Source organism: Protopterus annectens, chromosome 4.part0 (assembly GCF_019279795.1).
Source record: "Protopterus annectens isolate FY-2018-M chromosome 4.part0, PAN1.0, whole genome shotgun sequence".
NCBI lineage: Eukaryota > Metazoa > Chordata > Ceratodontiformes > Protopteridae > Protopterus > Protopterus annectens.
Window position 1 is genome coordinate 1,626,396,643 of NC_056733.1, and position 72,089 is coordinate 1,626,468,731.

Genomic DNA, 72,089 nt, shown 5'->3' on the forward strand with positions numbered 1-72,089 from the left:
GTTGGATTGGAAGGTGAGTGCCTCTAGTAGGTTTAGGAAAGAGTCTTGAGACTCAAGGGGCATAGATGGTGACCTGTAGCTAGCTATGATATGGTGAGAGATCATATCTGTGGTTATTTGCACATGGATGAACTCCATGGTATACATGCTGTTTAACCAATGTGGAGGTATGTATGTTGCTAATGTGGATCAAAACACCTTCGCCTTTGGCTCCAGTCTGTGCTGTTATTGGTCTCAATGTGTGGAAGGCACTATAGCCTTGGACTGATGGAGTATGTTATATGGGTTTTACCCATGTCTCAATCACTGCAAAGATGTCTATATTCTCCAGAGTGAGAGGGGCTTGAAGGGTGTGAAGATTTTTGTTTAGGCTCCTAGCATTGAGCAGTAACACCTTAAGATAGCTTGTAGACTTTTTCACTGTGTTGGCAGCTTAGTTTTTTTGGCATTGCCTAAAAAGTCTCTAAGGGGATATAAAATGTTAGCTAATATCAGAAAGCCTAGGGGGAGGAACAAGTGCAGTCTATCCTTGGCAAAGCAATGTGGTCTGTTGGCCATGTCCTCCCATGCTGACAGATATTGATCCCCCTGGAGTGACACCAGAAACTAAGCCAATTATTAAAACCAGTCATGTTATGTTCATTCTGTGGCATCATCCTAGGTGAATGTAGAATGCAGCTTAATGCAAGGCTTATTCCTGTCTGTGACACATATTCTGAGAGATACATTATGTCTATTTTCGATAGTCCAGTGAGGTATGTCTCAGGTCATGTACACCCAAGTGTGCATGATTTTGTCATTTCTGGCTCCAGATAGGCAGCTAACCATTATGTTCTCCTTGTCCAACCTGGCGAGTGGGGCATCTGTGTGTCACATAATGGAGTCCCTAGTGACAAGAGTATTATGTAAAATGCATACTTGCCTTATATGCTTTGCTCTTGGGGGATCATTGGGTGTAAGCTTACATGATGAGATGTTTGGTGTTGCTTTTGTTGCCATTAGGCAGCTTTGGATGTATTTGAGATTTAAGAAGGTTTCTTTAAAGCACCTCAGCATAAGACAATTTGTGTATGTGTGTGTGGTGAACAGTATGTGAGTATGTGAAAGCAAAGTAGCTCTCAAGTGCAGATTAAACAATAAACAACTTAAGTCCTGGCCAATATGCCCTTCTGCAAGGTATTTTGGAAGCAACAGAATTAGAAAAGCCAACAAAAGGAGAAATGACTATTTGTGCCACAAAATTAAACAAATTGTTTATAAAATGCTCAGAAACAGTAGCAATTACTTTAAAGCAAGCAGAAGTGCAGTAAATCAAGAAAATAATCTTATCTTAGCCTGGATGATGCTGGATGCAGTTAAAATACTGAAAAGCATTGCTGAGCTCTGTGTTAATTCACAAGCCTTTGTATTTGGAGGAACCTGCATTTTCACCATGTTTTATGGAATGAAGTGTTTAGTTTACACAAATTGTTTTATTCATAAAGTTTAAGTTCTCAGCTGCATTCCTTTCTACATCAGTGGATTTCACTGGGCATTTTGGACACAGCATTCAAGAGCAGGTCAAAGGAGACAAGATGTTGGGGAGGCAATTTGGCACTAATGCAGTACTGGCATTCAGAAATTCTTTTTTTATTTTATTTTTATTTTTGTTTTGAAATTGTTAACCGAGGTACAGCACTGATCCCACTAGACCAATTTCAGTCTCAGCCCTGGAAAAACAAAATAGTTACATGACATTTCATAAAGACTGAATGACAAAATTCAAAATGTACATATATTATATATAAAGTGAATGTCATAACTGGCATGAGGGTATAAAGGAAATAGATAAATGAGATTATATATAGTTGTAGCTGAAAAAAAACAATATGCACATGCATTATATGTAGAGTAGAAACTAGTTGTCATGCTGAAAGAATCACAATCAAATACAGAGTCAGAGCAAGGTATGTAGGAAGAAGAAAGAAATAAACATGTTAAGTTGTATGACCACTGCCATAGCAGTTGCATTTTCCTAGAGTTTTGAAATGTGCTTCTATTTGGGAATGGAAAATGAATGGTGATACTGCATGTGTGCTCTGGGAGGAAATGTTTCAGCACGTCAGGTGTGGTACTTACCAGGCGCAACAAGTAGCTGTGTCAATCTTGCTGCAAAAACTAATTATAAAAACAATGTGACAATGTTGAGCAGAATGACATCTAATACACTAAATTGTGTCCACCTTAATAACAGTGAATGTTGTGCCATAATGTGGGCCACATGTATATCTTACAATTGTGTTCATTATACGAAATGATAATAAGAAAACTTCTACCTATACTGCGCTACATTGGGCCGTCATGTCAACCTGCAGATACAGTAGTTAACAGCAATACAGCCTCCTCCCTCACCCTTAAACCCTGCCCACCACACATGTTGTTGGTGTCTGTCACAGGGAAACCGCTGTCAGTACAGTTTATCACCATGTATCAATTTGCATATCTGTAACCCCAACTCCCTCCTGCCTGTAATGCCCCCAGTTACCTGCACACACCTTTGCGCCTCTGTATGCCACCGCAGTCCAGCGACAGACTTGTGAGGCCTACCCTTAAACTTGCTCATCTTGCTCACTGTAAAATAAAATCAAGTACCATGTATACAAAAACAAATCATTTTTAATTATATGAGTTACTAAAAAGAGTAACTGGGAGGTCAGAACAGAAGGAAGAGTGTTGGTGAATATTACCAACCTTCCTTGGAAAGTAATGTGTGTGTGTGTGTGTGTGTGTGTGTGTGTGTGTGTGTGTGTGTGTGTGTGTGTGTGTGTGTGTGTGTGTGTGTGTGTGTGTGTGTGTGTGTGTGTGTGTGTGTGTGTGTGTGTGTAAGAGTTTATTCAAAGCACAGTTAAGATGGCCAAATGACCAATAAAAGGTACTGAAACCCAAAAAGACTGCTGAGAAATTGACACAGGGAAATAAGCCAAGACTGCTTGTTGTGGAGTGTGACGCCATTTCTTGAGTGTGGATGGTATACTCCCATACCCAAAGCAGCCATGCATATTTTTGCTCTTATAGATAGGCTGCTCTTAGTGAATTTCTTAATAACTCCTACTTGACTTGAGCAACCATACCCCTGGGGCCATCCAATTAAAATGGAAGGTGTTTAGATTAAACAATTAGATTAAGTGGTTGCCAGTCAAGCAGATCCAGGGTAGTTTACCTTTTATTTAAAGGTCATTTTCCCCAAAGTTGTTTACCTTTTTTTTGGCTTCTACTTTCATCCTTTAGATAAGTAGCTGTAGCAATGAAATGTTTTTATATTTGCTAATGAATTTTTCAGGTAAATTTTATTTATTTATTATTTGCTTTTGCTGACTGGGAAAGTCCAAATGGGCAGTGCCAATTTTCAGCAGTGGCCCAGAAAACCTCTACAACATTGCACAAATGCATAAATAGTTACATTTTACAACAATAGAGTTTAAAAATAGGTTCAAAGATAACACTTTATGCAAGCATATTCAGCGACAACAATTATTTTTGTTTTATTTATGGATGGCACAGTGGTGCAGCGCTAGCATTGTTGCCTCACAACAAGAGGTTCTCTAGTTTAATTCTCAGCTGGGGTGCCTTCTGTGCAGAGTCTGCATGCCCTCCCTGCGTTTGTGTGGGGTTCTTGCGGGTACTCCTGTTTCCTCCCATGTTACAAAGACATGTGTCTGGAGTGTTTCTCCCTGGGACTCTGCTGAAAATTGGCTTTGTTCCAAGTTGGACATTCCCAGTTAACAAATGTTAAATAAAAAAAAATGTTGCTGATATTTATGGTAGAGATATATATGTAAAATGTCCTTCACTGAAGAAGAAACATTAACTGAGCTGCTCCACCTTGAATATTTTTGTGATTTTTTTATATATTTTTTTTCTTATTTTCATAATATTAAAAATGCTTGGAACCCTCATTTTTAGAGACAGCAAATGATTTTAGGTTTGATTTTATAGCAACACAATATATTTATGGTTTGACTGCCTTTATATTTTTTCCCCTGAACAAAAGTGACAGGTACTTGTTTTTTGCAAACAATGAATATTTTGGAGCTTTTACCAGTTGCTAATATGTCCTCATTTTAAATTTTCACTATACATATATATATATATATATAGTTCCCCTTTATAATCTCAAAATACTGAAATCTCGAATTTCAGTATCTCCAAACCATAAAGGCGAACGTTCAAAATCCCGAACCCCCAAAACAGCGAAATACAAAATTGCGAACATAAACACACCATGCACCACACAACACATACACTATTCTACCCACACTACAACAAATCAAACAACAAAACATTCACAAACACAACAACACAAACCAACACACCTACACTACATATAAGCAAGGGGGCCAAGCCCCCCTGCACCCCCATGTGAGATTTCAGTATTTCGAGATTATAAATGGGAACTATATATATATATATATATATATATATATATATATATATATATATATATATATATATATATATATACATACACACACACACACACACACACACACATACATCTGAAACTGCAGTGCTTTCTAGTGAGATTTTCAAGGAAAATATTTGACAGAAGCAACAAATATAATATGCATGCTATGTTTCTATATTTGAGAATAACAGAAAAACCTACATCATGAGTCATTTGTACATTTTTACCATTACTTTGTTAGCATATATAGAATGTTAAGCATTTGCTAGTCTAAATTTCAACATAAAACTTCCTTTTTTGGCATTTTTGGAAGAAGGTTCTAGGCTATGATTTGAGAAGGAAGACAAACAAGTTGACATTAGTGTCTTTCCTTGATGAATATGGCTCCTGGTAGTGGACTCTATTAATTCTGAAGGTCCTACACCACTGTATTTTCATCTCCTTCCAAAAGAAATTTTCCAGCATATTTTCCAGCTTCCTACTAGTATCAAAATGATACAGTAAGCAGCTCAAATATTTTTTAGTCATTTTGAGCAATAAAAGCTTTCAAAAGGAGACTGAAGTATCATGCAACTGATTTGAGATGCAGCATTGAAGTTAAACAGTGATGTGTTTTTTTTTTTTTTTTTTTTTGCAGCAAATAGTTCCCTGGTGATCTACCTCAAACAGAACATAAAATGCTAAGATTTTTAATCACTGTCAAAATGTATAATATGCACCTAGAAGTCCACTACATTATAGTGGGTAGAAAGAATGCAAAATAGAGCTTCAAGCAAGGCTAAAATTGGACTTGGTTCTGGTTAGATAAGGAGATATGAGAGAAGATCACCTTTTTGTCTGAAATATCATATAGTTTTGTAAGAAGATCTTTAACAACTCTCCTCTTTGGACATCATACAAAGTAGAGGAAAATAAATGTTTTGTGGATAAACTTGGCTGGACATGGGTGGGAAGTGTATATTTCTAAGCTTACCCTGTTGTTAAAACAGAGATATAGCTAGGGTGGGGTGAAGGGGGCAGTCAACATGGGCACAAGGTGTTAGGGGTCGTGACTGATTGATGCAGATCGGTCAGCCATGCAGTACTGGCATTCATTTCTGTACAGGCATTTCTGAATAACAGTATGGAAATGAAAGTTGATATTGCTTTTGCATGCAGGACTGAAGCACTACAGAAATTAGCATGCTGTCTAAGTTATAGCAAGCCACTTGCTACAAATGCAGCAAGTGATTTGGTACAGAGTTAAAAGCAGAAAGAGCTCATTTTTAGTGGAGGTATTATTGTTTTTGCTCCGCAACCTAAAGTTGAGGGAGGTCCCAGATCAAGACATGGCACTGGACAATGGTGTAGCTAGCAACACTTCTGGGTTAAGATGGATTCTGACAATTTACTGGGGGCTTTGTTGGACATCTGTATTCTTGGATTTTAGATGTAGCACTTAGGCCAGACTTCTGGCTATGTATATAGTAACTACAGTTTGCTGTCTGCTGTATTCAGTTGGTTCACTTGTTTAGGTTGTCTGAATAACTCGGCATGATTATAAAACCTTTCACTCAAGTAACAGCTTATATATTTTAAGTTCAGCTTCATACAGACTATAGAAAATATCACTGAATTTTTCCTCAGGTAGATTGTAAATGTTGGAGGACTCATGAAGAAGAAATAGATAATTGGGAATATATATTTCAGGAGTGTAATGAGTTGGCCGACTTTAAAAATTCACTGCAAACTATTCTGTCAGAAATACTGTGTGAGCAAATTGGTGTAACTAAAGAAATTATTACTATATTTTTGAGCTGTGATACAGAATCAGAATTACATAAACATAGTAAGGTCTTACTGAGTTTAATTCTGGTGGATGGCCAAAAAGCAATTACTAAAAAATGGAAATCAAACTCTAAACCAACTGAGTTAGAAGTGGTGAATATAGTAACAGAGATAAAACAACTGTAAGTGTGATCTTTAGAAAAGGATATGAGCAAACTACATAGAAATAAATGGGAATTGTGAGAACTATACATGCAATCAAAGACAAAAACAGTGTCCAGTGGAGGCAGTAATACCCTTCCATGGGGAAATGGAATAACTAAACTAAACTAAACTAAACGAAGTTGTTGACTCGAGCTTTCTCCTGAAAACGAGGAATGTACACAAACCTTAATCTGTTGCTCTGTGTAACTTTTAAATCAATTTTTATTGACATTTACCGTATTTATTAAAGAAATGGTTTCAATATGTAAAGAACAAAGAAACGATCCACTGATGGTACAATTAAGCTAAAAAAAACAAGAATCCAAAATCCAGAAATACCCAGCCAGGCAGCAACGGAACCAATAAAGGAAAACTCCCCACAGTATTAGTCAGTGAATAAAAACCAAATGGATTAATCAAGTATCAAACAGACTAATAAAAATACCAAAATTTAATAAAATTGATTGAACGCTTTTGTTCTCCCACTGGGAAATTCATCAAAATAACGGACATATTAACACATATCATTTAAAAACACACCGAAAAAATTCCATTGATCGTACAATAAATACAATAAATCAAAAACAATCATTTATTGCACGACCAATGGATTTTTTTCTGTGTGTTTTTAAATGATATTTGTTAATATGTCTATTATTCTGATGAAGTTCCCAGTGGGGGAACGAAAGCGCTCAATCGATTTTATTAAATTTTGGTATTTTTATTAGTCCATTTGATACTTGATTGATCACTTTAGTTTTTATTCACTGACTAATACTGCGGGGTGTTGTTCATTCTTGGTTCCATTGCTGCCTGGCTGGGTATTTCTGGATTTCGGATTCTTGTTTTTTAGCTCAGCTATACCATCAGTGGATTGGTTCTTTGTTCTTTACATATTGAAAATGTTTCTTTAATAAATACCTTAAGTCTCAATAAAAATTGTTTTAAAAGTTACACAGAACAACAGCTTAAAGTTCAGGTACATTCTCCATTTTCAGGAAAAAGCTGAGTGAATTAACAACTTAATTTAGTTTAGAACTATACATGTAGTATAATGTTTTGAGGGAGGAATAAGGTTTAAAGGAAGGCAGGAATTGAATGAGCTTTGTAATGTTTGATAATGACTGGATAGATTATAAGTAATGTATGATGTTTGCAACTGAAAATATGTCAATATGGCTTGTTTTCATTTATATAAATATATGACTGCCTCTTTCATAACTGATAATTTAATAAAGATGTTAAAGGAAAGAAAGCAAATATTATATGGAGTGTCAATGTCCATCAATCATAAACCAAACAGGTATGAGCCAAGGATCAGAAATACTGATTTTCAATTTTTAAAAAATACAAATGTTAATTTTATGAGATGAAATGTGAGAATTATACCTATGATTATTAAATCAATTTCCATTCATTACAGTGATTTCACCATAATGTTCTTATGCACCAATATATGTTGAAAATGAAAAGAGATTCTATGCACAGAATACTCAATAATATAAATAATAAATATGAGCAAAAGTACATATTGAGTTGAATTAGTTCTCTGGTATAAAATAGCAAATTCAGTGAAAATCCTATGTTTTTTCAATCACGGACAGTGAAAATTTGAGATCTACTAGTAATTTTCCCATAAAAATGAGAAGTTGGTGTCCTTACCAAGGATTGATTTCTGTGGAGCAGAACAGACAATGGGTTTTTAGGTTATCCCTAGAGCAATCAGTTTCAACCTACCAGGTCCTGTTAACCATTCAGCAACAACTTACACCAGTTGATAAGATAGACCTTTATTTATTTAATGCTTCTTAAGCAGGTAAGTGAACTGGTCCATGGACCCACTTCAACCATGATGCAGGTCAAAATAGCAAACAAACAGTACAAAAAAACTGTAGCAGTACAGTCAGTAATGTCATCTGAACATTTAGAGTAGTAAAATAACATTTCAAACTATCCGAGTAAAGATGCTGCACTATAATCGATGAGACATTCCATTCAGTAGTTAACAAAACATTCAGAGAAATAACAGTTTATTCAGCTGTGATAACAGCAGTTACAAAGTGCAGCAATATTCAGAACAGTACAAGTACAAATGTTGCAGTATCAATGAAACAGGACATTTAGTAGTTATCAGAACATTGATAGAAACAGTACTTCTCAGACAGGATAACAACAACCAATTAGCCAGAGTGTATGTGAATGTAAAAGACATATCATACATACTATGTTTAACTATATATTAAGATATATACTTATCATCACAACAAAAAGGACAGGTTAAAAAACAAATGGTTTGTCAATTAGTAGTCAGATGAACTACACAGTTAAAGCTACTGTGTGTGTGTGTGTGTGTGTGTGTGTGTGTGTGTGTGTGTGTGTGTGTGTGTGTGTGTGTGTGTGTGTGTGTGTGTGTGTGTGTGATATATAGGGTCTATATTATAAGAATGAACATTTAAACTGTCAAGTATGTCGTTATCGACACATTTTAAGTGAATGTTCTTTTAGGCCAACACTTATAAGGTTGAAACTCAAATTATAGAAAAAATTAGTTTGGCCAACACCGTTCCCCTAGTGCCGTAGTGAATATGTATGTGCAACACACGTAACACATAAGTTAACCCACATGACCTACATTCATTCTAAATTTTAAAGTAAATAAATTAAGCTTATTCATGAATAAGTGAGTGTATTTTTAAATTATATAAATCCACCCCAGTGAACCCCATTTGTTAAATTTCATTGTTTCATTGACTTTATTATGTTCCTTAACCAAAACAGACAGCACAGAAAGAATATCACAGATACGTCTTCCTAAAAGACAACAAATCCTTCTGTGCCATCCTTCCACATGATTCTGAGTATGTGGTAACAGTACCTCATTCAAGTCAAACGCATTCCAAAAGTTGACAGGAAACATAGCAGGAAATCATGAACAAGATGACAACCATGTCTGTTGTTTACGTGTACGCCCTAAAACGTAAACATCTGAGGAATAAGCTAGTAAGTCTTTACCTGCAGTTGGAAACACTTTCGATAACTCCATAAATGTCCGTACAACCTCATCTTCATTCAGAAAGGATAAACCAATTAGTTTCTTTACAGAAAGTTGAAAAGAAACTGATTTTCTACACAGACTTGCTAACCCTAATGATTGCAATTTCCTCCAAATAGCTTGCGCAAAGTGAAATAAACATCCTTTACATAGTACATCAGGAAAATTGCTTTTAACACTTCTTATTGCTGCCATTTCAAAGTCAGAGAGAATAAACTTTACTGATACATGTACATTAGCTTCAAACAAAAGGTCAAACAGACATTCCCACATAAAGTTATAACATTTATAAGACTTTTTAGTCATAAGACAGAAAACTAGAGGAAGGCACTTTGTATTTCCAAATTCCAGCTACTGACAATAATCCATATATGCTATAGAGCTGTCTGCAAAGATGTCCCTTTTGTAAGAAATACACCATCCGTAAACCATATTTGTGACTCACTCAAGACATGCAAGTTTTCTATGGTAGAGAATACAAGCACATGTATGTTATTGTGTATATCAACCATCCATTTTGGACAAAACTTCCCTCTTTTAAGGTACAACTACTTGGATTAACAGTCTCTAAACTTGTTGACGTAGGGCTGTAATTTAGGGTATTTCTCCATCTTACTCTATTTACTTGTTGTAGCATGGATCTCCTAGGCAAACAGAGTGTTGTTTCTGCAGATGTACTGGCAATAATATCATCAACCCCTAATGTAGGTGTATCCCTACAGATACGAGCAGTCTCCTTTAAATTATGAGATGCAACATACTTTTCTACTTCTGTTGCATCTGATGCATGATGATGCAGTGCACATTTAAATAATACCATATTTCTCCATAAATAAGACCTAACCAGAGAATAAGGCCTAGCATGGTTTTCCAGGGTGGTCATGATATAAGCCCTACCCCAAAAATAAACCCCAGTTAAGATCGTCAACAACACACGATGGACGTGTTGAATTATAAAAGAATAATGTTATTGACACCTGTTGACTGAGGTTATCGTACTCTGCTCACCATTTTCGGACCATTCAGACACCCAACTTCTTCTCTTTGCACAAAGTTATAAGATTCTTTCCCCGGGAGTCCTCCATGATTCTTACTGTAACCCTAATCCTCACTCACACTTGATGGTTTTGATCCTTGGCCCATAAACATTGGCAAGTGTACTTTGACTGGTCAAAGTACAGACAATGCACGTAAAACGTGTGTACTTGATAACGAACGGGTGTGGTTGTGTCTTCTTATACGTCACCATTTTGTGTTGCCATTCCTGTCTTGTAAGTCTTCAATTAACACCCCCCCCCAGACAAGATGAGTGCAAAAAGGAGGAGCTATTCCGTCGTACAAGAAAGGAATTGTGGAGGACTCCTGGGGAAAGAATCTGATGGCTTTCTGCAAGGAGTAGAAGTTGGATCTCAGAATGGTCCGAAAATGGTGAGCAGTGTACGATAACCTCAGTGAACAGGCCAACGAGGGAAACGCTAAGAAGTGCAAGTGTGGATCAGGTCAGCAACCATTATTTCCTGAGCTGGAAGCATCATCTGTGAATGGATTGCTAACAGGAGAGCAAAGGCTTTGGTTGTGCGCAGGGCTGATATTCAAGCATTTGCCCTTGCAATGGCACCACAGTTAGAAATATCCCCAGAAGAATTCAAAGCATCACAACATTGGCTGGATGGCTTCCTTCAGCGATATGAACTGTCACTAAGAAGAGTGACAACACTGTTCAAGCTGGAAGATACTGAAGTTATTACACTTGCACTTGAATTCAAGTCCTTTGTTGATGGCATCGACTTTTCTAAATACCAACTCTCCAACATGATTGCTATGGATGAAACTGCAGTGTTTATGGGCCAAGGATCTCAAACAACAATTTATCAGAGGGGTGTCTCGTCAATCTACATTCCCTCCACTGGTTACGAAAGTGCACGTGTTACCTGTATTTTGGCAATTCATCTAGATGGAAAGAAAACCCCACCTCTAATCATTAGTAAAGGCAAGAAAGATAAGATTGAACGTGTTTCAGGCATTTACATTCTTGAAACCGAAAAAGCCTGGTGCACACAAGCAGTTATAAGGAAGTGGGTCGATGTAATGCTGCCACTTATTTTGTGAGGTGGCAAAAGAGGTCTGCTAGTCTGGGATTCGGCCAGCACTCACCACGCTAAAGACATAGGTTCATAGGTAGGTACTAGGCTATCTGCCCTAGGGCATTTATAAGCCTAGCCAGAATGTGTTGGCTTTCACCAGCATTTTAGACTAGATTCCTGAGCCTCTGTCCAGCAGGGCCATAGAAGTGATCCCAGGAGTAAATTTACGATTTCCCATTCACTCATCAAGATTTCTCTTGAAGAGGGTCGGCGAGGGGCTCTGCCTAACATGAACCGGGATTCTATTCCAGAGCGAGGGAAACCTCTGGGATATGAATCTATCCCTCCAGCATGTCCTATTTATTGTTGTGCTGAGATTTAAATCCATTGAGCATGTAGCTCTAATGGATTTGGCTTTCTTGAGGTGGAGCATGTCCATCAATTCCGGGTTAGACATGGCCTTGTACGTCAGGCAGAGATCGCCTCTGAGTAGGCGGTAAGCAACTGAGTAGAGCTGGAGTTTCTTTAGTTGAGCAGCATAGGGCATCTGTTTGAGGCCCACGATCCTCTTGGTGAGGTACTTTTGAGGTCTCTCCAGCTGTTGCAGGTGTCGGGTAAGATACATCCCAAATGGGGCGTTGTACTCAATTAAGGGCCTGATGAGCGATGAGTAGATGGGCACAATGACCTCTCTTGATCTAGATGTGAACCCTTTTGTGATTAGGTGAGCTATATAGAAGGTTTTTTTAACCACTTTGGCAATGTGATTGTCAAAGGAGAGGTTACTATCTACTTGGGTCCCCAGATCCCTAATTACTTTTTCCATACTTAGTGGATTACCTCCTATGTGGTAGTTTGTGGGCACTTTGTTTTTCCCAAAAGGGATGACTATGCACTTTTTGGCATTTAGCTTGAGGCCATGGTTTTGACACTAGGTATCCATCTCTGTAAGACCCTTCTGGAGGATGCTTGTGTCGGCCGGAGAGTCAATTATGGCTCCCAGCTTGCAATCATCTATGAACTTGGTCAGTCGCAGTCCTCCCGTACCTGCCTATACCTCAGAGAAGTATATACCAAACAAGAGGGGTCCCAGGACTGAGCCCTGTGGGACGCCACTTGTAACCGGTTTAGAGTTGGACATGGCACCCGCAACTCTGACCATTTGAGTTCTATCCCTGAGCCAGTTTGCAACCCATCTTGTGACAAATGGATTGATATTTAAGCTGGTAAGCTTATTTATGATGCCAGAGTGGGGTATTTTGTCAAAGGCCTTTGCGAGGTCCAGGTAGGCTGTGTGGACTACCTGTCCCTCATCTATGGCTTTGGTAGCTATTTCAAAAAAGTCAACTAGGTTTAGGAGGTAAGATCTGCCTTTAACAAAGCCGAATTGGGTAGGGTCCAGTGTCTGGAGGTTCCCAATGTCTTTGTTTATGAGATCCATGATGATGTGCTCCATAGCCTTGCAGACCAGGCTAGTCAGGCTTATGGGGCAATAGTTCCCGGGATCCATTGTGGCGCCACCTTTGTGGAGTGGGATTACTGTTGCTGTACGCCATTTTTGGGTACATAACCTGTGGTAAGGCTGAGTTGGAACAGTGCATTTATGTGAGGGTTTAGTTCTTTTTGGAGCTCGTGTAAGACTCAGCCCAGGATACCATCCTGTCCCATTGATGCTGTGTTTTGTATTTTGGAAAGGGCTGCTTTCACCTGTGTGTCTGTGATGTCTGGGGGACTGCATTCTTCTGGGATAGACACAGGCCCTTTTGGGGGGGAAGGGGGGGTAAAGTTTGCATTGAACCTGTCCGCCAGGATATTGGCAATGTCAGTGGGTTCAGTGTATTTTGTGCCATTTTGCAACAGCTCAGAGCAGATCTGAGAGTTGCCACCCAGATTCTTGACATAGCTAAAGAATGCCTTGTGATCATCTTTAGAGTCTTTGGCGATTTTTCTTTCGAAGTTAGCCTTTGATGATTTTATGATGGAGCAAAGTTTCTTGCTAATACTGATCAGGGATGCCTTCCCTTTTTGGGATTTTTCCCTATCATGTAATAGTTTCCTCCTTCTGTTGTACAGCTTATTTATGGCCAGGGTCCACCAGACTTGTGTCCTGTTTTTGGAGAAGTGAGTCTTGGTTTTACTTGGGATGGCACGATCCATGCATTCCTGTAGGTGCTTATAGAGTGCATTTGTAAAGGATTCTGCGGTTTGGATAGCATTTTCCATTTGCCCGGGGCCTTTGAAACTTTCCACCTCAGTCTTGAGAAGTGTGAAGTTTGCTTTTGAGAAATTTTTCACAGTGGTTTCCTTGGCTGGGGGTGGGGTCGGGATGTGGATGTCCATTGTGATTAGTTTGTGGTCTGATCTTACCAATGAAGGGTTTACCTCTGGTGTGGAGCAATGATCCCCCATGTTGGTGATGACTAGGTCCAATATGTTGTCCCCTCTTGTGGGAGTGGTGACCAGTTGTTCCATGGCCTTTGAGTTTATAAACTCCAGGAACCATTGGGCAAAAGAGTTGGGACTTGAGTAGTTTTCCCAGTCAATGTTTGGGTAGTTGAAATCCCCCAATATCATGGTGTTTGGTGAGACCTTCATATTCTCCAATGTTCTCAGAAATGCCGAGTGGGGGTCCTGAGTCAGGGTGGGTGATCTGTAGCAGGCTACAAACTGAAAAGCAGTTTTACCTACTATTAGTTGCACATGGATGGTCTCCACTGCCTCATGCAGTGCCACTAACCTGGAGGTGTGGTTATCCTTGATGAAGATGGATACTCCCCCGCCTTTAGTATTTCGGTCTGAGTTCTGGGGCCGAAAAGACTGGTATGAGTTGAATCCTGGTAGCGTTGGGCTGCTCTCTGGAGCCTTGAACCAGGTTTCTGTTACTGCACAGATATCGATTTTCTCCATACTGAGGAGTGCCTCGAGTGCGTGCATCTTGAGGTTTAGACTTCTGCCATTGAGTAACATTACCCTTAGTTTTTTTTACATAGCAGGAAATCATGAACAAGATGACAACCATGTCTGTTGTTTACGTGTACGCCCTAAAACGTAAACATCTGAGGAATAAGCTAGTAAGTCTTTACCTGCAGTTGGAAACACTTTCGATAACTCCATAAATGTCCGTACAACCTCATCTTCATTCAGAAAGGATAAACCAATTAGTTTCTTTACAGAAAGTTGAAAAGAAACTGATTTTCTACACAGACTTGCTAACCCTAATGATTGCAATTTCCTCCAAATAGCTTGCGCAAAGTGAAATAAACATCCTTTACATAGTACATCAGGAAAATTGCTTTTAACACTTCTTATTGCTGCCATTTCAAAGTCAGAGAGAATAAACTTTACTGATACATGTACATTAGCTTCAAACAAAAGGTCAAACAGACATTCCCACATAAAGTTATAACATTTATAAGACTTTTTAGTCATAAGACAGAAAACTAGAGGAAGGCACTTTGTATTTCCAAATTCCAGCTACTGACAATAATCCATATATGCTATAGAGCTGTCTGCAAAGATGTCCCTTTTGTAAGAAATACACCATCCGTAAACCATATTTGTGACTCACTCAAGACATGCAAGTTTTCTATGGTAGAGAATACAAGCACATGTATGTTATTGTGTATATCAACCATCCATTTTGGACAAAACTTCCCTCTTTTAAGGTACAACTACTTGGATTAACAGTCTCTAAACTTGTTGACGTAGGGCTGTAATTTAGGGTATTTCTCCATCTTACTCTATTTACTTGTTGTAGCATGGATCTCCTAGGCAAACAGAGTGTTGTTTCTGCAGATGTACTGGCAATAATATCATCAACCCCTAATGTAGGTGTATCCCTACAGATACGAGCAGTCTCCTTTAAATTATGAGATGCAACATACTTTTCTACTTCTGTTGCATCTGATGCATGATGATGCAGTGCACATTTAAATAATACCATATTTCTCCATAAATAAGACCTAACCAGAGAATAAGGCCTAGCATGGTTTTCCAGGGTGGTCATGATATAAGCCCTACCCCAAAAATAAACCCCAGTTAAGATCGTCAACAACACACGATGGACGTGTTGAATTATAAAAGAATAATGTTATTGACACCTGTTGACTGAGGTTATCGTACTCTGCTCACCATTTTCGGACCATTCAGACACCCAACTTCTTCTCGTTGCACAAAGTTATAAGATTCTTTCCCCGGGAGTCCTCCACGATTCTTACTGTAACCCTAATCCTCACTCACACTTGATGGTTTTGATCCTTGGCCCATAAACATTGGCAAGTGTACTTTGACTGGTCAAAGTACAGACAATGCACGTAAAACGTGTGTACTTGATAACGAACGGGTGTGGTTGTGTCTTCTTATACGTCGCCATTTTGTGTTGCCATTCCTGTCTTGTAAGTCTTCAATTAACACCCCCCCCCAGACAAGATGAGTGCAAAAAGGAGGAGCTATTCCGTCGTACAAGAAAGGAATTGTGGAGGACTCCTGGGGAAAGAATCTGATGGCTTTCTGCAAGGAGTAGAAGTTGGATCTCAGAATGGTCTGAAAATGGTGAGCAGTGTACGATAACCTTAGTGAACAGGCCAACGAGGGAAACGCTAAGAAGTGCAAGTGTGGATCAGGTCAGCAACCATTATTTCCTGAGCTGGAAGCATCATCTGTGAATGGATTGCTAACAGGAGAGCAAAGGCTTTGGTTGTGCGCAGGGCTGATATTCAAGCATTTGCCCTTGCAATGGCACCACAGTTAGAAATATCCCCAGAAGAATTCAAAGCATCACAACATTGGCTGGATGGCTTCCTTCAGCGATATGAACTGTCACTAAGAAGAGTGACAACACTGTTCAAGCTGGAAGATACTGAAGTTATTACACTTGCACTTGAATTCAAGTCCTTTGTTGATGGCATCGACTTTTCTAAATACCAACTCTCCAACATGATTGCTATGGATGAAACTGCAGTGTTTATGGGCCAAGGATCTCAAACAACAATTTATCAGAGGGGTGTCTCGTCAATCTACATTCCCTCCACTGGTTATGAAAGTGCACGTGTTACCTGTATTTTGGCAATTCATCTAGATGGAAAGAAAACCCCACCTCTAATCATTAGTAAAGGCAAGAAAGATAAGATTGAACGTGTTTCAGGCATTTACATTCTTGAAACCGAAAAAGCCTGGTGCACACAAGCAGTTATAAGGAAGTGGGTCGATGTAATGCTGCCACTTATTTTGTGAGGTGGCAAAAGAGGTCTGCTAGTCTGGGATTCGGCCAGCACTCACCACGCTAAAGACATAGGTTCATAGGTAGGTACTAGGCTATCTGCCCTAGGGCATTTATAAGCCTAGCCAGAATGTGTTGGCTTTCACCAGCATTTTAGACTAGATTCCTGAGCCTCTGTCCAGCAGGGCCATAGAAGTGATCCCAGGAGTAAATTTACGATTTCCCATTCACTCATCAAGATTTCTCTTGAAGAGGGTCGGCGAGGGGCTCTGCCTAACATGAACCGGGATTCTATTCCAGAGCGAGGGAAACCTCTGGGATATGAATCTATCCCTCCAGCATGTCCTATTTATTGTTGTGCTGAGATTTAAATCCATTGAGCATGTAGCTCTAATGGATTTGGCTTTCTTGAGGTGGAGCATGTCCATCAATTCCGGGTTAGACATGGCCTTGTACGTCAGGCAGAGATCGCCTCTGAGTAGGCGGTAAGCAACTGAGTAGAGCTGGAGTTTCTTTAGTTGAGCAGCATAGGGCATCTGTTTGAGGCCCACGATCCTCTTGGTGAGGTACTTTTGAGGTCTCTCCAGCTGTTGCAGGTGTCGGGTAAGATACATCCCAAATGGGGCGTTGTACTCAATTAAGGGCCTGATGAGCGATGAGTAGATGGGCACAATGACCTCTCTTGATCTAGATGTGAACCCTTTTGTGATTAGGTGAGCTATATAGAAGGTTTTTTTAACCACTTTGGCAATGTGATTGTCAAAGGAGAGGTTACTATCTACTTGGGTCCCCAGATCCCTAATTACTTTTTCCATACTTAGTGGATTACCTCCTATGTGGTAGTTTGTGGGCACTTTGTTTTTCCCAAAAGGGATGACTATGCACTTTTTGGCATTTAGCTTGAGGCCATGGTTTTGACACTAGGTATCCATCTCTGTAAGACCCTTCTGGAGGATGCTTGTGTCGGCCGGAGAGTCAATTATGGCTCCCAGCTTGCAATCATCTGCGAACTTGGTCAGTCGCAGTCCTCCCGTACTTGCCTATACCTCAGAGAAGTATATACCAAACAAGAGGGGTCCCAGGACTGAGCCCTGTGGGACGCCACTTGTAACCGGTTTAGAGTTGGACATGGCACCCGCAACTCTGACCATTTGAGTTCTATCCCTGAGCCAGTTTGCAACCCATCTTGTGACAAATGGATTGATATTTAAGCTGGTAAGCTTATTTATGATGCCAGAGTGGGGTATTTTGTCAAAGGCCTTTGCGAGGTCCATGTAGGCTGTGTGGACTACCTGTCCCTCATCTATGGCTTTGGTAGCTATTTCAAAAAAGTCAACTAGGTTTAGGAGGTAAGATCTGCCTTTAACAAAGCCGAATTGGGTAGGGTCCAGTGTCTGGAGGTTCCCAATGTCTTTGTTGATGAGATCCATGATGATGTGCTCCATAGCCTTGCAGACCAGGCTAGTCAGGCTTATGGGGCAATAGTTCCCGGGATCCATTGTGGCGCCACCTTTGTGGAGTGGGATTACTGTTGCTGTACGCCATTTATGGGTACATAACCTGTGGTAAGGCTGAGTTGGAACAGTGCATTTATGTGAGGGTTTAGTTCTTTTTGGAGCTCGTGTAAGACTCAGCCCAGGATACCATCCTGTCCCATTGATGCTGTGTTTTGTATTTTGGAAAGGGCTGCTTTCACCTGTGTGTCTGTGATGTCTGGGGGACTGCATTCTTCTGGGATAGACACAGGCCCTTTTGGGGGGGAAGGGGGGGTAAAGTTTGCACTGAACCTGTCCGCCAGGATATTGGCAATGTCAGTGGGTTCAGTGTATTTTGTGCCATTTTGCAACAGCTCAGAGCAGATCTGAGAGTTGCCACCCAGATTCTTGACATAGCTAAAGAATGCCTTGTGATCATCTTTAGAGTCTTTGGCGATTTTTCTTAAGAAGTTAGCCTTTGATGATTTTATGATGGAGCAAAGTTTCTTGCTAATACTGATCAGGGATGCCTTCCCTTTTTGGGATTTTGCCCTATCATGTAATAGTTTCCTCCTTCTGTTGTATAGCTTATTTATGGCCAGGGTCCACCAGACTTGTGTCCTGTTTTTGGAGAAGTGAGTCTTGGTTTTACTTGGGGATGGCACGATCCATGCATTCCTGTAGGTGCTTATAGAGTGCATTTGTAAAGGATTCTGCGGTTTGGATAGCATTTTCCATTTGCCCGGGGCCTTTGAAACTTTCCACCTCAGTCTTGAGAAGTGTGAAGTTTGCTTTTGAGAAATTTTTCACAGTGGTTTCCTTGGCTGGGGGTGGGGTCGGGATGTGGATGTCCATTGTGATTAGTTTGTGGTCTGATCTTACCAATGAAGGGTTTACCTCTGGTGTGGAGCAATGATCCCCCATGTTGGTGATGACTAGGTCCAATATGTTGTCCCCTCTTGTGGGAGTGGTGACCAGTTGTTCCATGGCGTTTGAGTTTATAAACTCCAGGAACCATTGGGCAAAAGAGTTGGGACTTGAGTAGTTTTCCCAGTCAATGTTTGGGTAGTTGAAATCCCCCAATATCATGGTGTTTGGTGAGATCTTCATATTCTCCAATGTTCTCAGAAATGCCGAGTGGGGGTCCTGAGTCAGGGTGGGTGATCTGTAGCAGGCTACAAACTGAAAAGCAGTTTTACCTACTATTAGTTGCACATGGATGGTCTCCACTGCCTCATGCAGTGCCACTAACCTGGAGGTGTGGGTATCCTTGATGAAGATGGATACTCCCCCGCCTTTAGTATTTCGGTCTGAGTTCTGGGGCCGAAAAGACTGGTATGAGTTGAATCCTGGTAGCGTTGGGCTGCTCTCTGGAGCCTTGAACCAGGTTTCTGTTACTGCACAGATATCGATTTTCTCCATACTGAGGAGTGCCTCGAGTGCGTGCATCTTGAGGTTTAGACTTCTGCCATTGAGTAACATTACCCTTAGTTTTTTTTTGTTTCTGGTATTGTCTATGGAGGTGGATTTGTCTTTTGAGCCTTGCCTAAAAAAGACACTATGGGGGTGGCAAGAGCCTTAGCCAGTATTGAAAAAAACCTAAGGGTGACAGGTGCAACCCGTCCCTGGTGAAGCAACGTGGCTTGTCGAGCATGTCATCCCAGGCTGACAGACACTGGATCCCCTTTGAATGACACCAATAGCTTAGCCAATTGTTAAAATTCATCATTTTGTCTTTATACTGTGGCATCATTCTTGGTGAGGGCAAGATGCTACTCAGGGTCAGGGTCATACCGGCCTGGGCTACATGATCAGAGAGCTCCTCTATGTCCCTTTTCATGTAGTCCTGGGAGGTACGTCTCATGTCATTCATGCCAACATGGACAATGACAGAGTCATATTTGTACCTGCTGTGGAGTGACCTGAATGTTTGTTTTATGTGGCGGATCTTGGCACCTGACAGGCAGCTTACAGTGACCTTCTCCTTGTTCAGTCTGGTGAGTGGGATGTCAGTGTGCCTGACAATAGAGTCTCCTATTACTAGTGTATTAGGTGCATTTTTTAGCCTTAAGGGCTGCTTCTGTGTGGCACACTGACTTTGTGAAGTATGTGATACGTGAAAGTTGTTGTGGGGTAGTGGTTGCTTGGATGTCTGCTTTGGAGGTCTCTGCTGCTTTGGCAGATTTTTATTTAGAGCCTCTGAGTATGTTTTTGTGAGTTTATGTGTCATGTTTGCTGATGTGATTGGTCTATGTGAGACTGGTTGTGTGGTGCAAGTGGTTTCCTTCTCCTCCTGACTGACTATGCCAGTCTTGGTTTGAGAGAGCTCGGCCTCCAGTTTGGCTGTATAGTTGCATCTCTCACATACATTTGAATTTGTTGGGAGGAGGAGAGGGTTGTCTGTGTACATAAGGTAATTATAACATTGCCTCAAGATTCCCAGATTCATCAGCTGGACTGGAGAGTATATCTGAAACTGCACTTTGGACATGCCTGGATAGTTAAAAAACTGATTTATTGATTGTCCGGAATGGACGAGTAGGGAGCCTTGTACTTCTGGGTAGTAAAAGGGGGTGTAGTGCTATAGTTTGTTAGTGCTTACTGAGGTATTTGAGCAAGTGCTGGGCTGTAGAAGGGAGGTAGAGTGCTTACTTTGAGAGTTAGACTAGTTCTAAGGGAAAAATTGAAGAGCAGACTTTGTGGAGCTGGGAATAGTTTGAAACAGCTTAAATGGCGTTGCGAAACATTGTGTGATGCTGCACGGTGTGCAAAATCGCACAAAACCGTGCAAGAACTTCCTTGCACAGAGAAGAATAGATCAAATAATGATTCCCGCAGGAATGACTGCCTATCTCCAGATTCTTGATATTGCAATAAACAAACCATTCAAAACCATTTGCACATGGAACTCAATGACTACACTAGAAATAGAATGGAGAGAAATCAGCATGGAAACTTTGTGAAGCCTAGCCTGCAAGAAGTCATGAGTTGGGTGAAGAATTCATGGGATAAAATCACTGACAGCTGTGTTGCCAATGCACTACGAGCAGGCTACATGGACAAGCAGTACGGAGACCTCTCTTACTAGGCATGACAGATTGGGGCCAATGGTTCTACAGGAAATGAAGACGCAAGAAATTCAGGCTGGAATTTGATGGTTGGAGACTTATGACAATGTTCCAGAAGAAGATGACATGACTGTATTTGAATAACTTTTCCGTTATCGAGGCAAGAGCATGGATTGCTTATGCTTTCAGCTTCCAGCAAGCTCTTGCCAGTTTCTTTACTTTATTGTATTAAGGTAACATTTCATTATCAAGGGGTAATTACAAAGTAAGGCCACTAGTTCCCAGACTTAATTTTTATGACTTTCCATCATTCTTCTCTTACAGCTTGGGTAAAGAATAAAGAAAGCATTACCACCCAAAAAGTGACAGTTATTCACCTGCTTTATGCCCCTCTTCCAATACACATGTATTAAGATTTTTCTGCACTTTCTGTTAAGCATGAAATGTTGCACTGTGAAAGCCAAGGTGTAGATATTCTGAAGCTGAAATGTTTGTTGCACTGTTTATGTAGAATTCTCACACAACTGTTAACACGTTACCTAGAACTGTTGCCCAATAACGGAAAAGTACCAAATAAATGTCAATTTGTGTACATGAATAAATGTCGATTTGTGTACATGAATAAATGTTGATTTTTGTACATGAATAAATGTCAATTTGCGTACATGAATAAATTTCGATTTTTGTATATGAATAAATGAATAAATGTAGCTTGTTGTATGGGGGGGAAGTAAATAAGGCATCCCCTGATAATAAGCCCTAATCCGTATTTCGGCGGGGGAATAAGTATAAGACCCAGTCTTATTTTCGGGGAAATACAGTAATTTTCCCTGTACTTCTCTTTTGGTTACTACCCTACCTTTACAATGTTCTTTTAACTTAAACCTGCAGCACCAGTACCTTTAGTCTTTCATGGCTTTCTCTAAATTATAGAGATACCCGTCTATGTGAAGCATGTCCTAGCCCTTCTGAGATTTCACTATTTTATAATACTCTCCCACGACTCCAGGGGAAAACAGTGTTTCATTCGCCATTATGTTAAACAGTGCATGTGTATCAATAATAAAGTGAGTGACTCAGTGTGTTTTATAGCTGTAATACGTAATTACAGCTTACGGGTGCAGTAAATAAAAGTTTTGTAGGAATATTATTTCAACCTATTACTTTTACTTAGCTTACTTCAAGAAAAGTATTAAGAATATCAATGTGTTTACATCAGCCGTTGCTTTTGCATGTGTTGGCTGACTATGCTTCTTCAAAATTATAGATTCAGACATTTAGAGCTTTCGATTATAAGAATTTCACTTAAAAGGTGTCCATGAAGACGTACTCAACATTTTAAGTGTTCGTTCTTATAATATAGACCCTATATATATATATATATATATATATATATATATATATATATATATATATATATATATATACACACACACACACACATATATATTCATGTGTATGTGTTTTGATATATACATATATAAAAAAATATACATAGAGCGAGAGAGAGAAAGAAAGAAAGAGATGGCTAAACATGTATATATGTTTTGATATCTATAGCTACATCTATATTTATATCTGTATCAATATTTATCTATAGATATAAGTACAGATGTAGATACAGATATAGATATATACATGCACATGCATACACACAGTATTTCCAAAAAGACAATGAAGGCATGATAAATATAAGATCTCAGGTTGATTTAACAGTCCACAAACCAAAATATCAGCTCACTTGGCTTCGCAACTTCAAAATAATAAATAAATAGTACCATTGTTGCTTCAAGATAAAAGAGTTCAGTCCATACAGTCACCGAGGAAAAAGGTTGTCTTTTAACACAAGGAATGTCAAACTCTCCACGTCTCTCCCAAACACAACTTTCCACTCAGAGAAGCAGGTAGTTCTACTGGCATAATACATAGGTTTTCTACACTGGAAGTTCCCTACAGACATTCATGGTCTTCCTTAAGATGATCCTTCAATGAGGGTATAGCGTCATAGTTTCAGACAACTTCCTTTTCTGCAAAATTACTTGACAATTAAAACCTTGTTAAATATGTAACTAATACAAAATGTTACCTAACTGCCTAGTCATGGGAATGTTTCCAAAAGATTGCAACGCACATTTTAAATGCACATTACCCCATTACCCCTCGACCTGAGTGAAAATGTTACAACTACCCCCTCTAAGCCCAAACTAGGGGGGTTTAGAATCATAAAAATTTGTTGAAGGCTCTGGACAACCTATCAACTTTCCTGTTGACTAGGCCAGACTTATGTGTCACTCTGTACTGAAAGAGTTGGAGGAATAATGCCCACTAGCATAGTTTTGTATTGTCATCAATTTGTCTACTTAGTTATTACAAAGAAGAATGATGTTACTAAATTAAACTGCCTGCCTAACAAATTATACAAGGCCCACTTTACTGGAAGAGCCTAACTCTCAGTATGAAAGATGAAAGAGTTGGAGGAATAATGCCCACTAGCATAGTTTTGTATTGTCATCAATTTGTCTACTTAGTTATTACAAAGAAGAATGATGTTACTAAATTAAACTGCCTGCCTAACAAATTATACAAGGCCCACTTTACTGGAAGAGCCTAACTCTCAGTACAGAATATCTTCTTTCTGCATTGCTTAGTTTCTTGCTGATATAATACACAAGGTGTTGTTTGCCTTGAATGTCTTGGACTAGTACTGCCCCCAAACCTAACACATCGCTATATAAGGGGAATTCTGTAGCAAAATCAGGTGTTACTACCACAGGTTCAGAACAAAGGATTATTCTAAGTACATTAAATAGTCTAGCTGTCTCAAGACACTCATTTTGTACCTTTGACTGAGCTTTCCACCATCCATGTGTGACCTCTGTCAAAGGACAAGCAATAGCTGCAAAATTAGGCACAAGGTTTCTTTAGTATCAAGCTAGACCAAGTAAAGGGTAATTTTCAATGCACTCTCTTTTCTAGCTGTTGTTTTATCACCCCTTTTCCTAAAAAGTACCCTGAGTATTTGGCTTACACCAGACCTAGTACAGTCAAGCCTTCCTGCCTTATGGATTCTAGTACAGTCTATATTTTAGGTAAGTGAAGCTTCCGAGGCCTCTAAATAACTTACCACATCATCCAGGTATGCCAGAGCATAGAGGGAGTAAGGTTTCAGTATTTTATCCAGCAGCTTCTAAAAGGTAACAGAGCAATCATGTAAATGAAATGGTAACACTGTGGACTGGAAAATTCCATCAGGGTTAGAAAAGCTTGTTGTTCTTTGGCCAAGAGGATGCCAAAGATGCCAGTATCTCTTTGATACATCTAATGTAGTCAAATACATGGCTTTGTTTCGGTTCTCTATCAGCAGATCAGTTCTGGGCATGGGAAAGCTATCAAACTGTTAAATGCTGTCCAGTTTCCCAAGTCCCTAAACAATCTGATACTTTCATCAGTGTTAGCACTAGAAGGCTGCTCTAATCCCTGTGATGCTTCAATCACACCTAATTCAAACATTGTTTTAACTTCTCTGCTGTTGTGGCTCTTGTCTCAGTCTAATTTTCTTTCCAGAAGTAGTCTCTGTCTTCCTTCAGTTTAGTTCTCTAAGGCATTTCTGAGAATACTTTATTTCTAAAGGGATTTTTTTCTTACTTCTTGAAGCCATACTTTTGACAGGAATTTCTAGTTATAATACAGATAAAGACTCCCTGGTGTCTTTTGTAGGAACCTCAGCTTAGAAACTCACTGCAAAATTCTCTTCTTACTTTCATGCCTTCATTACATTAATGTGGAAAATTTGCTGTAGCTTTCAGTTTTCTGGCTGCCTAACCTTACTGTTTACTGCATTTATTCTTTCTATCACCTCAAATGACCCCACCAGGCCAGAATTTTGTTTTCCATAGAGGGCACCACCACTGACCTCTTGGGTTTAATTCCCATAGTCAAATACTCTTATTATAAAATTGCTGTTTTATTTCTGTGGCTATCTTGAGTGTGCTTCTTTACAATGGACATGACTAGCTTTAATATATACTACAAACTAACATAGTGTTCTATTACACCTTTTGAAAGGTGCTTTTTCCTCTTGTCAAGTTTGAATAGCAATGTCAAGAAGCCCTCTTAGTTGATTGCTGTGCAGATGTTCAAAATGGTGTAAAGCCAGTTGAAACCTATGTCGCTTCTTTTTTTTTTGTCTATCTGCATTAGTACTTTCCTCAGCATTTATTTCACTGTTTATTAAACCTTTTTACTAATCAATTAGCCTGTGAAGTATGCAGTCTATGGTGCATTTCAACAGTTTAGTCGTAATACAAAGACAAAACAGATTCAATTACAGATTCAACCTCAGTCTTTCTTGCAATCCATAGTAACAGTATCATTTAAAGTGTGCATTTCAGTTTTCATAGTTCTATTAGTGGCAGTATTTTCCACATGTCTTCAACTGTTTAGCTTTTAAGCACTGACATAACTGATGCAGTACCCTTGACATAAAGGGAGCACCAGGATCAGCTCTAAGTATATCCTTAGAGATACCCACTCTGGAAAATAACTGCATCATTTCAATGCAATAATCTCAACATTCGTTTTAGATAATGGCATTGCTTCTAACAATTTGGTAGTATAGCACATTATGGCTAGTATGTAATGATATCCATTTCTGGTTTTTACTAATGACCTTACAATAACACCGCTCTTAAATGGCACTTTTATGCTAAGCATTGGGGTCATCTGACTTTTATAACCAGGCTGCAGTGCTATCTTCTGGTATTTCAGACAAGCAGCACAGAAATTCTTTATTTCTTTCATTATGTCTGGCCAGTAAAATCTAGCTAATACTCTTGCCTTGCTTTTATCTACCCAGGTGGCCTAACACATGACTATGGGCTGACTTCATTACGAGTGTCCTAGAATGCTTTAGGACCAGTATCAGATGTAGAATTTCTTCCCTTTTTTAAATTACTATTTACAAAAGGTCATCTTTGAACTCAAAATAGGAGTAAGAAATTATGGGAACGTTTGTTTTGCATTTTCCCCTTCAGCCTTAGTTATTTTCTCTCTTGCCCCTCTAAAAGCATCTTCTAACTGTGCCTTTTTAATGCTTATGTGACTTGTATGACCAGTAACTCAGGGTCATACCTCTCAACTGTCCAGATTTTTAACTGATATTTTTAGTCTATTCCTCATACAATTTGTCGTTTTCTGGCAAATTATTGAGGACTGAAGGTCCTAAATAATAACATAAATTTGAGTTATAGACTTCATATCCTTCAGAAAATTCATGCTAACACAAATCCTGTTACTTTAGCAACTCTCTAAGTTTATAAGAGCAATATTTAATATCTGTCCCTAGTTTTGGGCCTTTGCCCCCCATTAGTTTAGACTTTAGCAGATTCCTTGAGCTAAGACATTGAGAGGTATGCTCAGGGTTACTATCTTCAGTATCTTGCTTGAGGTGGAAGGTGTAGATTTGTCTCCTAAAACCCAGGCACTGCAGCTTTTTGTATGTTTTCCCTTGTAAAAGTAACTCTAAACAAAAATCTTTCTGCTTTACTTTTTTAGCTATTAGCACAGGCATCCTGAGTGCTTTTTCCATCCATATGTTGCTCTTTCAGTTCTAAGTGTATCCCAGAGTTTGTTTCTTGAGTTTTAGAATACCATTGCTCAAAGCCCACCTTTAGTTGCATTTTTCACTTTATGGCAGCAAAAATAAGTTAACTCTACATTTTCCTGTTTATCAAATCTTTTTGCACTAACTTTATGCTGAGATTCCTCACACAAGTAGCTTTCTTTTACCTCCTCTGCTAACACTCGCTGTAGATTTCTATATATGCTTCTGTCTTAAACTGACTTTTAGTTCAGAATTCCCTATCAGATTATTTTCATTTCCTGTACTGACATCCCTTACAATTTTTGGATGGTTTATTTCTCTGTCAATGGTGCATGCTTCTCATATCAGACAGAATTGTTTTCACTGTCTAATCACAAGCAAAATTCTGGCTCTTTCTTTTTAACATACCATATTAACCAACATACAATGCAATCCTCATGTTTGTTTGTCTTTTCGGCTTTTCCCAGTTAGGGGTCGCCACAGTGGAACTCCGGTCCGCTAATGATTGGCAGTAGATTTTTCTTTTTTTTTTTATGGTGCCGAGTTGCCAGCCCGACGCCCAGCCTTCAGCGAAGGCACGCCCACTCATGCATGTCTTTCGTAGGGCACTCGACCGCGGGGAGGACATACAGACTCCACACAGAAGGCACTCCAGCTGAGAATCGAACTGTGAGGCAACAACTCTACCGCTGTACCACCATGGCTTCATATGGTACACAATTTAAAAATCCCGTATTATATTGACTTTTATAATACAAATTCCCATATTTGTTTCTCTTCTCTTGATTGTTATTATAGTCTTTTTGAAATCAGTCTGATGATCATTGTTTCGTATCTTATATAATTAAAAACACATTTCAGCACATTCACGTTTTTACTCCACATAATCCAGCCTTGGTCAGTTTCATCTAACATGCACAGTTTTTATTCCTCATCTATAGCACATCATCTAACCGCTACAGTAGATGCTACTCTATATCCTCCATACCCAAATCTATATAAAACTAGAGTAATTAAATCTTTTTTGTTACTATCTTGCATATATTTATATACATGTAACATTTTCTATTGCTAATTTCCTTTATTATCTTATCTGTTACTTTTTCCACCTTTTGCCTAGCTTCCTGATCTACTTCTTTTTTAATGTACATGCATATGTATTTCATGTTTTCATGACGCTAATAGGTTCATAGGTGTGTACTAGGCTAATGGCCCTGGAGCCTTTGCAAGCTTAGCTCAAAAAAACTGCCCAGGCACCATGCCACCCGATATTAGTTCACAGTGCCCCTACCCAGTAGGGTAACTGGAGTGATCCCTGGAGTGAACTTTCTGTTACCCATCCACTCGTCAAGATTTCTCTTGAAGAGGGCCAGTGAGGTGCTCTGCTTGACATGAATGGGAAGCATATTCCAGAGTATGGGCAGTCTTTGGAAGATGAACCTGTCCCTCCAGCATGTTCTGTTAATTGTGGTAATGAGGTTGTGATCTCTGGAGCATGTGACATGGGGGGGGTGGGATTTCTTTAGGTGTAGCTTTTCAAGTAGGGCTGGGTCAGACATGGCTTTGTAAGTCAAGCAGAGATCACCTCTAAGTAGATGACAAGAGACTGAGAACAGCTGAAGATTCTTGAGTCTGTCAGTGTAAGATATGTGTTTAAGGCCTAGGATCCTTTTTGTGAGGTACTTTTGTGGCCTCTCCAGCTGTTGTAGGTGTCTGCTCAGGTACATGCCAAATGGGGCGTTATATTCAATGACTGGTCTAATGAGGGATGAGTAGAGAGGAATAATGACCTCTTTCTTCCTGGATGCAAAACCTTTGGTTATAAGATGTGCCACATAGAAGGACTTACTGACCAGAGTGGCAATGTGGTCATCGAAGGTGAGGTGGCTGTTGACCTGGGTGCCGAGATCTCTTATGGCCCCTTCATTGCTCATTGGGCGCCTATCAACATGGTAATTCGTGGGAACTGAGTTTTTACCAAAGGGGATGATAACGCATTTTTTGGTGTTAAGCTTCAAGCCATGGTTCAGACACCAGTCACTGACCTCAGAGAGGCCCTTTTGTAGGATGTCTACATCACTTGGGGAGATGATAATGACTCTTAGCTTGCAGTCATCAATGAACTTGGTCAACCAGAGTCCTTCTGAAATGGGAATTTTTGCAGTAAATCCAATGTTGGTGTGTAGTTTATGACTGTGATTCCAGTTTTATTTATATTTATCTTGCTCATAGGTAGGTACTAGGCTATTGGACCTAGGGCCTATATAAGCCTAGCTAAAAAGGTACCCTGGCTTTTGCCACCCAATTAAATTATTTTCCTGTGCCCTTGTTGAGCAGAGCCACAGAAGAGATCCCCAGAGTGAATTTCCTGTTTCCCATCCAATCATCTAGATTTTTATTGAAGAGTGCTAATGAGGAGCGTTGTTTGATATAGATAGGTAGTTTGTTCCAGAGTATGGGAAGTCTCTGGGACAGGAATATATCCCTCCAGCATGTTCTGTTTATTGTGACGACAAGATTTAGGTCCCTAAAGCATGTAGCTCGGAGGGATTGGGATTTCTTTAAGTGGAGCATGTCCAACAGCTCTGGGTTTGACATAGTTTATAGGGTCATAGGCTCATAGGTAGGTACTAGGCTATCTGCCTAAAGGCATTTATAAGCCTAGCCAGAATGTGTTGGCTTTCGCTGCCCCCTTAGATTAGTTCCCTGTGCCGCTGTCCAGCAGAGCCACTGAAGTGATCCCCGAGGTAAACTTTCTGTTTCCCATCCACTCATCAAGGTTTCTCTTGAAGAGTGTTAGCGAGGAGCTCTGCCTAATATAGACTGGAATCTTGTTCCAAAGCATGGGAAGTCTCTGGGACAGGAATCTATCCCTCCAGCATGTCCTATTTATTGTTGTGATGAGGTTTATATCCCTAGAGCGTGTGGCTCGAGGGGATAAAGTTTTCTTTAGGTGGAGCATGTCCATCAATTCTGGGTTGGACATGGCCTTGTATGTCAGGCAGAGATCACCTTTGAGCAGGCGGTATGCAACCAAGAACAGCTGGAGTTTCTTCAGTTGAGCTGCATAGGGCATCTGTTTGACACCAGTGATCCTCTTGGTGAGGTACTTCTGTGGTCTTTCCAGCTGTTGCAGGTGTCTTGTAAGGTACATCCCAAATGGGGTGTTGTACTCTATGATGGGTCCGATGAGTGATGAGTAGAGGGGCACAATGACCTCTTTTGATCTGGATGCAAACCCTTTTGTGATTAGGTGGGCCACATAGAAGGATTTTCTAACCACTTTGGCAATGTGATTATCAAAGGAGAGATTACTATCTACATGGGTCCCCAGATCTTTTATTACATTTAACGTATTTAGGGGACTACCACCTATGTAAAAGTTGCAGACTCCAAATCTAACCTCAAAGCAGTGACAAGTGGAGTACCACAGGGTTCCATCCTGGGACCTCTCCTGTTTGGTATCTACTTCTCTGAAGTACAGGCTAACACAGAAGGCCTCTGGCTAAAGAAGTTTGCAGATGACTGCAAACTATGAGCCATAGTCAAGTCCCCAAATGATGTGGACATCCTACAGAAGGGCCTCGCTGAGACAGATGCCTGGTGTCAGAGCCATGGCCTCAAGCTCAGTGCCAAAAAGTGCAGTGTCATCCCCTTTGGTTAAAAACTCTGTTCCGATGAACTACCACATAGGCAGCAATCTACTTAACACCGAATGCGTGATAAGAGACCTTAGGACCCAGGTGGACAGTAGTCTCTCCTTTGATAGTCACATTGCCACAGTAGTCAGGAAGTCCTTTTATGTGGCACACCTCATCATAAAAGGGTTCTCATCCAGGAAAAAAGAGGTCATTGTTCCCCTCTACTCGACACTCATCAGACCCATTATAGAGTACAACGCCCCTTTTGGAATGTACCTCACAAGACATCTGCAGCAGCTGGAAAGGCCACAGAGTACCTCACAAAGAGGATTACTGGCCTCAAACAAATGCCCTACACTAACCGCCTCAAAAAACTGCAGCTTTACTCTGCAGCATATCGCCTACTCTGAGGTGATCTCTGCCTAGCATATAAAGCTATGTCAAACCCAGAGCTGTTGGACATGCTACACCTAAAGAAATCCCAATCCCTCCGAGCTACAAGCTCTAGGGACCTAAACCTTGTCACACAATAAACAGGACATGCTGGAGGGATAGAGTCCTGTCCCAGAGACTTTCCATACTCTGGATCTGGCTGCCCATCTATGTCAAGCAAAGTTCTTCATTAGCACTCTTCAAGAAAAATCTTGATAAGTAGATGGGAAATAGGAAATACACCCCGGGGATCACTTCTGTGTCTCTGCTCGACAGTGGCACAGGAAAATAACTTTCTTGGGTGGCGTAAGCCAGGGAACCTTGTTGGCTTGGCTTACACAGGCCCTTGGGCCGATAGCCTAGTACTTACCTATGAACCTATGTGGTAGTTTGTGGGGAGTTTGTTTTTTCCAAAGGGGATGACTATGCACTTTTTGGCATTTAGCTTGAGGCCATGATTTTGACACCAGGTATCCGTCTCAGTGAGACTCTTTTGGAGGATGTCTGTGTCAGCCAGAGAGTCAATTATAGCCCGTAGTTTGCCGTCGTCTGCGAACCTGGTCAGCCATAGTCCTCCTGTGCTTGCCTATACCTCTGAGAAGTATATGCCGAACAGGAGCGGTCCTAGGAATGAGCCCTGGGGAATGCCACTTGTAATCAGTTTGGAGTCAGACCTAGCTCCTGCAACTCTCACCATGTGGGATCTGTCTGTGAGCCAACTGGTAACCCATCTTGTGACATAGGGGTTTATGTTCAGGCTGGTGAGCTTGTCTATAATACCAGAATGGAGAATGGTGTCGAAAGCCTTTGCAAGGTGTGGGTAGGCTGTGTGTACCACCTTTCCCTCATCTATAGCCTTGGTAACTGTCTCAAAGAAGTCCACCAGGTTTAGGAAGCATGATGTGCCCTTAACAAAGCTGACCTGGGTAGGGTCCAGTGTTTGGAGGTTCCCAATGTCTCTGTTAATGAGTTCCATGATGATGCGCTCCATAGCCTTGCAGACCAAGCTAGTCAGGCTTATAGGGCGATAGTTCCTGGGGTCTGTTGTGGCTCCACCTTTGTGGAGCGGAATAACCATTGCTGTGCGCCACTCTATGGGTCTGTTACCTGTGGAGAGGCTGAGTTTGAACAGTGTGTTTAGGTGAGGGGTTAGTTTGTCTTTGAGCTCATGTAGGATGCAGCCTGGGACACCGTCCAGTCCCATTTATACTGTGTTTTTGGCTTTGGAGAGGGCTGTTTTAACCTGAGTGTCTGTGATTTCAGTGGCTCTACATTCTTCTGGTATGGTTATGGGCCCTTTTGGGGGTGAGAGGGGGGTGAAGTTTGCACTGAACCTGTCTGCCAAGATGTTGGCAGTATCGGTTGGTTCAGTGTATTTTGTGCCATTCTGCACTAACTCCGAGCAGATCTGAGCATTGCCACTTAGACTCTTGACATGGCTAAAGAATGCCTTGTGGCTATCTTTGGAGTCCTTGGTAATTTTTCTTTCAAAGCTCGCCTAGGATGATTTTATGAGGGATCATAGTTTCTTGCTGATACTGATCAGGGATGTCTTCCTTTCTTGGTATTTTACTCTTTTCTGTACTAGTTTCCTCCTTCTTTTGTATAGCTTGTTTATGGCAGGGGTCCAAAAGACTGGTTTCCTTTTCTTAGAGGAGTGAGTCTTGGTTTTGCTTGGGATAGCATGATCCATGCATTCTTGTAGGTGCCCGTAGAGTGCATTAGTAAAGGATTTTACAGCTTGGACAGCATTATCCTTTAGCATGGGGGCTTTGAAACTTTCCACCTCGGTCTTAAGTAACGTGAAGTTTGCTTTTGAAAAGTTTTTCATGGTGGTTTCCTTGTCTGTGGTTGGGCCGGAATGTGGATATCCAAAGTGATTTGTTTATGGTCAGATCTAACCAGCGAGGGGTTGACCTCCAGTGTGGAACACCGGTCGCCCATGTTGGTGATGACCAGGTCCAATATGTTGTCACCTCTGGTGGGAGTGTTGACCAGTTGATCCAGGGCATTTAAGTTTATAAATTCTAGGAAATATTGGGCAAGGGAGTTAGTACTTGAGTAATTCTCCCATTTAATGTTTGGGTAATTGAAATCACCCAATATTAGGGTGTTTGGCAGGACCTTTATGTTTCCCATTGCTTCCAGAAACATGGAATGGGGTCCCTGGGACATATGGGTGATCTGTAGCAAGCTACAATTTGAATTGCAGTTTTGCCTGTTGTTAGTTGCATGTGGATGATCTCTGAAGCATCGTGTTGTGCCACTAACCTGGAGGTGTGGGTATCCTTGATGAATATGGATATTCCCCCACCTTTTGTATTTTGGTCCGGGTTCTGTGGCCAAAATATATGGTATGAGTTGTAGCCTGGTAGTGCTGGGGTGCTGTCTGGGGCCTTAAACCAGGTTTCTGTTACTGCACATATATCGATTTTCTCCATACTGAGGAGTGCCTTGAGTGCATGCATTTTGAGGTTTAAACTTCTGGCATTGAGTAGCATTACCCTGAGATTTTTGTTACTTGTGCTATTTACGGTGGTGGGTTTGTCTTTTGAGCCTTGCCTAAAAAAGGCACTATGGGGGTGGCAAGAGCCTTGGCCAGTATTCGAAAGCCTAAGGGTGACAGGTGCAAGCCGTCTATAGCGAAGCAGCGTGGCTTGTTGAACATATCCCAGGTGGACAGACACTGGATCCCCTTTGAATGACACGAGAAACTTAGCCAATTGTTAAAATTGATAATTTGTTCTTTATACAGTGGTATCATTCTTGGTGAGGGCAGGATGCTACTCAGGGTCAGGGTCATACCGTCCTGGGCTATGTGATCAGAGATCTCTTCCATGTCTCTTTTCATGTAATCCAGGGAGGTATGGCTCAGGTCATTCATACCAACATGGACAATGACAGAGTCATATTTGTACTTGTTCTGGAGTGACCTGAGTGCTTTTGTTATGTGGCGGATCCTGACACCCGGCAGGCAGCTAACAGTAACCTTCTCCTTATTCAGCCTAGTGAATGGGACGTCAGTGTGCCTGACTATAGAGTCACCTATTGCTAGTATGTTGGGTATGTTATTTTGCCTTAAGGGCTGTGATTGCATGGCACACTGGTTTTGTGAAGTATGTGTTTCATGGTTTGTGTTGAGGGGTGGAGGTTGCTTGGATGTCTGCTTTGGAGATCTCTGTTGCTTTTACAGATTTTTATTTAGAGCCTCCGAGTATGTTTTTGTGTATTTATTTGTGTTTTTTGCCAGTGCTGGTTTAATGGGTCTATGTGAGACTGGTGGTGTGATGCCAGTATTTCCCTTCTCCTCTTGACTGTCTAATCCAGTCTTGGGTTGAGAGAGCTTAGCCTCCAGTTTGGCTGTTTAATTGCATCTCTCGCATGTATTAGTGTTTGGTGGTAGGAGGAGAGGGTTGTCTGTGTACATGAGGCAGTTGTAACATTGCCTCAAAATGCCCATATTCACCAGTTGGACTGGAGAGTACACCTGAAACTGCCCTTTGGACATGCCTGGATAGGTACAGTGAACTGTTTTAGGTCGACTAGAGAGCCTTGTCCTTCTGTACAGTATGGGGGGGGTCTAGTGCTAGGGTTTATAAGTGCTTGCTATGAGTTTTGGGCAAGTGCTGGGCTGAGAAATGAATGGTTTGAGTGCTTAAGTTGAAAGTTTGTCTTGTTCCAAGGGAAAAATTGAAGAGGAGACTTTGTGGAGCCGGGAATAGTTATACCCTAGATAACCGGCACTGCCCGGTGCGCAAAACCGGGCAAATGTGTTTTTTATAGCAGGAAAATGAAAGATATAGAAATTAGCCCAAAATGGCCAATAAACTACTAATTTCTGGGCTGAAACCACTCCTCCAGGGACAGATAGGCTGCTCAAAGCTCCCCTCTCTCACAGGTGAACAGAGAAAATTCCTTCTATCAAAGTAAGGTATGAGCAAACACAGAGATTTGTAACAAATCCCTGATTTCAGCACTAACCTGAAAAGTGGACTATACTAGCTTAGAAAGGTGGGAAACAAGTATATTTTTTTTCAGAAAATAAAGCAGATACAGTAAAAAAAACACTTTAAATGCACAGAAAATGATGCTTATTGTTATATAGCTCGGTTCAGAGTTGTAGTCAATGCCCCTAGTAATAAAGTAGGAAGAAACACAAATACAGTAAAGGCAGATTAATAAAGTAAAATTATATATATATATATATATATATATATATATATATATATATATATATAATATATATATATGACAATAGAAAATGAACAAACTGATTTAAACAAGTTACCCAATTAACCAGAAAAAAGCTCAAAACTGAGCCCTGTTCCAGCAGTCTTCAATCAGACAAGTTCTAACTGCACACTCCCGCTACTAGGGTGCAGGGAAATCTTCTCCAAAAAAAGATGGCCTGGATCAGTGCTCAAGTTATACAAACAAAGCTAGATTCAGCAGGCCTGAATCTGGTCCTATGCTACAGCAACAAGGTGCACCAATTTCAGAAAGAAACAGTTCAAATAAGCAGGCACAATAAGCCTGTGACCAGAAATTCCCAGCTCAGAAGGGCAGAATCCAGCCTCTCCTCCCACAAGAGTGCAGACCACAAATATTCTTAATGTAGAATAACTGGCCTGAAGCTCAAGTGCTTAAACCAGAACTAATACACTTTTAGAATAGCAGACACTGAGCCTTCAATCAGCAATTCCCAGCTTGGAAGGATGTAAGATACCTGTCCTGCCACAACAGTGCAGACCACAAACCTTCTTAATGTAAAACAACCAGTATGAAGCCCAAGTGCTTAAACCAAAAGACTTAGAATAACAGTTACAATTTAATCAGGCTACTATCAAGCAGTAATAAATGCAGCAGAATAAATAAAATTGAGTACTTTTAAGAAGAGGCAAAAGCAAAATAAAGTAGGAGGAAACACAAATACAGTAAAAGCAGATGAATAAAGTGCAATTTTTTTTGTTAGTAAAGTGCAAGGAGAGAGGAAGAAAGAACCTAAGAGGGCTGTCCTTCTCAAATCTTCTCTCTGTATTACGTAGAGTGAACACTAAACTCAGAATATGATCTCACTGTATTCGGTTAAGTGAGCAAATGAGATGGACTCAGGAGGAGTGTTCAAATACAGACTTACAGGAGGGGCGGGCAATTCCAGAGCCACCAACACTAACACCAAAACAAGAACAGGGAAGGTGGGTGGGGGCAAACTGCAGAGAGACACACAGCACACACTATTCAGTGAAACACACAATTAGGTACAGAAAAAATGAAAAACAGTACTTTTAAAACTGCAAGTTTGTACTTAACTTCAGCTTCTAATGCAGGTGATTATAGCCAAGCAAGTCTCTCAGAAGTTGAGCATAAAATGATTTCTCAAACTTTGTGGCTAGCACTTAAAGTACAGAGGAATCCCTCTAGGCTAACAGTTAAATATCAGATAACAAGAAATGAAAAGACCACCACCCTCTCTTATAGCAGAGAGACACACAGCACACACTATTCAGTGAAACACACAATTAGGTACAGAAAAAATGAAAAACAGTACTTTTAAAACTGCAAGTTTGTACTTAACTTCAGCTTCTAATGCAGGTGATTATAGCCAAGCAAGTCTCTCAGAAGTTGAGCATAAGTTGTATGTTAGGCAGAGATCACTTCTGTAGGTGATATGCGACAAAGTAAAGCTGGAGTTTTTTGAGACAGTCTGCATAGGGCATCTGTTTGAGGCCAGTAATCCTCTTTGTGAGGTATTTCTGTGGCCTTTCCAGTTGTTGTAGATGTCTTGTGAGGTACATACTAAAAGGAGCATTGTACTCTATAATGGGTCTAATGAGTGATGAGTAGAGGAGTAGAGGGGAACAATTACCTCTTTTTTCCTGGATGAGAAACCTTTTGTGATGAAGTGTGCCATGAAGAAGGATTTCCTGACTACTGTGGCGATGTAATTATCAAAGGAGAGACTACTGTCCACCTGTGTCCTAAGGTCTCATCACACTTTCAGTGTTAAGTAGACTACCGCCTGTGTGGTAGTTCATGGGTACAGAGTTTTTACCAAAAGGGATGACAATGCACTTTTTGGCATTGAGCATCTGTCTCAGTGAGGCCCTTTTGTGGGATGTCCAAATCGTTAGGAGTTTCAATTATGGCTCCTAGTTTGCAGTCATGTTTGAACTTCATTAGCCAATGACCTTCTGTATTAGCCTGTACTTCAGAGAAGTAGCTACCAAACAGAAGTCGACCCAGGAGTGAACCCTGTGGTACTCCACTTGTCACTGGTCTGAAGTTGGATTTGGAGTCTGCTACTTTCACAGTGTAGGTTGAAAACCCATCTGTGACATAGGGATTTTTACCTACTTTAGTGAGTTTATCTATAATTCCAGAGTGGTGGATGGTGTTGAAAGCCTTTGTTGACTGCTTCAAAGAAGTCTATCAGGTTTAGAAGACATGATCTGCCTTTTACAAACCTGAACTGGGTGAAGTCCAGAGTTTGGAGATTACCAATTATTTTTGTTTATAAGTTCCATGATGATATGTTCCATGGCCTTGCAGACCAGACTCATCAGGCTAATGGGACGGTGGTTCACAGGGTCCGTGGTGGATCCCCCTTTGTGGAGTGGGATAACTGTCGCTGTGCACCATTCAGTGGGCACTAAGCCTGAGGTGAGGCTATGACTGAACATGGTACTTAGGTGGGGTGCCAGTTTGTTCTGTAGTTCATGTAGAACACAGCCTGGGATGTTGTCAGATCCCATGGATATTGTGTTCTTGGCTTTGGAGAGTGTGGTTTTTACCTGTGCAGCCATGATTACAGGAACTTTGCATTCTTCCAGTATAGAGATAGGCCCTTTAGGGGGTGAGAGGGGGGGTACAGTTAGCACTGAACCTATTTGCCAGGATGTTGGCAATATCAGTTGGTTCTGTATATTTAGTGCCATTGTGCTGTAACTCAGAGCAGATCTGAGTGTTGCCATTGAGAGTATTGACATAGCTATAGAATGCTTTGTGGTTGTCTTTAGAATCAGTGGCAATTTTGTTTTCATAACTAGCTTTGGATGATCTTATGAGGGATCTCAGCTTCTTACTGAGGCTGACCAGGGATTTCCTCCAATTATGGGATTTTACTCTTTTTTTCAACAGTTTCTTTCTTCTGTTGTAGAATTTGTTTATGGCAGTGGACCACCAGATTGGCTTCCTGTTTTTGGAGGATAGCATCTTGGTTCTGTTAGGGATAGCACGTTCCATGCACTCATGTAAGTGCTTATAAAGTGCATTTGTGTAGGATTCAGCAGTCGTACCTCTATTGTCTGTCTGCATAGGTGTCATGAAGTTTGCCACTTCTGTCGTAAGAAGCATGAAGTTGGCTTTGGAGAAATTATTTACAGTGGTTTCCCTAATGGGGGTGGGGGGCAGGATGTGGATGTCTAGGGTGATTAGCTTGTGGTCGGATCTGACCAACGAGAAATTGACCTCTGGTGTGGAATACCGGTCGCCCATGTTGGTAATGACCAGGTCTAGGATACTGCTGCCTCTGGTGGGGGTGTGGATAAGTTGATCCAAGCCATTGGAATTTATGAATTCCAGAAAACATTGAGCAAAAGAGTTGGTACATGAGTAATTTTCCGAGTTAATGGTGGAGTAGTTGAAATCACCCATTATTAGGGTGTTGGGTTGTACCCTAATATTTTCCAGTGTATCAAGAAATGAGGAGTGGGAATCCTGGGGCATGGTGGGGGATCTGTAGCAAGTTACAATTTGGATTGCGGTCTTGCCCAGAGTTAGTTGCACTTGGATAATCTCAGATGCATTATGCTGAGCAACTAGCCTGGAAGTGTAGATATCCTTAATGAATATGGACACATCTCCACCTTTAGTGTTTCGGTCCAGGTTAGGTGGCCGAAAGGTGTGGTATGAATTATAGCCTGGTAATGCAGGGGTGCTCTCTGGAGCCTTGAACCAGGTCTCTGTCATTGCACAGATGTCGATGTTCTCCATTTTAAGGAGTGTCTCAGGGAATGCATTTTGAGGTTTAGACTTCTAGCATTGAGTAGCATTACCCTCAGATTTTGCTTGCTTGTACCTGTTAAGGTGGTGAATTTGTCATTTGAACCTTGCCTAAAAAAGGCACTATAGGGGTGGCAACATCCTTAGCCAGTATTTGGAATGCCAAGAGCGAAAGGTGCAGGCCATCTCTGGCAAAGCATCGTGGTCTGTCGATCATGTCATCCCAGGCAGACAGATACTGGATCCCCTTAGAATGATACCAGAAGCTTCACCAATTGTTGAAGTCAATCATTTTGTCCTTGTACTGTGGTATCATTCTGGGTGATGGCAGGATGCTACTCAGGACTAGGGTCATACCTGCTTGGGCTACAAGATCGGAGAGCTCCTCCATGTCTCTTTTCATGTAGTCCAGGGAGGTACGTCTCTAGTCATTCACATCAACATGAACAATGACAGAGTCATATTTGTACTTGTTGTGGAGTGACCTGAGTGCGTGGATTATGTGTAAGATACTGGCAGCAGACAGGCGGCTGACAGTAACTTTCTCCTTGTTTAGCATGGCAAGTGGAACATCAATGTGTCTGACTATAGAGTCACCTATAACTAGAGTGTTGGGTATGTTGTTTTGCCTTATGGGCTGTGATTGAGTGGCACACTGAGTTTTGTGGGCTATGTGTCATTTGGGTTGTGTTGGGGGGGGTCGAGGTTGTTTGCATTTCTGCTTTGGAGGTCTCTGTGGCTTGAGCAGATTTTTATTGAGAGCCTCTGTGAATGTAGGTTTGTGTTTCATGTTTCTATGTGTGTGTTTTGGTGGTGTAGGTTTTGAGGGACTATGTGATGAGTGTGGTGTGGTGCAACTGTTTACCTTCCCCTCTTGACTGCCTAGTCCAGTCTTGGGTGAAGAGAGCTTTGCTTCCAGTTTGGCTATATAGGTGCATCTCTTACAGGTTGTAGTGTTGGGTGGTAGGAGGTGAGGGTTGTCTGTGTACATGAGACAATTGCTGCATTGCCCCAAGATGCCCAGATTCATCGGGTAGACAGGAGAAAACACCGGGAGCTGACCCTTAGACATGCCTGGATATGTGTTTATTTATTAAGTACTAAAAACTGTTTTCTTCTAGACAAGTGAGGAAAGTTGAGTGCTGTAGTAATTTGTAGCTTATTTAGTGCTTACAATGAGCTCCCTGGTTACATCTTTCAAACAATCCAAGTTCATTACCAAATTCATATCACCTCCACCACTCCAAACACCCAGCTAAGTGGTCAGTATACTTTTATGTTTCACATGCATACTCATAAAGTTAACAAGGTTCTCATACTCCAGTATCTCTGGCCACAAAGGGACTGCATTTCAGTATATAACACTTAGTGACAAGCAATGCACAAATGGAACGCTCATATGGCAAGCCATCTGGCTAGCATGTTCAATAATAGTAATTAACATGTCACGTTGCCTTCTACCTGTCCCCTAGCTTTTGTGGATTCATTCAAGGCAGTCATTCCCCAGGCAGAGAGTAATTTCATAGACCACAGGATCATAGGAAATTCAAGGCAACTGAGTCTTGTGACAATTTACAACTTGCCAGTGCACACCCTTAGACTGTACCTCCTCCCTCAAGGAGGACTAGGTCAGTCAAGCTCGTTGAGAATTTGTTAATATCAACACAATTATCCAGGTACCATTTGAAAGAAGACAGTGTATTACACTGCTTAATTTGTAGGGGGAGCATATCCTATATATGGGGGTGTCACTTCATAATGAACATATCTCTCCAACATGTTTTATTTGCATGCTGTTGATGATTTGGACTCTTGGCTCTGGTTATTTGTGGAACTATTTGATTTGTGGAGATACAAGAGATCTAGAATTACTGGGTGTCTAATGACATGGAAGGCAAGGCATGGCATAGATCTCCCCCCACCATGAGTCTATCAGATAATGAATAAAAGTATAGCCAGTTGTTTAGCTTTATCTAAGTGCACATAGAACCCCTGTTGCGGTAATTTCTGGAGTGATGCTGCTATAAGTGAATTTTGAAATCCTTAAATTCCAAGATATTGGTTTCAGAGAGTTTAGAGATTTTGAAGCTGAAAGTCATTAGGTTATGATCGGTCTTAACTAGGCAAGGCAATACCAGGAGAGTAATGCATGAAGATGCTATTTTTGTAAGGACCAGGTCAAGAATATCATGTCCTCTAGTGTGTTTGTTAACAATTTGGTCCAGGGAGTTGATATGGAACCTAACAAATATGGAAACGCCACCACAGTTTTCATTGAATCAGAAGGCACAGGAAGTGCAAAACACAGGTATGGAGGAGTGTTTTCTAAACATTTAAAGAAAGTTTCAGCAATTACATAGATATGGACATGTTCCGACTCCCTATTGAAATGTTGACTCTCAAAATGCCAAGTGCCAACAAGGCGAAAATCAGTCTTCTCCTTTATAAACTTCTTTTTGCAGGGGGGAACAAGTCCCCTCTGCACCTCGTCATGTGAGGGCAAGTCCCACACACCCTACAAACTTATATATACAAAATCTGAGATCTCCATACCTCAGAGAAAAATGGAATATTCTGAGAAATGGCATCTCAGACTTGGTATATGTAAGTCCGATATTTTAACTATTCAATCACTGTATTTCAGAACTCACTCTAGCAGGTTTCAACATTTCAACTGGTTATCATTCCAAATACATGAGATCCTCAAGTTTGAGCAGTTTATTATTGATACTTCTGGCATTGATCCACCTTAATATGATCCTGAAATGGATTTCATATCTTAGATACTTGGAATGTCCATTAGCTGGACTTTGCCTAAAAAGGCACTGCAGAGGCAGCAAAGGCTTTTGCCAACATGTGGAATCCTTAGAACAAAAGGTGCAAGGCTGTTCAGCATCTCATCCCATACTGACACATATTAGATCTCTCTGGAATGGCACCACCTACTTAGCCAATTGTTGAAGCTAATTATCTTTTCTTTGTACCTAGGTCTCATTCTTGGAAAAAGAAGGATTCCACTCAGAACCAGAGTCTTGCCTGCATTTAAAACATGAAAGGAGAGTTCTGACACATCTCTCTTCATATCCCTCATGGTTTTCATCCTGAGTCAGTCACACCCACATGGGCCACCACCATGTTGTAGTCATGTTTGCTAGGTGCAAAGGTCCTAAGAGCCCAAGAGATACCACAGGTCCTGGCACCTGGAAGACAACTCACCATCGTTCCAGCTGTGTTCAGCCTAGTATGTGGAGAATAAATTGCCTGACTATAAAATCACCAATCATTAAAACATTTTTATTTTACAGAGTGGTCTGGTGTAATAGATTTGAGATGCTTTAAATCTTGGTCACGCTGTTGAAAGTGTGACAGAAGGACATGTGGTGGTGATCTTTCACTATGACTTAGTCTTCATGGGTCAAGGAGGCTTTGGCATGGATTTATTTATTTTTTTGCAGCCTTAGGGTAAGACATTTTAGTGTGGGTTGGTATAAAGTGTGGTGGGCGTGTGTGGTGTTTTTTTTTTTTCGGGGAAGGAAAGTGAGGCCTCCACGTTTGTTAAATATTTGCACCTCTCAAACAAAATTTCTTGTGTTGGTTAAGAGTTCATTATCTCTGAGCATAAGTAAGTTGCTACACTGCATAAGGATGCCATATACTGTGAGGGTGGCAACAGAGGGAATATAAGCAGGCTGACTTTCCATTATAGTCTAGAGATATGACTAATTAACTAGAATTACACAGAGTACTATATGTAATTTAATGAGATAGTTGTCTGGCTATACCTCTGAGGAATGTAACTATGTGGATTTTCTTCTGGAGACTTTACACAGAATTACTGCATGAACTAAATAAGGTAAATTGGGTATAGTTGGTTGATATACACTATCTAACTACATTTAGTTGGTAGACGTAAATGAACTAAGCTAAGTTGTGACTGTGTCAATGAACAGCACAAACACATTAAACAACTGTAAAGTATGAAATACACAGAGCAGCTATGGGCTGCTTTGGCCAACACAAACCTGCTAGACACTGCTTAATGGACATAAGGTGCACATTGCAGTTTGTCAAGCAAATACAGGTAGCCAGCTGCACCTCAGAGTATGTTTAGTGATCTTCATCATCATCACCATCAACTATTTTCCCATTTTCTACATGATGTCAGGGTGTTGTGTTAACTGTTGCCATCTCTCTCTCAATTTAGTACCAGTCTCCTACCTTCTTCAACAGCTGGGCCTGTTTGTTTCAGGTCTTTATCAGGCAATCCATCCCTTTTTTGGATATATTCATTTCCTCTTACATTATTCTTTTCTCTGCAAAATCTTCTTGACCAAATCATATTCTGCTTTCCTGCACATGTGCCTGAACCACAATAATCTGTATTCTTTGTTCATCTCTGCAATTAGAGTTACTTTAGGTTCAACTCTGATTTCATCATTTCTTTGGCTGTCCCACAGTGTCTCAAGCATTTCATATCCATCACCTCCAGTGTCCTCAACTGCGCTGCCTTAACTCCTCAGATTTCTGTACCATAGAGAAGTATTGGTCACAAACACCTCACTTTTCAGCTTATTTGGTGTTCCTCTGTCACATGATTACTCTGTCACTCTGTTCCAGTTGGCTGCAGAGTCTCTGGTTCTATATCTGACCTCCTCATTCAGTCTTCCCTTCTCGTCAACCATCCCTGTTAGATACTTGAACCTGTTAACCCATTTCATTTTTTCCTTCTGTTTCAGTTTTAAGATTTTTCTGATTTCCCCAATTTGCTGCTATGATAACTGTCTTGTCTGTACTCAGTTTCATCCCATGTGGCTTCAGTTTCCGTTATCATTTGCTGACATTCCTGTTCAGATTCTGCTTGTTATACCACATCATGTTCATACAACAGTTTTGTTGATCTGCCCACCCCAACCTGTTTACAAATGTAATCCATAACTAGCATGAACAGCAGTGGGCTCAGAACTGAACCCTGCTGCACACCCATTCCCACTGGAAACTACTCTGTGAGTCCGAACACTGTTCATACTTGAGTCACTGGGTCCTTGTACATAGCCTACACCAATTCTACTAATGTTTCTGGAACTTCAAATCATTGCAGGTTTGCCCAAATCAGCTTTCTTATATTCCTCTTCTCTGCATTGTATAACTCCACCTCACATTCTCATTGACATCCTGATTTGTGGTTCCCTGTCAACAGCTGTGGCAATTATACCAACCATAAATATTTATAGGACAGATACGTATGCAATACAGTAATTATATTAACCATTTATATAGCATGCTTTCCCTCTTTTTAATTAAACTAAAATTTCCAGAAGTTTCAAATCGATAAAAATTCAATTCAGTGAAACTCACAAAACAAAAAAAAAATTAAGGGAAGCAAGTCCCACTGTACCCACTATATACCTCCTTGCTTAGATATACTAATATCACAGTTGCACAATCACAGAGAAAAGAGAAAATCTCATACAAATTGAACCACTGCTAGTGAATAAATAAAAACTGCACTGGCAGTAAATTCCTGCAAATATAACAGCAATATGGCAATTCAGCATCAGAGAATTGAACTGGGTGAGTTTAAACATATGTGTTCGATGGACCATACAGTGAATATGTGTTATTCTATAGGAGGTTTGTCGATGACCTTTTTATTTTGTGGGGAGGCACAGCCTCGGATCTGTTATGCTTTCTTGAATATATAACAACACAACACAATTTCTGAAATTTACCCTGAATTATTCAGAAGAGAAAATTAGTTTTTTGGATGTACTTATAGAGAAAGAGATTTCAGGCAAGATCAGTACAAGACTTTTTAGGAAGGAATGTCATGTGAACACCCTGTTATCAAGGGATAGTATGCATCCCAGATATGTATTCAAAAATGTAGCTCAAAACCAATTTTTTAGAGCCTCTAGATTAAGTGCAAGGCAAGATGAATTTGAAAAACAGCTTGTTAAGACAAGTCAAGATCTGGAAGAGAGAGGCTATGAGAAGAATATTATAGAAGATGGTATTAGGAAAGTTCAACAATTAAGGGGGACAAGAGTCAAACCATACTTTTCAGATAAGAATTATAGAGAAGTAAGTGAGAGGAATAGTATTTTGAATGTTAACATCTCATATTCTAGGGATGTTTGGAAGTATACTAGTATTATTAATAATCATTGGAAAATATTAATGACAGACCCTGTTATAAGTAGGGTCATTGGTTCAAAACCACAGTTTACTTTTAAAAATAAAAAGAATCTTAGGAGAAGGCTATGTATCAATAGAGATAGTGTTAGTGTTACTAGTTCCAGTGGAACGAAACCATGTGGTAATTGTAATCAGTGTCAATTTATTGACAAGGAATTATACTTTAGACATCCAGATACAGGTAGAGTTTTTGACATTAGAGTTAGTGGCACATGTGTTACTACGCACGTGATATATCTTGCCACCTGTTGTTTATGCAATTGTTTCTACGTAGGCAAGACAGATTGCAGTCTAAGAGAGAGAATCAGAGAACACATATATCATATAGGCAAGAAGTCTGATTGTAATGCCCTGGCTAAACATGTTTCCAAAGAGGGAGAACAGCATAGGTTTAAATTTATGATAGTTTCCAGGACTTTTGAGAGTCTGAGATGTGGGGATGTTAGGGATAGAACTGAAGAGGTAGAGGCCAAATGGATAGTCATGCTGAGGGCCAGTTGTGGCCATGGACTCAATGATAGTATGCCCATCAAGCCCATTTTGAAAAGAAGGGGATTACGTAGGTAAATATTGAAGTAGGATTTTAGTTTAATATACAGGAGTTATGGACTAAGCATTCATAACTATATACATTTTGTATATATTTATATATATATATTAAGAGGTTTTTGCACTTTTGTATTTTCTATATACATATACATATATTTCTTGTACATATAATTAAATATATATAGATTGTATTTTATATTCATTTTCATTTATATTATAAGCAGCTATATCAGTTGTGAATTTATATTGTTGCATACATTTATCTATTTATTTAATTTTAATTTATTTTAATTTGGTTTAAAAAGTATATAACTTTAATTAATCAGACCTGTAAGTTATGTGGTTAATTCAAGGTATTTAAAGAGGTGCTGTTGATTGTTTTTTATATACACCTGAAGAAGCATTGTGTGAAAGCGCTTGTGTGACATTAAAGAAGGCATTGCTTTTTACTACTATTTGAAGACTGATTCATTTACCTATTCAACTGTTTGGATTCTGGAGCCTTACCTCAGCTTACTGTTTTTGGATTCATTATTGACATTACACTCATCCAAGTGTAGGACAAGAATATAGCACAAACCTGTGTCCCTGGCATTTACATGCATTTCTTGTATCCTCTAGAGCGCACCATGCAAGTCCACAGGTCTTATTCAATTCATTGTCATACTGTTCAGTCGAAAAAGTAATCATGAGTTGCAATTCATTGAGCCCCTTTTTATATTTTTAGATTGCATTTGTGATGGAGTCAGAAAAGATTGATTACAATGCTCAATTATGCTTGTTTTTGATTAGCAGCATGGGTGTATTTTTATGTCATCTGCTTACTACTGTGTAGAATAGTGTTTCTCAATTGCCACTCTACGGACTGGGTCCGGAACAGCAGAAATTTCCTGCCAGTCTGTGAAAGACTAGGGCCCACTGGCTGGGAGACTTCTTTTTTTAATACATTTTTTTTTTTTTTAAGGACATTCGTCTTTATGAAGAATGTCCCTTGTGTCTGTTCGCACAGATATGACAGGTGTGTGCGACCTGTTTTTGTCTTCTGCATCTGTGCAACTTGCTGTTTACATCTTTGTCTTCCGTGCGCACGGAATTTGCGGACAAGTAAGAGGCAGGTGTGTGTGTGTGTGTGTGTGTGTGTGTGTGTGTGTGTGTGTGTGTGTGTGTGTGTGTGTGTGTGTGTGTAAAACGAGGGAGGGAGGTGTCTCAACTCTCCAGATTTTCCCAGAATGTCCAGATTTTTGCCTCATTATTTTAGTCTGTAAATGTGTCATTTAAGTAGATTTGTTCAGTAAGGAAAGTAGCATGTATATTTAAGATTGTGCTGCAAATGATCGGACTGCATTGTTTTATTATTTCAGCAATAACATTTCACAGACTTCATTAATTATCACCATATCTAACTTGTCTTCCTAATTATTCCATGTGCTTGTATAGACCCTAGGGCCGATAGCTTAGTACCAACTTATGAATCTATTAACCTATGAAAGGAGATACTGTCAGCACAGCTAGCTGCAATTTTGTAAATAATTATATGTCATTGGTGAATATTGAAATGATTTATAAAAGATGCTTGTGTTACAAATGTATTAAAACTGTATGTCATGTGTATATCAAACTGCTTGTACAGACGTGCGTGTTGAAAAGGTATTTGAAGAATACTGTGTTTGAAATGAAACCACAGTGTGCCCTACTGGAAGAGAACAGAAATGTACATGCACTGTTGTAACAGTTTAAATGTGTATATTTTAAGAGTGGAAACTGGAATACAGGAGGGTAACTTCAGTCCAGTAAACTTAAGAAAAATAACTGGAATTAAATTACTTTATTGCTAGGCCATAAAAAGAGTTTTTCCATGCAGCAAGAGTCACAATATATGTACTAGGAAACTTTATGTATTGTCTTTAGGGTGAAATAATTACAAGTCCTTGAAAGCATGAAGAAATGCAATTGTTTTATGACTTCCAGCATCTGCCAGAGATCTGAGGAGAAGCCCTTGTCTGTATATTTTTACAGGTTCATACATACATCCATACAAATATTTCATGCACGGGCATTAATGCCCTCTAGCTTGCCAATATACCAAGACATTTGTTCCCATAATAAGTATCCAGGCAGTTCTTAAAATATCTAAACTAGTACTTGCTTTAATGTAATTTGGTAGTCTGTTCCGTGCATCAGCTACTTTGTCAGAGAACCAATTAGTACACTTCTCATTCCTACAGAATCTTTTACATAGGTTGTCTGATGATTCTCTAGTACTTTGTGTTAACCCCAAACATTCCCAGAGGTAGTTGTCACTAAATGCCCTATACACCTGAATAAGATCTCCTTTTAGATATCTGTAAGAGACACTGTACAAGTTCAGATATTTTAGTCTTTCATAATAACTTACATTTTCACATCCATGGATACCCGTGGTATATTTCTGTTGTACTCTTTCCAGTTTACTCAAGCTTGTTTTTTATAGGGTTTCCATATTGTTATTCTATACTCAAGTTTGGGTCTAATGTAACTAACAAACAATGACTTCATTGTTTTTGATTTCCTAGACTTTATAAGTCTTTTTATACAACCTGTAGTTCTACGGCTATCATTAACCAATTGGTTGATACAATCAGAAAAACTCATATCTGAATCTACCCATATACACAGGTCCTTAAATGAATCTACAGTTTAAATCATTGTGTGCTGTATTAAATAGTCACCTTTCAATTTATGCCTACCATATCTCAGATATATGCTAAATACTGCCAGCTTCATCAATGGTTGTTTTGCCTGGGAACTAGGGTCAGATGACAAGAAGTGATGTCATTCTGCAAGCTATCATGGCAGTAATATTTTAGATATTATTTTGAGAGGTCTCTTAGTGAGACAGAGCATTCTGCATTCTGTCTTTGGCCTGACAACAACTAGATGATCCATTCACCACATCTGCCTTGCTCGATTAGTAAGTTCTTAAGTTATAGTATAATTCTCTTAGATTCAGTCAGGAATATAGTGAAGCTTAGTTTAAATATTTTTCTTTATTTATTTGAGACTGTCCTGCAATGTTGTTTTAAATATTTCCTATGGTTTTGATCTCTGATGTCACTTTGAAAGTATTTTTAGTATTGTCTTGTTTTTTTATTATTTATCATTAAATATATTTAAACCTTTCATTGTGGCTGATCTGTGCAGAGATATTTAAGTTTTGTGAGTACTTGGATATTTATTTGGTGACACCGTGTGGGCCACTCCTAATAGCCTTGCTCTTGGTCAAACTACCACTTGTATTAGTATTAATATTACACAGTAAGATTGGATACCCTTTGTTAAGGGCCTTAATGTAGTTGAGAAGTAGTTGACTGGTGGCAGTGATAACTACCTTATAGTCTGGTCAAAAGGGGGCAAAGCTAGTAAACCTGTGCCAGCCATACCTCTCAACCTGGAACTATCAAACATCTGGACAAAGGCCCATGAAAAATAGGTACAAATCTGTATGCTGATTAACATAAGATTTGCATACACAATTATGTGACCCCCACCCACTCCAATGGAATTGTGGGATACCAACTTTCAAATACAAACTAAAGAACAGACAATCAAATATGGCCTCAGACCCTGTAGTAAATGGTAACCATTTTTTTTAAATGTGTAGCAATGATGCTGACTGAGAAGGGAGATGATGAATCTAAGGATTTTGTTTTTGGCGACTTGAAGTACGTGGGTTTTGTGGTAAAAGTAGGGCATTTAATAGTAGGCAATATTCTAATCTTAGCAAAAGAATATTATACTTTCCTAGGACCTCCAAAAGTCATTCTCCATGACCTACTGAATCAGTGGTGTAACTAGACTTTGTGACACCCAGGGCTGTCTGAGTTTGCTGCCCTTTCCCTTCAGAAAATCATGGTCAAATGGGACCCCCCCATACAAAGCCCTCCCTCCTACAGCCATTCCAAGACACAGAAGCACATGACCTATATATAGCTGAGCCCAAAACAGCATTCCAAGCTCCAGGTAATAGCAATATTAACCAATTTGTAACTCTTATGCAACACCATTCAAAAATATACTATAGTCAATAAAAGGGCATACACAGAACCAATGGTTGTATTATATTTTTATCAGCTAAGAATACCAATGCCTCTCCCCTTACAGTCTACATTATATGTCAACTACTTCATGGGAAAAGATCCCTTAAACAGAATCAGGATATCTCATGGGTTTTAGTGCCATGGCAGTTTGCCATCAACCCATAGCCATTTATTTGTAATTACTTTTGCTTTTTTCTAAATTGCCCTCCTGCAGTAGTATTACAGACTCCATACTTTCAAGAAACCTCAACAAACAGTGCTGTCTAGGTATCATGGATGTCCAATTAACATAAAAAATAGCAATAGTACTCATTATGCAGATATTTCCTGATGCCTTGTGAGCTACACTGTACATCTTTTCTTAGACCAGTGATTATTTCTTAACAAATCAAATAGCAATACACTTGTTTTTCTATATTTGCTTATAATGAAAAAATAGAAAATATGAAATATAAAAAAGAGACAGAAAGAACAAAATCTAGGCAAAATTATAAGTAAGTAAATAAGTACATAAAACTAAAAATCACACAAAATAAATTAAAAAAGTGTCAGTACATGTAGTTTATCATTCCATCATGATGAGGTCTGGCAATTCTGTTTAAAGCAAAAAGACTTGAATCTTACTTCTAACTAAACAGTGTGCTCGGTTTTTGGATTTCAAGAAAATTTCTTTTGTCCTGAATAGTCATCAGTCCTTGCATCACAACTTCCACATGAGCTCATTTTCTTCACAGGTTAAGTACATTTTATTTGCCATCTTAGTAAGCAAACATGCTACCAACACCACAGTGTTAAAAAAAACATTTCATTAAATTCTTGATAATTGTTGTCGCCCCTTCAATGTCCGAGTTTACTAGCAGCCACAATGAAGCATTGTCAGCTTGTAATACTTCACTTACACTGCCCATCAGAGAGCTACCTTTAGTATTAGCCATGCTCTTTAAGTTACTGTCCACTATATTATTTGCCATCCTGCCTACAGGCATGTCAATCTTGTTTCCCTGTCTTGGCTTGACACTCCTGTTATCCATAAAACTAATCTCTGGTGATGCCTTCATACCTCCACTGCTCACTGTCATAAGTTCCTTACAACATTCACTTTAAGTATTTTAGCACTGGCAAGCACACACAAACACACACACACACGCACACACACACACACACACACACACACACACACACACACACACAGCCTTACAACAGTACAGTAACAGCACAAACCTTGTAACGGTAGTTCAGTTATTCATTCTGCATGGACCTAATGGTAGTTCAGTTCACACACACACAGCCTTACAACAGTAACAGCACATACCTTGTAACTGCCTTAAAACAGTACAGTAACAGCAAGAACCTTGTAACAGTAGTTCAGTTCTTCATTCTGCACGGACCTAAGGACCTAAAGGTTGTTCAGTTCTTCATCCTGCTGAGTTTGCTTTTAAATCAATCACAGACTTCTTCACACACACACACACACACACACACACACACACACACACACACACACACACACACACACACACACACACACACACACACACACACACACACACACACACACAATGCCTTAAAACAGTACAGTGACAGCACGGACCTTGTAACGGTAGTTCAGTCCTTCATCCTGCACGGACCTTGTAATGGTAGTTCAGTTCTTCATCCTGCTAATTTTGCTTTTAAATCAGTCATGGACTTCTGCATCCTGCTGCTAAAATAAATCATGGACTTGCTTTCAGCACATCCTGCTGCAATACATTCCCTTGTAACTATACCGGGGAAATGTTTGCACTTCTAATGGCTCATAGTTTTAAATAATTCCCTCACAAATACCGGAAATGCTCGCACTTGAGCTCAATTCTGACAGGCTGGTAGGCTAACCGCACTGACATCATTGCGTATCTGATGATGTCAGGTCAAAAGGTCGAAAATTTCAAAAACAGAGCTGGGAAAATCGGAACTTAAGGGGTGCCACTTGGGAATCATGGCACCCCATTATTTGGACCTCAAAACCAGTAAAAGCCGAGAAATTCTGTACGGCGGTTGACAGGTATGGTGCCAGCCTTTCCCAGGTGTGTGTGTGTGTGTGTGTGTGTGTGTGTGTGTGTGTGTGTGTGTGTGTGTGTGTGTGTGTGTGTGCAAATCAAAATCTGAAAGAGTGCATGTGCGTGTGTGTGTGTGTGTGTGTGTGTGTGTGTGTGTGTGTGTGTGTGTGTGTGTGTGTGTGTCAGCTACTTGGGCAGGGCCTCGAAGCACTGGTTGGACAGAGAGACTGTTGGAGGACTTGGCTTGGAACCCTGGTTAAGGACTCAACTCTATAGCTGTGCCAGTGGGGAGTCTTATTGGGGATCTAAAGAAAGGTAGAGGAACCAGCCATGGACTGACTGTGGTCTCTGTGTGCTCTTAAGGGAAACTGCACTTGATGCAGACAACTGCATCTGGAAATACTGTGCCTGTACTTGTCATCCTCCCAGTGAACAATCCCCCACTGTTGCCAGTGGTGAGGATTGAGGCTCCTTGATTACTGGTCCAGTGGCAGGTCATCAGATTTGGTTGGCAGTGGTGGGATATCCACATCACATTTGGTGGGCAGTGGTGTGGATATTGAACTCCTGTAGCCTGTAAGCAGTGATCACTAAAAAAGGTGTTTGTACTCTCAAGCAGTCACATGGTAGACATTCAGAGTTTCATATCACAAATAGTTTTATTTATGTTTTGTTAGGTTAGTTAGTCAGGGAGAGCAGTCAAGGATGTCAGCAGAGTATGGCAAGATGAATAGCAGACAGTTGGCTTTGATGTGCCAAGCCAAAGGATTGTTGTATGCCAACCTGACTAAAGCAGAAATGATTGCAGCCTTACCCACAGCAGCATCACAGACCAGCAACCAGGAGGACAACCAGACCGGCCTTGGGGACGTACAACTATCAGAAAATGGACAATTCAACTTCCTCCGAGGACTTAAAAATCTGTCTGGAGTTGAAAAGACTTGAACTGGAGGCCACATGTTTGGAATTAGAATCAGCAGAGAGACTGCAGCTGGAGAAACAAATGGAACTAGAAGCAGCAGAAAAACTGCAACATCTGGAAGCTGAAGGAAATGAGAGGCAGAGGCAACATGATAAGGAGATGCTGACTCTTCGCCAGGGTCATCGAGATAATGGAGAATGGAAATACCAAACCCCAGAAACAATATAGGTCAGTAAATTTCTTCCACAATTTACAGAGGGTGATCATTTTGATAGTTTTATTCATATGTTTGAAAGGGTATGTAAACACTACAATGTTTACCAAGGGCACTGGGTGCGATTCCTGTCCCCCTTACTCTGTGGTAAAGCTGTAACTGTTGTTTCTAAATTGTCTTATGCTAACTGCTTAAATTATAATACAGTTAAAATTGTTTATTAAAGTGTTTTAAGTTAACACCTGAAGCTAACAGAAAAAAAGTTTCATGAGCATAGGTGCAAGGCAGATGAAAGTGTATGTGAATATATTACCGAGTTAAGCACTTATTTTCATAAATGGGTGAGTGGGTGTAAGGTCATTACTTTTGAAGGGCTGGCAGACCTTTTGGTGAGGGAACAAGCCCTTAGTACTTTGCCTGAGGACATGAGAATCTGGTTGGCAGATAGAGAATGTAACACCACAGATGAGTTGGGGAAAAAGGGAAACCTATACCTATCAAGCAGGTCATTACTGCACATGAAAGGGATACCCAGTATTGCACATGGATCTAAGGGAACCCCTGTGGGGTGCCTAAACTGCCCCCAACAGAGTCCATCAGTAGCAGGGGAAGCCACTAGTTCAGGTACACAGCCAGGATCAAGGGTTAAATGTTTTAAATGAAACCAGTGGGACTATGTAGCATATAAATATCCATGGAAGCAAGGTGGGGAACAAAAGGTGGGGGAGCCAGCAAGTGGGAATGACAGAATGCAAGCAGCAAGTTATCTGGAGACAACAAGGGTACCAAACTACCACAAGAGGTTATATCCTATCTTAGTAGATGGGAAACAAGCCACTGCTAAGAGACACACAGCCTCTGACCTAACCATTGTGAAGCCTGCAATACTAAAACAGAAGCACTATTTGCTTGGGAAGTCTACTCCAGTCATAGCTTTAGGAGGGACCCATTCCAAATACCTTTTGCTAGGATTCACCTTGACTGGGAGGGTGAAAAGTGAAGCAAGCAAATAGGTGTGTTTGAGGATATTCCTGCAGATGGTCTGATAGGGAATGATTTTAATAATGCTGTATCTTGTGTGCATGCAGTGACACACAGGCTTGGAGACAAGCATGTGGGTCTGGTAGCCTGGGGGGGGGGGGCGGGCCCAGACAGACAGCACACTTGAAGCCATGACTGGTGAGGTAACTATTTTAGGGAGGGAGCAACCCTGCAGCAGTGAGACTGAAGGTGAGCTACATGAGTACTGATGTTCCCTTGGACAGAGTGACTACAAGGGCAGAGGTGAGTAGTAGTACCCAGGCTGACAGTGAGGTACTGCTTTTAGAAGATACCAGACTTCCTGTGGAAGGGGAGCTGGGAAGGGTTACAAAGAGACAGTTGAGAAAGACTCAGCTCTCAGACCCTACATTACAAGGCTTGAGGAAGGTAGCCAGGGAGGCCCCTGATTCTCAAGGAAAAGGGGAATCTGTATACTGAGACAAAAGGTTACTGTATAGAGACTGGACCCCTGAGGGAGGGCAAGAGGGTGAGAGAATACAGCAGTTGGTAGTGCTCAGAACCTACCATCTGGCACATCTAGCCATAGCCTATGACATTCCCTTTGCAGGTCATATGGGTATAAAGCATACAAAGAGATGTATTATGCAGAACTGTTATTAGCTGAGATTTCCAGGGATGTAATGGGGTACTGCAGGACCTGTGAGCAGTGCCAAAAAGGAGGCAAGGCAGGAGACAAGGTCAAAGCTTCTTTGATGCCTTTGCCTGTGATAGAGAAACCATTTCAGAGGGTAGCTATGAATATTGTGAGGCCTCTGAATACCCCAAGCCCACTGCCTGTCCTGCTCTAACTTCTGTCCTCTCTAGCCATCTTCCCACTAGATCTGTAAGATCCAAAGACAAACAACTTCTATCACTATATAAACCCAAGAAAAATGCAGGAAAATGCCTCTACCCTTACTTAATTGCCAAAGCCTGGAACGATCTTCCCACAAATATCAGAGCAAATGCTAACTTTCCCCAATTTAGATGTGTCTTAAAAAAATTCTTAATCAAAGCTTCGATCTGTTCCTGCTCTAATCCCACTTAATATCATATCCTCTCACTTTAACTTACTTTAACTTTACCTACATTTACCTTTTCAACTACCTTTCTTTATACTTCTCCTTCTGCCTTAAACACCTTCCCCCGTTCTATCATATCTCACTTTCTATTTCCTGTTATGGTTCATTAAACTATATTATCTTACTGTTCTTTCCTACAAATAATACAATTTGCTATAATATTTTCCTACTGTTGTTTTTTACATTATTAATCATCTGACATTTTTCTTTTATCTTAACTAATTGATGTATATTTCAGTAGTATACCCTATCTATTACTGATGTTACTATTTATGTATTTTTTTGAGCTTTTCTTCCAGGCCTGTGCTGAAAACGGGTTCCTCGGACCCCAGTCAGACTTTTCCAGTAAACAAATGTCAAATAAATAATACAATAAAATAAAAATTTGAAAATGAAGAGTATATCATTTGTACATATATTGCCTAGTGTTTCTGTGCTATGCTATGCTTTTTTCTTTGACATTTATACTGGGCCAGTTTTTCCTGTACTGTGGAGAAGACTTTAATGAATTTGAAATGATGTCCAGATGCAAGAGTCTGCCACATTTATAACTGTCCAATTGACAACAGCTTGAGGTTAAATGTATTTACTCTTGACTGCTTAAAGGAGAACCCCACCCACAGACCAAAACATGTTTATTTCATCATGGTTTGGCATTTCCTACATTTCAACACCACCCTGGGACTATTTACAGGTTTTTAAATATTTTATACTTAATTTCTGAGTCTGACCACATGGGGTGTGGCATCTTGAAGTAATTCTGATTGTTTAGTCTGCCTCTTTCCCACAATGCAGTGCTTGTCTGTGAAAAATTGCATCACGCAGGGCTCTTTCTTCCTAAAGTTCCTGCCACTGCATTGATTTTTACATGCATACACAGCTGTTTTTCAGTCAGTTTTAAGTAACATGTCATGCCATTCAGTGACTTCCTAAAACACAAACAGTACAAATGTCAGAGAACAGACTTTCAAAGTGCTTTTTACTGCTGCTTCTTTTTAGAATGGCTAATTGCAGTCTTTTGTGAAGTCTGAATTGTACTACTTTGACTAATCTCCCATTCCCCCTTCACACCTAACTTCCCTAGCTGTCAAAGTGCTAAGGGTAATTTGAGCTTTTACCTGCTGTGATTGACAGCTTACAACATGAGATTTGATTCATGTACAGTTTCCTTGTTCTAGTCTTTATTTTCTGTATGGGTAGGGGAAGGACCAGGGAGCTGTGACATCACAGCATGGGTGGGTTTTTAGGAAGGTCATGTTGGTATCATTTTGGGGAGGGAATTGGCCAGAAAACTATCTGTATTTATTGGCCTTGATGACATCAATGAATTGGAGACTGTAGCAAGTTTATCCAGGACAGGATAAAAGTTTTTTGAAAGTAAAACCACCACAGTACAGTAAGGTACTGTTCTAGTGAAGAGAAACAGTCAAGTTAAAATATTTTAAATGCTATATTGTTGTTTATTCATAGCAGGGACTGTAAATAGGGAGAAAAAGGATAGAGAATTTGAGCATTTAGTAATAGAATCCCATTGTTGCCATTTTAAACATTCTAAGTCAACCATTACATTGCACTTGGATATATCCACAGCATTTTGGTCACCTAAAATGTAAAGTTAGGGAAACAAATAAAACACACTACAAAAACAACAAATAGCTCCTGGAGCTATATGCAATAGTAAGGCACAGCATAGGTTTCTCCGGTTTGTCCAACTGTACAGGTGTAACTCTTTGCATGTGTTATTTCTAAGAATATGAAAAGAGTTACACTTATCTGGTAAAATCATCATGATACAATAAAGATAAAAATTCTGAAAAGATGAAAATTAGATTGTCATTTTTTTGCAAGCTTGCTATTAAATCTGACTTATAAGTTTAACAACGGTAATGCTGACTACTTCATTCAAATGAAAAAAATGAAAAATAAAAAATAGCAATGAATGAATGTGCTTTGTTGAAGGCTTATATTCTGTGGAACAGTGTGTACGTTTTCACCTCATGACAGTCATAGAAACTGTTGAACTAATGGCAGGTCTTAACTACAACAAAAACATAAATACTTACAGAGCATTGCTTTAAGTGATGTTTGCTTTGCCACTGCTGAATCTGTTAGTATTAGGGGCTCATGCCCCCTTAACCACCCCTTAACTCTTATCAAATTATTAAATCTGGAGGGGGTTTAATGAGGACATCAGTCCCTCTCTTAATAAAATAAAAGATAGTATGCATTAGCTGACCATTTGTAGTAACTGGGCATGTATACATCTCTTCTGATGTGATCGCCTCCTCAAAGTGCAACCAGCAGTTATACTTCTTCCAGGTGCGAATTTCCCATTCAGTAGGAGACGCCTGCCTTCCGCTTCCAATCAGTGTTGTACTTCTTTACACCGTGTATTATTAAGTTCACTGATTGCTGACCCTGTTTAGTTTAAGTATTCTTACTGCTTTATTTCAGCTGAAGTCATAAGACTTTCCTGTAATACAGCTGTTTTCATGGCAGACGTCTACACTATCATGAGAAAGATTCATTGTTTGGAGTAGGGACTAAGCAATAGAAAATGAGACAGATGAGATGATTGTGAGGGGGAAACAGCAATATCTACAAAGAAATTATCAGCAATAAGTGGAGGAAAGTGTTTGAACTTTATACAGGAGAAGCTGTGCCTAACAGTGCTTTTTAAACTTATTTCCCAGTGGAAGTTCTTTCAGAACTTCTTCAGTATCTATGTGATATTTTTATCTGTAAGTCAGCAGCACAAATCAGCACAAGCAAGTGTAAGAACGTGAGAAATGTCATGGGGAATGTTATGCCTCACTGAAGCTAATCTCAGTGCAAAGAACCTGATTGCCTGTTTTTGAGCTGCTATGCTGCAGACATGCTTTTTTTTCCTTTTTTGCATGTCATAATACTTCATTTGTATGTACAAGGTAGTATAGTGGCTCAGTGTTCAAGGTTTCTGCCTCACAGCTCCAGGGTCAGGAGATGGATCTCAATAATTGTCATCACTATCCATTACCTGTATAAAGTTGGCACTTTCAGTACATCTACAGTCTCTAGTTACTCCACCTTTCTCCCACTTAACAAAAACATGGTATCTGATATATAGACAGAGAAAGAGAGAGGCATAGATAAACAGCTACATGTTGTGTGTGTGTGTGTGTGTGTGTGTGTGTGTGTGTGTGTGTGTGTGTGTGTGTGTGTGTGTGTGTTACTTTTACTTGCCTTTACAGCATAGGCTGTGACAGAAACAAATCTGAAAAGAGCATTTTCACTTAGTTAACAGATGAATAAAAACATTTAATTTGTATTTACTCAAAATTTTTACTCAGCTAGGGACTCCTTCTTTGATTAATGTTTTAAATAAGCACCCAGATGCTAAGCTGGACTACAAGGAGTTTTCTTCCATGGAAACCCAGAAGCTCCTTTGTGTCTTTAAATATTTCAGCAAAGAAAACATAAAGGCAGCCATTTAAAGTTGCTAATGCAAAGCTTCTTTATTTTTTTTGACAGCAGTTCAAAAATGAAATTGCTCTAATGGCACTTTGCCAAAAGTAAAAAAAAAATAATAAAGGTATTGGGATTAATACAAAGAAGCAGTCACTGTAAAATAACTTTATTACTGAAACAAAACAGAGGTAGAAATCATAACTGGTCAAGCAGTGCCAGAAAGACTATTGCGTTATATGTTTGCATTACACTTTATTTGGGCTATTGTCTTCTGTAGGTCCAACAGGACCTCATACCTGTAAGAAGTTATAAATGATAATGATGGGACCCCACTGACAGAAACACCATGGACAGTTAATGCTTCCTTCCAGTGCAAATCTGGCAAAACATTAATGGCATTATTGAACAGTGATGTCCTTTTGCAGATGCTTAAAGATAATTTATTTTGCTTGTGAATGTTTTTATGACTGGGTTGTTCAACTGGGTTGAAGCCCATGTTCAGTGAAGGCATGAAGAAAACAGCTCCAATTACAACTGCAGAATAGTAAGAAAACATTGGTAAAGATACATTTAAGAAGAAAATAGATGAAATGTTCAAATTATAGCATGTTTAAAATAGTAGGAAGCATGTGTGAAGGACCCCTCAAACTATCATGCTTCCAGTCCGTATGCAGACGTATCACTTACATCAGTCTGAATTCCACATCATTTGCCACTATCATTGCCAAGGCTTGGTCAGATAAGTACCCCACTGAGGAACTGTGCTATTTCTCTGCTTATAATTTAAAGATTTGTTCAGTTCAACTAACAGAGGGAAGTGTGACTGAATGACAAATCCTTTGTAAAGACCTCCATTCTTGGTGTTTGTTTTGCTTAGGAGCTGAGCACAACTACTGTAATGGTAAAATTTGCTAGTTCTTCATCCCTATAACTCTTTATACTAGGCTAGCTTCACTCATTACCTATATGGAGACCAAACATCTCGAGCACCTCATGCATTCCAAGACAGTGGATCTTTCAACTTCAAATGTCCCACTCACACCTAAAAAGGAATATAAGAAAATAAAAAAAATATATATTTTGATGTCCAGTCTGATTCAGATATCCCTGCTGAAATGCAACAGGAATCCATGGCATGAAGGAATCCTTCTGAAACACCTGCCAGAGGCCATTATGGCATCCTGAGCTTGCACGTCTAATGAGACTGAAACTCCGGTAGCTATGAGAGAGCAAGGGAGACCCAAGGGAAATTAGCTCTGAGGGACCAAAGGGCATACCTCAGATATTAATCAGAGAAGAGGTACCTGGCCCTCTCATCAGGGTCCATCAAGGTTTCACACCATCACTCTTTGGGCAGATGTCCCACCAAAGAAAAAGAAACAGAAAAACATAAATGTTTCTTTACTTTGGATATCCCATGAGAAGGAATGACAGAACTTTACACAAGGCTTATACAATGCCATCCTTTCCCCCAAACCTCTTTTCTCCTGGTCCTTTTCCTTGAAAAAGGCCACATGATCCCTCTTCAAAGAAGATGGATTAGATTCTGATGTGGATTCTCTAGACTAATCCTCCCAAATTCATTCCCCAGGACAGCTGTCCACAGATGATGTGGATTTTTTATCACCAGACTCTTCATTATACGAGATCTTTTTTGGTGAACCTATCACCAGGATGATGCAGTATTTTGAGTGGGACACCAAACAAGTCTCAGATTTACAAAAAAGGCACTATAGGTTACTGGAAGTTGGGGCTCTTAAACCTTCACCTGTGCACCTGGTTCTTGTAGCCTTTTCGGATGCTTTCACATCTTTCTCTACTAATACAGACTCTCACCCTCTACCACCTATGAACTCAGATAGATTTTACAAGGTCCCAGAGGACCTTAACTTCCTTTACAAGAACACAGTGACAGACCCTTCTGCACTTTCTCTTTCTGCATATAAACCAACCAAACTCCTTCCTGCAGCTAGTGTGCTCCCATCTGACAAACACAGTAGGACCATGGGCAGGGATGGGACAAAGGTCTCTGCCAGCCTGGATTTTAGGGCCTTAAACTACCAAACACAGATTCCTAAGTATTTGTTATCTCCTCTGGGTAATCTAAATAAGGTTTCTTTCTGATTTTGAGGACTCTAAACCCAATTCCCAGGCTGTGGCTATGCTCAACAATGCCACTGAAATAGCCAGATAGTCCATTAAATGCAGCTATGATGCTATATAGGTTTGAGGCTTCCTCCAGGACTCTTGCCACCAGCTCACTTATGCACAGGTTTACTGGCCTCACCTCCAGTCTCTCTTTGAAGGTGTTAATGTCAAGCTTGCAAACTTTTCTTTGGATAGGGATCTTTTTTTGGACCTTTTACAAATGAGCTTTTCAAATCCTTGCAAGTAAAAGGCAAAATCTTGCAGGCCTTTAATCAGAGTTCTCTTACTTCATAGGTTCTTAGGTTCATAGGTTTATACTTGGCTATTTAATGGAATACATGCATTTAGTCGAAGGAACTACCTCCGAACGTCAGTTTCTCCAAACCTGAATGTCAAATTTGTAAATGGCGAATGGTCAGAATGTCGTACGAAACACCAAATTTGACATTTCTGACTGCTCTACCCCCTAAACAAGCACTACCATGGGTCAAAAAGGGGGGGGATATTTTGTGCTTCGACTATCTCCAGTTTGGACATTTGTGAACCTACTGCACTGCTTTCAACATTTAGCACGTCGACAAGGTAACAGTCAGCTAAATGTGTGCATACCCTATTTAACCCAACCCATTTATGTCCTCAAGTTTTTTGGACATTTATATGGTGGGTATATTAGCAAGGAGTTAGCTAATGTTTATTTGGGGGAAACTACCTTTGTCCATTGGGAACAAAAAGGCACAATCAAAGGTGAAAAGACTTACAAAGAAAGTATACTAGTAAAAACCTCAGTGGGAGCATAAATCTAGAAAAGTCTCGTTTTTAGACAACCCCACCACCATCTGACTATGTTCTGCCTCCTTCCTTGCACCTCAGTCCACTTGTCCCTAAGACTGTCTTTATCCCTCCCAAAGTAGAAATTTATTATTACAGACAATTGGGTATTGTCCAACATACAGACAAGGTACAGAATGGTCTAGGAGGAACTCTCTGTTTCAAGGGCAAGTCAATTTGATCTCTGCTGCTGCAGAGCCAATTCCTTCTTTGGGATAGTGAAAAGGTTTTACTCAACAGTCTTCCTAATTTTCATAAATGATGGAGCTTGGAGGACCATTCTGGACTGTCATACCTTAACACCTTTTTTGGAAGATCCCTCATTTGAGATGCTTTCCCTGCAGACCATACTTCTTCTAAACCTTTCTCAAGGCTTTCGTATTTCTCTAAACCTGAAGGATGCATACCTGCACATCCGTTTTCACCCAGCCTACAGGACATTTCCCAGTTTGTCTGTCTCCTCATCATACTTTCAGTTCTCTGCTTTATCCTTTGGCTTCTCTACAGCCCTCTAGGGTATTCAAAAAGTGCCTAGCACCAGTCATTGCCTTTTGCAGGACTCAGGGAATCCTAATCTTTTCCTGTCTGGACAACCTTTTTATCCATGCCTCTTCTCCAGACATTCTGTTATTTCACCTCAATTACACTAGTTCTGTTCTGGAAAGACTAGGTTCCACTCTCTATCTCAGACAGTCTTCTCTGACTCCATCACAGGACACAGTCTTCCTGGGTTGCAAACCTCAGCATGAGAGATTCTAAGAGCTGTAGAGTACACAGCAGCTACAATTTTGATGGTACTGTATTCCAGACTGAATATGATGAAGATCTAGTTCTATCTCAAATCCATTTGGTCTTTTTTATCTCACCCTCTGGACTTCCAAATTCTTCTCTTGCCTTTCTAAAGAAAGAATTCCAGTGAAGGATCTCTCAGATACAATTTAGTCTAGGAGTTCCCCTCCTTCAACCAATCCTCACCCAGGAACTTCACAGAGATTCATCTTTCCTGGCCAGGGGTACATGGACAGGACCTTCAACAGTTCAGGGACATTGGATCCCAAAACATATAAAGGAACACATCAATGTGAAATAGATGAAGGTTCTCCACCAAGCCTTGTAGGTGCTCTCCCACCATTGGAATTCTGGTCCACTGAGGATCCTCACAACAAACAGAAGGGGCACCAAGTCTTACAAACTGCACAGACTAGTTATAATGGCATGAGATATGGCAATAAAAAGAAACCCATCCCTACAGGCAGTTTACATGCCTTCAGAGGACAATGTCTTTACAGACCTTCTCAGCAGATCCAGAGAAGACCCTCACAAATGGATGCTACACAGATATGCCTTCCTAGACATAGTTCACAAGTGGGGTACTCTTTAGTTAGATCTTTCTACAACCCATCAGAACAGACAACTCTGACTGTTCTGCTCTAGGCTGGAGGATGGATGCCATGTCTTTCTACCAGGGAGGGGAGTTCCTCTATGCCTATCCATTTCATCCAGTTCCCAAATGTTCTCTTAAAGATCCAGAGGGACATGCCCAAAATCCTGCTAGTAACTCCCTTTTGGCCTAGGCAGCATTAGTGTCCCCTTCTTTTCCACCTAGTCAGGGACAATCACTCCCAGTTACCCAACAAAATGGACTTATTCACACAAAACAAGGGTTCAGTGATCCACCCCAATTTACAGGCCTTCAGCCTGATTCTTTGGGTGAAAGAATTTTGCTTCCTTTCAGGCACTAATTTTAAGAGGACATGTTCCAGGTATTCCAGGAGGTAAGGAAACCTACCACTAGAATAGGCCTCCAAGCTCCGTCCATTCTGGAAACTACATCTCCAAGTAGAAAAGATTTTCAACATGGTGTCATGACAGGAATGCGTACCCCTATCAAGTGGCTATACCTATCATTCTGTTTTATATGTATGAGTTGCTTGAAAATGTTCTGGCCTACTCCTCCATCAAGGCCCACTTGACTTCTGTCTCTGCTTCCCTGCCTTTGAACCCTCCTTACTATCCAGGATTGAGGTCACACAATTCTTGAAAGGCATTCTACATCTGAACCCATCTAGGAAGGCTATCCCAACACCACTGGATCTAAATTATGTTCTGGAAAAACATACTCTGCCCACCTCCCCCAAACAAGCCACTTCAGCCTTTCTAAAATTCTGTAACTGGAAAATGGTTCTTTTAGTAGCTCTCACCTCTAACAGAAGAGTTTTGGAGTTGCAAGCACTGTTAGCAGCTCCTCCATTCCTTATCTTCCACAAGGACAGGGTCTTTCTCAGGACAAACTCTTCCTTCATGCCTGAACTGGTGAATGAGTTGTTTTTAAATTAATCTGTCCTTCTGCCAACCTTTTGCCCAAATCCACAAAACAGAGGCATGGGAATTATCCACTCCTTGGATATACATAGGCAGATGAGGTTCTACATAGAAAAAAAAACAGAGACCGCCAAAACACTGACCTGCGTTTTGTCACCTTTAAGATTAGTAAATTGGGGAGCCCTGTTTCTAAATAAACTATCTTCAACAAGATTTCCAAATCCATCTCCTTTTGTTATACCTTCTATGTAAAAACCCTCCCTACCAGAGTGAAGGCACACTCCATGAGGGCAGTCTCCTCCTCTGGGGCCTTCTTCAAAGGCATTGATTCCAAGTCTCTTCTGTAAGTAGCCACCTGGTCATCTGTACATATTTTCACTAAGCACTGCAGAGCAGATGTTTTTTTTTTTTCCCAGATCTGGTCTAATTTTCAAGATCTGTCTGAAAGGCCTGGTAGACAGCATGTCTATCCCCAGTTCTTCCATAATCAATGTCTACTAGCTTTGGGGATCACCCATAAGTATTGGAATACTGCAACAGTGATCTAATAGCTTTGGGGATCACCCATAAGTATTGGAATACTGCAACAGTGATCTAAGGACAGATGTATTACAGTTGTATTAGAATTTACCATAACAGTAGATGTCTGATAGATCACTGTTGTAATATGGTTTCCCTCCCTCTTTCCCTTATCTTTGCTCAGACAAGTCTCTATATGGACCAAGGTGGGCAGGTTGCATCCCACCCTCTTACCTTGACATGTTTTCTCCCCCCCCCCCTTAATGGTACACTCAGGCTATCACCAGGGCTCCAGAGGATCTGAAGCACATACCTCCATTTATGTACCTTAGGCCCACAGGCTGAGGGCATAAGTTGGACATACAATTCTTCAAGAAGGTTTTGGCTTCAGTATGCAGTTCAGACATCGGGTTAACCTTGGGAAGATAACCCATAAGTATTGCAATACTACAATAGTGATCAGTCAGATATCTACTGTATGCTTAAGTTAAACAACATGACGCTGCCCGGACTTAAGCTTAGAACAGCTAGCTTGCACATTGAATAGCACTACCATAAACTAGCACTATACAAAAAAATCTTGCTCTTAACCCCAAAAACTAGTTTGCATATGGAATAGCACTATTAAATCCTAGCATTGGACTCCTATCATAATGTTAAAACCTCATAACACTGAAAATCATAACATTGAACCCATTTCACTAAAAGCTCATAAAGCTGAAAACTCGTAACACTGAAAACTCATTTCACTGAAAAGTATAGAACTGTACAGAAATGTGTAGAAAGTATGCAATGGTGCCATTTCTTATCATATGAGTTAATAGGAAAGTGAGTCAAGCATAGAATCTGTGAATTGCGATATTCAATATCATGTTGTACTCCCAGATCTGTAGATGTGTGGTGTTTTTTCTTTTTGCCACAGTTATGCAATCATGGAGGTAGTATATATATATATATATATATATATATATATATATATATATATATATATATATAGGGGCTATATTAGATCACCGAACACTTAGGTTAGCGAACGGTGATTAATCAACCCCATGTAAGTGAAAGGGGAAAAAAAAAAAATAAAACACTTTAATACATGATATTAAGTTGGGGGCTTTGCCCCACCCCCCCTACTTAAATATACCAACTCCGAGACTGCACTATAGTGCCAAAAATGGCAAACTATCGAAGCAGCCAAGCAAATTCCTTCCTAGGGAAAAAAATCCACTTACATGCCGCTTCGATATTTTGCCGTTTCAGCGTTTACAGCTCGAGCAAGTCGCACTCGCTAACCTGCACCTTCAGTCAGCTGATAGGAATCCTATACATATATATATATATATATATATATATATATATATATATATATATATATATAGGCAAAGTCCTCCACATGGAGGTACAAAAAATGTGTTTTTAGGCTATATCTCTTGTGGAGAATATTTTCAGTGAAATGAGTTTCCAATATTATGATTTTTCAGTGAAATGGGTTCAACGTTATCAGTTTTCATCATTACGACTTAGACCCCTATAATATTTTATTTATTTTATTTGTTTTCCAAGGTGGAACATTGATCTCCATGGACCTTTTCCAGACTTAGCCCTCTTAGTGGAGTCTGTTAGTTAGGCAGTTAGGCAGTGGAGGCTGAGGGAATCAAACCTTTCACCACTGGATCACAGGAAACAGCTGTTTTACAACTCCTTAATCCTCTAACACAGTTTCCAGACTTCCAAACATCTTGGTCTTAAACCCAGAAACTACCATAGGAAACTCTTGTCGAAACCCAGTCCTTAATCCTGAACAGCATACATTATTACAGAAATGGACAACGTGGATACACTGTCTCCTTGGTAGATTTGGGCATCGTAAGGCAATGTAGCAATTGTCCCATGTTCTTAGGCAACCAGTTAATCATTAAAGAAAATAACATAGTATGCAAGAGATGTAAATACACAACTTTCTTGGAAGCAAATATCTCACATACAAATGAGGTTGTCAAGGACACCCACACTACATCCCTCACATATACCATTCACTACGCATACAGATCGTCTTATGCTGAGGCACTTAAAATAAACCTTCCCAAATCTTAAAGACCTGAAAACTGCCTAACAGCAACACTGCTCTTCAGCAATCACTGTAACACACACCAAAATAAACACCAATCAACTCACATAAGCCTACACCCAATGGTCCCCAAGTGCAAAGCCTATAAGGCAAGCATATACTTTCCCCTACCACTCTTGTTATGAGGACTCCATTGTGCAACACACACAGATGCCCCACTTGCCAATTAAAATACCTAAAATTTGCTTGCAACATAAAAAGGTCATGTTGGAAAGACAGATATGTTTCTCAGAGAATTCCTATTCTCTGGAACAAACTCCCTGTCCTTTTGAAGCAGAGTTCCTCTCTATCCCTATTTAAGTGCAACTTGGAGCAATGGATGGGTAATCAGAAATTCACCCCTGGTCTAGATCCTATGTCTCTGATGGACAGAGGCAGTCAGTAAATTGCCCCCTATAAATCAAATATAATTCAAATTTGTGGGTCACATTTGGGTTGCATGGCTGGGCTTTTAAAGGCCCTAGTGGTCATTAGCCTAGTATACAACTATGAACCTATGGCAGACACTTGGTTTAAAGGCATAGACTGTACTCCAGCAATGCAAAGCTACAGTGCCTTCCACTCATTTAGACCATCAAGAGCACAGACTGAGCCAAAGTTGAAGGTATCTTGATCTATGTTAGCAATAAACATACCTCCAGGATGGTTAAACAAGATGATACCATGGAGGTCATCCACGTGCAAGTCACCATTGACAAGGTCCCTCACCATATCATGGCTGGCTACAGGTCACCCTCTATGCCCCTAGAGTCTCACCACTCTTATCAAAACCTACTAGAGGTGCTCACCATCCAACCAAACACCCTATTCATGGGTGACTTTTTACTGCCCCTCTTTAGACTGGGAAGCTTCTTAGACATTACTAATACAAACACCTTGGAAAAAATAGTGCATGCTCCAACCAAAGGATCAAATATACTGTATCTGGTAGTCACCAACATGGGAGAGCATTGCGCCCCCAGCTGTGTCAAGTACACACCTATGAACCTATGAACATAAGTCCTCACCAGTGAGGTCGGATCACAAAGCTGTCTCCTTTGAAGTAAAATTCAACCTGGAAACCCACCTAAGCAAGCAAAGATTAGGAACTTTTCTAAGGCAAACTACATTCTATTAAGTGACAGTCTGTCAAAATTCAAGGCTCCCCCTAACCCCAAGACCACAGCTACCTATAAAACACAGCACTGTGTTGAACTGATGATGAATAGTAACACCTTCACCAGTCAGGTTGACATAGCAACTCTACTGGGTGATAAATTCAGCTCAGGCTTCAGCCCCCATTCCCCCAGCCCTTCAAAGTGAAATCCCCATCCAACATACTTCTCCCAACTATTAGCAGGGACCAGGTGCTGGCAGCACTAGATAAAGCCAAGAACACTGCCTCTGTGGGTCCTGACAACATCTCTGATTGCCTCCTGAACAGTTTGAAATATGACCTATCATGACCACTTGAGGCACTGTTCAACAACAGCCTCTAAAAGCATTACCTTTCAAGTGAATGGAGGACTATAACAGTCATTTCCCTTCACAATGGCGAACCATCAACCAACAAAGGGAACTACAGACCCACTAGATGGGTTGCAAACTGGCTTAAGGACAGAACCCACATGGTTAGAATTGCTGGAGCCGTGTCAGACTCCAAACAAGTTACAAGTGGCATCCCACAAGGCTCAGTCCTGGGACCTCTCCTGTTCGGTATATATTTCTTGGAGGTACAGGCCAACATGGAAGGACTGTGGCTGACCAAGTTTGCAGATGACTGCAAACTGGGCACCATAATCGACTCTCCAGCCAACACAAGCATCCTCCAAAAGGGCCTCATAGAAACAGACAACTGGTGCCAGAGCCATGGCCTCAAGCTAAACGCCAAAAGGTGTATAGTCATCCCCTTTGGCAAAAACAAAGTGCCCACAAATTACCACATAGGTGGTAATCCATTAAGTACAGAAGAAGTAATTAGGGACCTGGGGACCCAAGTTGATAGCAATCTCTCATTTGACAAACACGTGGCCAAAGTGGTTAGAAAAACATTTTATATAGCTCACCTAATCATGAAGGGATTCACATCTAGATCACGGGAGGTCATCGTGCCACTTTACTCATCCCTCATCAGGCCCATAATTGAGTACAATGCAACTTTTGGGATGTACCTTACCAGACACCTGCAGCAACTGGAAAGACCCCAAAAGTACCTCACCGAGTGGATCAAAGGGCTCAAACAGATGCCATATGCTGCCCGGTTAAAGAAACTCCAGCTCTACTCAGTGGCATACCACCTGCTCAGAGGCGATCTGTGCCTGATGTATAAAGCCATGTCCAACCCGGAATTAATGGACATGCTGCACCTCAGAAAATCCAAATCCCATCGAGCTACGCGCTCGAGAGACTTGAACCTCAGCACTGAAATAAATAGGACATGCTGGAGGGACAGATTCATAACCCAGAGGCTCCCTTCACTCTGGAATAAAATCCCAGTCCAGGTTAGGCAGAGTCCCTCATTGACTCTCTTCAAGAGGAATCTTGATGAGTGGATGGGAGATCGTAGGTTTACCCCGGGTATCACTTTTGTGTCACTGTTAGACAGAGGCACAGTATACTAACCTCGAAAAAGGGCATAGCAAAATTAATTTAAAATGGGTGGCAAAAGCCAAACACACTCTGGCTAGGCTTATAAATGCCCTAGGGCAGGTAGCCTAGTATGAACCTATGAACCTATGAACCTATTAGTATAATAAGCCTAATATGCAAAGCCATGGAACAAATTATTATGGAAATGATAAACAAGGACACTGGCAACCTACAGATACTGGACCCATCCCAATTTACTTTGTTAAGGGAAGGTCATGCCTGTTTAACCTGGTAGAAGTCTTTGAAAGGATCATTAAGGCAATGGACAAGGATAAAATAGTGAATATTGCATATCTTGACCTGGCCAAGGCATTCCAAACAATATCCCACTCAGGCATTGTTGACAAGATCTCTGAGCTAGACATAAATCCTTACATTCCCTATAATTTTATAATATCCCTAAAAAATATTTTTTATAATATCCCTATCATTTTTTTGGGTGGCAGAAGCCAAGGTACCATTTGGCTAGGCTTATATAGTCCCTAGGGCCAATAGCCTAGTACCTACCTATGAACATAACTTCATGGATTGCAGGCTGGCTCACAGATAGGACCCAAGTATTCAAGATCGGTGAGACCACCTCCACCTAGGGACTGGTCACCAGCAGCGGAGTACCACAGGGTTCTGTGTTGGGCTCATTCCTGTTTGGTATCTACTTCTCAAGGCTAACGTTCAAGGCCTTTGGCTTATCAAGTTTGCAGATGACTGTAAATTGGGGGTTATTATAAATTCTTCCCAAGACACCAACATTTTGCAAGAGGGTTTAACACAGACAAATGACTGATGTCAAAGCTATGGCCTAAAACTCAGTGCCACAAAATGCATTATAATACCCTTTGGAAAACTGTCAAAATAAGTTAATTAGTCCACTGACCCAGTAATAAGTGATCTGGGAAAGTATGTAGACAGCAATCTGGCCTTTTACCAACACATAGCTATGATAGCAAGAAAATCTTTCTATGTCACCCAACTTTTAGGTAAGGGTATGGCATCCAGGTTTAAGAAGTTATAATACCACTCCACTCGGCCATTATCAGACCTGTCATTGAGTACAATGGCCTCTTTGGCATGTACCTAACCAGACACTTGCAACAGTTGGAACGCTCCAAAGGTTTCTCACCAGGATAATTCAGAACATAAATGCTCTGTCCAACACTGATCCCCTAAAGGCTCTGTCTCTGTATTAATTCTCCTACAAGCTACTGAGAGGGGATTTTTGCTTAGCTTACAGGGCTTCCACAGACCCAGTCCTGATGGATCCGTTGCACATTCACAAAACAAACAGCACAAGAAACACTAGATCCACAGATATAATTTTGCTTGTGACATAAAGACAGATATGTGTCTCAAAGAATCACACACTATGGAATAGGCTCCCCATCCATGTAAAACAGAACTCATCCCTGGCCCTATCCAAATGAACCCATGACAATTGGATAGGAAAGCATGCATTTAACTGTTTAAGTATTATCCTAACTAACACTCCTCCTACAAATCCCTTAGTTTCATCCTTACTAATGTGCCCCCCACCATGTAGATGCCCATGATACTCAGAATCCAAATGGGTTTGGCATGTACGGCTAGGCTTGTAAGGCCTCTAGTGGATATTAGCCTAGTAACAACCAATGAACCTATGAACTATAGTTTCTGTTCACTTTTTAAGTGAATTGGAGTACTTTTCCACTTATCAGTTTCCAGTTTTACAGAAACTCACTGATTTTGCCTTATATGTATGCCTTATCCCTTGTTAATTTCTTTTTCTTTGGTATCACTGAGGATTACTGTCTATCAATAATGCCAGTCTTTGCAGTTTCATAGTTTGCATTGCTCAGATAATGCAAGTCTATGCAACGCTTGTTGTTCTGTTAATATTTTAGGTACCCTGGAGGTGTCTGGCACTTATGTTAATAAACTCCTTTCGGTAGTCAAAAGTACAGGGTTTGAATCCTTTTATCTATTTTCCTACTTTGTGACTTTGAGGTAGTCAGTCAATGGTCACAGATAACCTCTAATAAGGAGCACGTTGCCATTTGAGTTTAAATAGTTAACAAATATATAAAATACTATTTAAAAGTTGCCCTTTTTGTCCCCCATTAATTTTGGCTTTGTCCAGAATTCTTGAGCAAAAAAATTGAAAGGTATTTTCTTCTGTTCCTTGTGAAAGTTGTGGCTTCTGGCAAATTGTTGCAGACTGCAGTCACTAAATAATGAAATTCAAATTGTGTATCTTTCAGAAAATCCTTGATAATGTCAAACTTGTTATCTTATCAACTTTCTATTTATATAAGAGAAATAATTGAAAGCTGCTCCTGATTTCTGTTCCTTGTTTTTGATTCTTGAGCTGAGAGGTTGAGAGAGCAGAGGGGAGTTTCATTGTATGCTTCTTACATCTGTGAACGGAGATGCATTTCTGGGCCATTATTTATGAATTTATTCATTCACTTGATTTCAAGCAAATATCTGAGGTGCAAGTGGCTTTGATGGGTGTGTGTCTGTGCGTGCATGCGTATGTGTGCATATGTGCATGTGTGATTGCATGCACATCTGCACGTGTGTGTGTGTGTGTGTGTGTGTGTGTGTGTGTGTGTGTGTGTGTGTGTGTGTGTGTGTGTGTGTGTGTGTGTGTGTGTGTGTATGCATACATGTATTGTGGGATCAAAGATTAAAGTATTAGCAATGTAGTGGGCTGAATAAATTAATAATAACTGCGATGAAAAGAAAGACTAAGATTGTTTGTCATTATGAATCTGTAACTAGAAATGATAAGAGAGAGAGACTACAGAATAATTTGCTTATTTTTTTGTTTGTCAGGGGTTCCTGGACTTTTTCAACTTATTCTCATCTCTGTTGTTTGTAGAGCTGGGTGTATGGTAAAACAGTACATTGCAACTACTATATAACTTTTTTTGTCTTATAAATAGTGTAAAAGGAAAATTTTACAACACAACCTAGTGACTGTTCTGGAA